Here is a 72089-nt window from a genome sequence, read left to right on the forward strand (position 1 = left end):
ACTTTCTTTAAATTAATTATTTTGACCAATTCTAACATCCAGTGAAGAGAAATTTGAGGTGCATAAAAGTTAAATAATAAGTGCCTTCGGGCATAGCGTGCATCGTCAACGTCTACAGCCCTCATCTTAGAAGTGTCGATGACGACAAGGAAGAATCTATGCACAATTGGAGTGTGAATGCGAACGCTGTCCAAAACATGACAACAAGTTCGTCATCGGAGATTTCAATATTCAGATCGGGTAGGAGAAGGAATGTAAACCGGTGATCGGAGCGCATTCCAGCAAACACCCACTGACCAACGAAATGTGCCTAAGACCTATCAACTTTCAGTATAAACTCATTAGAAGTATGGTGGTCACCAAATCTGACAAAATTACAGATCAACCACGTGGTCATCGACTGTCAGCAGTTCTTAAACATCAATGACGTAAAATCCTATCCGAACTGCGTGGCTGCAGCAGTCAGACGTCACCGTAAACGACACGCATTCACAGGAAGCTGCGCTGCCGAAAGAGAACGAGCTAGACGTAGTCCCTGTCGAGGACTGTTGGAAAATCATCAAAACAACCATTAGCAGTGTAGCGGGAAGCATCATCGGGCGCGTGACGCGGAATCAGCAGAACGACTGGTCACTATCTCGACGTGTGTGAGATTCGCGTAGAGTTGTCGAACGCGGCGAATGCTCGTACTGAGAGGGAGCTGCGTTTCAATATTCAGCGACGGCAGATGGCAGCGAAATACGCCAATAAGTTTGATCAATGAAGCGCAGAACAGCTGAAAAAAGGTAAAAAGATATAAGTGCGTTGTGGGGGAACGCGTGGAAAATAGCTTAACAGCTAGTTGGAAGCCGAATGCTGGTTTTCATGAGGAATGCATTACGACGGATCAGATGTTTACTCTGCGTCAGTTACTAGACAAGTGCCGGGAGTACAACTTGCAGACTGATCATCTTTCTGGGAACTTTAAGATGACGTAAGATTCAGTCAAACGAAACGAGCTGTGGAAAATTATTCAAGAACATGGTTTCCTGACGAAACTAGGTGCGCTAATTCGTGCGACGCTGGATGGGTCAAAATCATGCATCAGAATAGCGTGTCGCTGGATGGACTGAAGCAAGGAAATACTATCCAGCTAATCAGCATTGCCTTGGAAGGTGCAATGCGAAGAGCAAACGTGAAAAGGGACGAAGCTATCATCACGAAACGAAATCTCACATGCTTCTTGGTATTGCGGATGACTTTGAATCGGGCTTTCTACGGATTACGTAGCCAAGGAGCGAGCGCGGACCAGATCGGCTAAGACAGCTGCCCGTCAACGATACGCCGAACTGGAGAGGGCTGTTAAACGTGCTTGTAGGCGGGACAAGAGAGCCTGGACTAACGCCCTAGCCGAACAAGGAGAAACCGCCGCCGCCAATGGTGATATCCGTTTGTTGTACGATATTTCTCGCCGCCTTAGTGGTGCCAGGATGAATACAAAGATGCCGCTAAAGGACAGAGCTGGTCAGCTATTGACTGACCGTACAGAACAGCTTAAGCGATGGACTGAACATTTTGAACAACTCTTCCGAGTTTCAAATGTCAGAGACCAACAAAACCAGCAGCGTACGACGCCTACAGTTCGTCGAATAAATCGCGTGAACTCGGAGGCGCCATCGCTGGATGAAATTGTAGCTGCCATCAAGAGTATGAAACCCAATAGAGCGCCAGGGATAGATCGTATTTCAGCCGAAATGCTCAAAGCTGACCCATCTTTGTCAGCACAGATGATGCATCAGCTTTTCAGCAATATTTGGGAAACCGCAACTTTTCCGGTGGACTGGATGCAGGGCATATTGGTCAAAGTCCCTAAGAAAGGAGACCTAACGGAATGCGGTAACTGGCGTGGCATCACGTTGCTCTGTATTACTCTCAAAGTACTCTGTAAGGTAATCCTCAACCGGATTCAGGAGAAGATCGACGCTGCTCTCCGGCGGCAGCAAGCTGGATTCCGTGCTGGCCGATCATGTGTAGACCATATCACAACGCTCCGCATTATATTGGAGCAGATCAACGAATTCCAGGACTCTCTTCTGCTGGTGTTCGTTGACTTCGAAAAGGCGTTCGACCGACTCAATCACGAAAACATCTGAGGCGCACTTAGGCGTAGAGGAGTTCCAGATAAGCTAGTCCATCTCATCGAGGCTCAGTACGAGGCGTTCTCGTGCAAGGTTTTGCACGACGGCGTCTTGTCCGACCCCATAAGGGTTACTGCTGGCGTGAGACAGGGCTGCATTTTATCACCGCTTCTGTTTCTCATCGTTATGGATGAGATATTAGTTGGAGCAATTGACAGTAGACCAAATCGAGGATTGCCTTGGAATCCTCTAACGATGGAGCAGCTAAATGACCTCGACCTAGCCGACGACATTGTCTTGCTCGCACAACGCCGAAACGATATGCAGAGCAAGTTAGACGACCTCTCCGAGAGCTCCCAGGCAGCAGGTCTCACAGTCAATGTAGCGAAAACTAAGTCTATGGTAGTGAACACTGACAATTCCACCAACTTTACAGTAGCGGGACAACAAGTTGAGCAGGTAGCCGTCTTTCAATATCTTGGTAGCCAAACAACGCCCGATGGTGGTACCAAGACTGATATAGCCACACGGATCAGGAAGGCCAGGGGTGCCTTTGCAGGTCTGCGAAACATTTGGCGCTCAAACCAGATCACTCTACGTACGAAAACCCGAATCTTTAATTCAAACGTTAAATCCGTACTGCTGTATGCCTGCGAAACGTGGTGCGTCTCAGCGGAGACAACGCAAAAACTGCAGGTATTCATTAACCGGTGCCTGCGATATATTATTCGTGCCTGGTGGCCTGATAATTGGATATCCAATGAGGAACTCCATCGTCGGTGTCATCAACGGCCGATAGCCACAGAAATTCGTGAGCGTAGGTGGAAGTGGATCGGACACACCTTGAGGAAAGGAGCGAACGAGGTTTGCAGAGCAGCACTCGACTGGAATCCACAAGGACAGCGTAGAAGAGGCAGACCCAGAGGCTCATGGCGACGGAGCTTAGCCAACGACATCCGGGCTGTAGACGAGAACCTGTCCTGGCGACAGGTAAAAGCCATGGCGGGTAACCGTCAGCAGTGGAGATCTCTGATTTCATCCCTTTGTTCTGCCGGACCGGCGGACATGGACACATAAGTAAGTAAGTAAGAAGGTAGTACTATATGGCAGGCTGCGGTGAGCTGGGCACGTAGCCAGAATGCTCGATTGAGAAGTTGCCAATACTATTTTCAGCAGTGAACCAGGAAGAGGCCGTCGACTTCGGGGCAGACACCGCACCCCATGCATGTGCGCTGTCAAGGACGCTCAGCTGATGGTCGAGGGTACCGAGACTATAGATTACAGAGGCGCCGAGACACTCAAAATCCGCTAAATTTTGAAACAAAACGGAGAGTACCATCATAAACAAAGGAGGCTCTCCGCGTTCGTTCAAAATTTAGCGGTTTTTGAGTGTCTCGGCGCCTCTGTCATCTATAGTCTCTGTAGTCGAGGGGATTGAAGAACAGCAGCCCAGGATCGACAGTACTGGAGAACCATTATTCGTTCAGTGCAGGATCGATAACGGACTGCCGGCACTAAAGAAAAAAGATAGACAGAATGAAAAGCCTACAGGATCAACTCGCAACGCGCTTATACTGGTGACGCCATGATGTAAAGGTCATTTCATAAGCAACATGTCAAAGGTCCAATGTGCAAATGAGAGATTCTTTTCATTTCCCTTCTCTTACGCTTATCAGTGATATCGGTACATTTCAACGCAATTTTTCTTAACGATTATTTAGTTCATGATGCCAACAGTTGTTTCACGCAAAGCAGATGCTTTCAAACGCACTTGCATCGCCGTGATAGGTATAAGAGAGGAGACACGAAGAGGGGGTCTCATTAACACACTGGACCTTTTGATATGTTGCACGAAATTTACAACATTTCTGATAACCAATGCCCACTCGGATTTTAAACACATTAAACATAATTAAACAATCTGCAAAATGGAAACATTTTTGTTTATTTCATGTAAAATTACTGTCAAATTGCTTCCGTAAAACTCGGCAAGAGACAATGCTCGAGGAGGACCTGCGAGTGCTCGGAGTTTTCGAACGACGAGTGCTAAGAACGATTTTCGGCGGCGTACAGGAGAACGGAGTATGGAGGCGGAGGATGAACCATGAACTCGCACAGCTCTATGGCGAACCCAGTATCCAGAAGGTAGCTAAAGCTGGACGGATACGATGGGCAGGGCATGTTGCAAGAATGCCGGACAACTACCCTGCAAAGATGGTGTTCGCCTCAAATCCGGTAGGAACAAGACGACCAGGAGCGCAGCGAGCAAGATGGTTAGACCAGGTGGAGCGAGATCTGGCGGAGAGTACTCGGTGTCCGAGGAATTGGAGAGCGGTAGCCCTCAACCGAGTTACATGGAGAAATTTTGTTCGACAGGCTTTGTCTTAGGACGGCAAGCCACCTAACTAAGTAAGTAAGTAAGTAAAACTCGGCAAATGTGGCTCTGGCCTATAGGTCCGCACCCCGGAACGAAAATATTGGCTGCGTTCCTGTGGCAGTCTGGCTTTGAAAACTGACTACAATGAACTTCATGATGTGACCTTTATGAAGTTCACTGTATAGTTAACTCACAAACTAAACATTAATGATTAATGGAGAATCATGAATAATTGGTCTCTTCAACAACTCAATTTGTTTTCGACCAACTAACTTTTGTTTTGATCAATTGACAAAAACTTCAATGCAATAAACGGCGCCGGCGGCGTGTTTCATGGCACAAAGGAACAAAAGAACCGTCTCAAGCCTGTCATGCATCATTATGGCGCTATACAGATGATGACAGCAACAAGTAACTTCCATTGGGCTGACCCTGTTGTTGCCCCCAGGATGGGTGACCGCCCATTATGCGTGTAACAAAAAAACGCTAAACGCAGTCGATAAAACACAATGCGATTCGCCGCTTTTCCAGAGTTCAAAAGAAGCCCGTTCATGCTTTGACAGAGACTTCTATGACAGCCGGAGGACGTAAAAGGTCTTGCGAGAGACATTATATAAACTACCGAGCCACAGCCCAATATCATCATTCGGTGTGTAAAGTTGTCGTGCTCAGTCGGGGATGCTTTTGTTACTGACTGCCATTGGGATCACGATTAGAAAAGACATTAGGCCATCGATGAGAGCTAGGTGGTTCCAATAGATGCTGCCTGATACGGCAGCTCCAGGTGGGTGGTTACTAGGCCAGAGACGAATATTGGCCAGCATTAAATGATGTATGAGCGAGAGATCACAGAAAAAAAAATCCATTCGCAAACTGTAAGAGGCGCTATATGTTATTGCTTTGGCTTTTATGATAACCAATACTTTTAGCTAAAGATTTTATTTTTTTTATATTATAGTTGAAAGCATCTATAATGTCAAACCCTGCGTACAGCTCTGAATCTCCAACGGTGAGCCAATTATGCGCCAATGGCGAGTTTCGCTTTACCAGTATTTGGCGTGAAGTGGTCAAATTAGCAGTTATCGATTATGTGCCAGCTAATAGCCCGGCAGCATCAATAGCGATTGGAGCTTTATGCTCAGTGTTTTGTACGGTGAGTCGTTAGCATTTGTAGGCCAAAACATCCGCGAAAGTAAAAGCTTCTCAGCTCCGTGGCCATCCATCTACAGCGGTTATGCAACTGTATAACACGCCTACACCATCGATAGGTGTTGAAATCGATTAACATGAAATCTTTCCTCGACTTATATCTTGACAAGATTGGGCAGAATCAAACTCGGCAGATAATTGTATCGTATCTACAGCTTTCGAGTAACTTGTATTTAATTTTACGAAATAGTTGAATTCTTTAATACGTCTTCTATACATGGTTATTAATTGACCAACGATAAATGCTATTGTACCATTGAACAAAAAAGCCCACGTCAGTAACACATTGCACCTCTGGCGTGCCCGGCCTCAACAGAAGGTCGGGCACCAACCTTTCAAAGGCATATTTTGCCCTGAAAAAGTCAGATAACCGTATGGTCACGAATTTATTTATATGTAATAATTTAATATGAATTAACTTATCGAATAAATACATAGCGATTAGATTATAAACTTCGAATTTCAGGGATTATATAATTTACAATGAACTTTAAGGGGAAAGGTGGGGCACATGACCTAATGTGCTCCAGCCTGGGTACACCATTACATTGCACTGATATATTAAATAAAGATATTCATTTGCAGCTAATTTTCATTACTGCCATACGAGCTGATTAAACTAGCTTACCACTTAATTTCTTCGGTCCATTTTTCTTCAAAGTGCAAAATCGATTGACCAGAAGCTCGACCTGCGTCTACGTACCGTTTTCAGTGGCTTTGCTGCAACTCTGCCCTTTGGTGCCCTTTATAATGCCGCTGGAATTATTTCATCTTGCTCATTTCGAACAATTGTTAGCAATTTTTCATATGTCTCGCCGACCATCAGTATGCACCCCCGAGCTACTGCTAATCTCCTTGAACAAGTAGCATACAACAGCATCTCATTCACGTGACTAATGCGCAGATACGACGAAAATCACCTTAGCGATTCAGATTCTAGACCACTTTTCTAGGATATGCATAGTTATCGGCGAGACGCATAGTAAAAAAAACGAAATATTGTTGCAATGATAAAATAATTGTACGCCTCGAGAAGACCGATGACTTTGACCCTTTCCGTTGCACTGACTGGTTTGAATGTGTGATTGTAACAGTTTCGCGGTTTTGCGGCGGTTGCCAACTGCGAAAAATTGGCACCAATCACAGTAGCTATACTTTATGTGCACAGGCTTTGGGTTATAATTTACGGCTCAGCTGTCGGCAACAGCATAAACGTCCGCAGACAGTAAATTAGAGATTTACTACTACTTCACGAGATATTATTGCTTATTAATTATTTGTTTTACTTTTATCTCGCATGGAAGCGCAATAAAATCACATTGCAATGCATTAGAAGCTAACTTTTTTAAAACACAAAGCTGAATAAAATACATGAATGAAAAGATGGTATTATTTTTCATTATCAATTTATTACATTTTTGCGTTATCAAACCACGGGTGTAAAAATTGTCAAAATTTTGCGGACTAAACATTCATGGATGGCGACAATTTAGAGCCAGCCAGCATATCGAAAATAAAGGTAATGATAGTTAAATTATAACTAAAGGGCTGTCTTTAACCGCGTTCTAATTAATTTCAGTTGTTTTAAAATTAATCAACCTTTAAGTAAGTACCAGGACCAAAAGTATCAAAACCAATGAGTGGGTAATGGACAATGTATGTAGTTTGACAACCAACCCTCTCCCTACTAGCACGATTGTTACAAAGTAGTTTAGGTAACCGAAATATGACTAATTTCAGTCGTAATCTAGTTGCCTCAACTAAATGGACCTGAAATGTGCTACTTGGACTCTGTATTAAACACTATTAGAAAACAATTCGTAATTAACGTCATATTATAAAGAAATGGCAGCTCCGATTCCATATGTGTCAGATTGAACATTGTGTTGTGCGTTCAAAACGAGCAAAAAAAAAAACAAAGCAAAGCCTAGAAGCTACATTCCGTTATTGAAACTTGACCATGAAGGTCCACATCGTATCTTCTACCGATCCAGCACGAGATTTTATACGACAAACTTTGCATCCAGCTATTGGAGTACAGGACAATTGCAGGACCAGTTGCCACGATCCTATGGACTCTAACGAGTTCAAAACGAGTTATCGACGCCAATAAATGCTCAGAACAGGCCCTATATATTTTAACATATGAGCAGAACATCTGTAGCGTACAGAAGACTAAAGCGAGTAGACAAATTGGATTGATGTTCAATACACCCAAAACAAAGTACGTGCTGGCCGGCCAGACCGAGGCCGATTGACGCTGCTCTGGTAGCAGTGTAACGATCGATGGCGATGAGTTCGAGGTAGTTGACGAATTTGTCAACCTTGGTTCACTGAGCTTTGAAGGTACACTATTAGCGGAAGCCGTGGTCTGTAGAAGCAATTGGGGTCGATCAAACTATGCCCTCGTAAAAATTGTATCCCGTTAAAGACGCTCATTAAATCTGTTCTCTACGATCATAAAGCGTGGACAATGCTCGAGGAGGATCTGAGAGTGCTCAAAGTTTTCGAGAAACAAGTGCTAAGAATGTTCTTAGGCGAGATACAGTATTCAAAAGGTCACTAATCCAGGACAGATACGGCGAGCAGGGCATGTTAAAAGAATGCCGAAAAATTACCCTGCGAAGATTATGTTTGCTTCAAACCTGGCAGAATCAAGACGACCAGGAATGCAGCATGATGGTTATACCAGGTGGAAAACCTTGTGGCGAGCACTTTACTTTTACTTTTTCGGCGATAATCCGTCAGAAATTGGTCGAAAAACACAAAATTGATCCGAGTCATATATACTAATCGATAAGGTTCGTGTGTGTGTGTGTGTCTGTGTGTGTGTGTGTGTGTGTGTGTGTGTGTGTGTGTGTGTGTGTGTGTGTGTGTGTGTGTGTGTGTGTGTGTGTGTGTGTGTGTGTGTGTGTGTGTGTGTGTGTGTGTGTGTGTGTGTGTGTGTGTGTGTGTGTGTGTGTGTGTGTGTGTGTGTGTGTGTGTGTGTGTGTGTGTGTGTGTGTGTGTGTGTGTGTGTGTGTGTGTGTGTGTGTGTGTGTGTGTGTGTGTGTGTGTGTGTGTGTGTGTGTGTGTGTGTGTGTGTGTGTGTGTGTGTGTGTGTGTGTGTTAGTATGTGTGTTAGTATGTGTGTGTGTAAGTGTGTGTGTAAGTGTGTGTGTAAGTGTGTGTGTGTGCAAATGTGTGTGTAAGTGTGCAAATGTGTGTGTAAGTGTGCAAATGTGTGTGTAAGTGTGCAAATGTGTGTGTAAGTGTGCAAATGTGTGTGTAAGTGTGCAAATGTGTGTGTAAGTGTGCAAATGTGTGTGTAAGTGTGCAAATGTGTGTGTAAGTGTGCAAATGTGTGTGTAAGTGTGCAAATGTGTGTGTAAGTGTGCAAGTGTGTGTGTGTGTAAGTGTGCAAGTGTGTGTGTGTGTAAGTGTGCAAGTGTGTGTGTGTGTAAGTGTGCAAGTGTGTGTGTGTGTGTAAGTGTGCAAATGTATGTGTGTGTGTAAGTGTGCAAATGTATGTGTGTGTGTAAGTGTGCAAATGTGTGTGTGTAAGTGTGCAAATGTGTGTCTGTAAGTGTGTAAGTGACGCTTGACTTTTGTGGTCTGTTTCTCGGAGATGGCTGAACCGATTCGTTCGCTATTACGCTTATTTTGCGATCCGACATTTTGTTTAAAAGTTTAAAATTACGTGAGATGCTTTTCTCCGGAACCGCTAAACCAATTGCAACAATTTTAGTATCAAATGAAAGCTCTTGCTACCGCAAATGTTTTGGGATAGTTTTATGGAAAACAATCACTCAATTCAAAAGTTATGCTTAAAAATGTGCTTTTTCAAGGTGTCAATTAATCGAACGTTTCTCGGAGATGGCCAAACCGATTTATGCGCTATTAGTCTTATTTGATAGATAATATAACCTCATAGATCACTATTGGTATGTTTTTTGATTGGATGTTTGTTTGAAAGTTATGAACAGTCATGTACAGCATAATAAAATGTACTATTATTTATTACGATTCTAACCAGACAATTAATCAAATTTCAATTATTTTAGTATCAAACGAGAGTCCTTAACGCTGTGAACATATCTGCTAAATTTGATTAGAATTGGCCATTTGGCAGTGCACCTATTTTGCTTATTTAACTGTAACACCTCAACCAAGCAAAATTCGAAAATGTTATGTATGGGGCATTTACGGAGTCCATTGTTATCCATAAGATTGCTGAACTAAGTATTACTCTATATTATGTATTTATGGCGCACCCCCTGTTCACACTGGGACCCCGCTATTAACTCAAAATAACAAATTACAAGTAAAAGAAAGACATTGCCTTTAAATATTATACAAATTTATCAGTATATTACATACACATGCATATGTATTGATGATAACTATCACAGTGCTACCAAAAGATGAATTATGTTCCGAAGGCGTGTCGAATTCTATGTCAAATGACAAATGAGATGGTATAACAAAGGTTCCTTTCACCAATAGGTGGATTAAATCGTTTTTTATATATTTTTATGCAGGTTTGAGAAAATCTCTCAAACACAATATCTCCACGGTGTTGGGTACACTGAGAATATAATTTCGTATTTTGTTTGAAACAACATTCGTAAAACTATATTCGTAGCTGGTACCGTGAACGTCCCATATTCTGCGCGGTTTAGAAATTTTTATGATTCTTCCGCTATTCTAAGTACTCTAGATTTAAATTAACAACGTTGATAGCAGCAACGTGTAGTGTTACGGTCTATAATACCTGGTAAAAAATATGGGAATTTAAAGTCGACCAACAATTGAGTATATTTTTAGTTTTGTAAACTTATCCACAGTGCCTAATTCTGCGCACTTTCCTGCCCATGTTCCTAATTCTGCGCATGTTTGCTCCTAATTCTGCGCACCCAAAAAGTAACAATAAATACTCCTGCCATGCTGTTTATACGCTGAAAGCATACCAAAAATCCGGCATTAGTCATTACCATAATTGAAGCCATGATCCAGCCATCCGGTGCTGTCCACGTGGCACAGAAATATTGTTATCATTTTGATTGCCTTATTTTAAATATTTTGTACTCGATAACATAAAGGGCGAGTTGATTCAGGGTTTCTGCATACTGAACATTACACTTTAGACTAATACTAAAAATTGTGTTTTCATATAGAAACCACTTCCCCACTGCCTGACAGTGAGGGTGGACATTTAAAACAATCAGAACTGCCTGACATGAGGGTGGACATTTAAAACAATCAGAAGACATGGTTTCATGAATTGGCGCTCGTAGGTTTGGACCCCAAGGCACAGCACAGGATTCCAATCAATGCAAGTTAAAGATTACACTTGAATTTTCATGCCTCTATACCTCATCCATTTGTGAAGTTGCGTATTCTTTCGCGATTTTTTCGTAGGATATATTACTGCGCAGAATTTAGAACATGAATAAAAAATCTGTGCCTAAATCTGCGCATTACTGCATCGCATTTTTCTAAGGAAAGCAATGCATGCAACCACTCTTATAGTGTAAAACATGACTAAAACTAATTATTCTTTCTAATTACGCTGGGTACTTTGAGCATTGCAAAGAATTTCGACCATAAATTTGTAAATTTTCTAGAAGGACAATCTTAGCGTTGGTGCTAACGACGATGTTTTCTGCCATATAAAATACTTTCAGTTTCACGTTAAATTATTTCGCTGTCAAATATTATGGCCCGTTTATGAATTATGGCGTAATATTCAACAGATATTTATAAAAAAAATAACGCATTGATCATAAATATGCACAATGTTAAAAAATTCTAATATAAAGAAAAATGCGCAGAATTAGGAGCTGCGCAGAATTAGGAGCGGTCACGGTACAAATAATTTCATACCATTTAAAAACTTTCGTAGGCTTATTGTTTACCGCAAATGTTGTTATTACGAATGGTTCGTATTTTTTACGAGAGCACATTCGTAGCTGTCTTGCGTCAAGACCCATTTGATGCACGGTTGTTGTCTGGCATCATTATCGACGAAAACGGGATGCGAAGATTGTATGAAGAGAAAATAGACTTTTGCCATTATGTCCTACTAGGTACGCAGTAGCTGTGGTTTGCGGCGCTGTCGGCTGTTCGTCAAAAAGCATGACAAACGAGCTCAGTTCGATTCCTGATAAAATCAGCTTTTTTCGGAGATAATAGATTTAGCTATTTTTCGATAGGTGTCGGTAATGTAGCATACTGACACCTATCGGAAAATAGTGAAATCTAGTATTATTTTTATCGACAGCCTTTTCGCGCATTCGTAAAATCTACGAACCATTTTGTAAAATGCAATAATATAGCTTTGCTACTATGTACAAAACATTCAGGATTGATTTTACGAATCTACTTCGTGGTAGAAAATAACGAAAGAATTCGTAAAGCAAAGGCTCGTTTTCGTACTATAAACCAAGTATTATTATCAGTGTAAGAGTCGCAAGGTGTCAACTAGCGCCTACCTACTAAGCACTTCACCTTTGTTCTCGTTGATGTATATTCAAACAACACCCTTTGTCACGTCATACCGCCACTACCCCTCACCTAGGGCCTGGGCTGCCTCAGCCCTTTATCTGACCCTAGCTAAGCTATATCAGGCCCTGTCGTTGTAAATGTTCTAGCCGTTGCAACTCCGTCATCATCGTTGTCGGTGTTGGTGCCTTCTCCAACGATCGCAAGCATCTCACGCCGAGTGGTCCCAAAACGCGGACAATGAAACATCACGCGCTCCGCCGTTTCCTCGGCTACCGTACATACGGTGAAAAAGGGCGACACAACCCGCCAACGCGCATGTAGATTCTTCTTAAAGCATCCATGCCATGAGTGAGGTAGAATTTAACCACATCGTATCTTCTACCGATCCAGCACGAGATATTCTGAATCAGCCTATGAGTCCACCTGCTGTGCTCAGCGTGGTCCCATTCCGGCTGCCACCGCCTAATAAAGTCCAGCCTAACTCTGTCCCGACCGCCCCTGACGTTCCTCTGCCTATGGCACTCGATGTCCTCGCCTAGAAGTATGCATATGGGGATCATGGCTGCAATGACCTCGATCGCATCCAACGACGATACGCGCACGCTACGCGTAGAGCCATCAACCTGAACATTTTGTTCCGGTATGCCTGATTGCGCTTATTACTACCCAGAACCAGGGACCATGCCGGTGTACCATACCTCAGCACCGAAATGGTAACGCTAACCATCAGGCATCTCTTATTGCTGCCAGGTCCATAGCCGTTCGGCATAATCTTGGACAGCGCAGTAACCGCTGTTGTCACTTTACCACAAGCATAATCCACGTGGCTAGTGAATTTCAGCCTATTGTCTGCCAAAACACCTTGCTACTTCACGCAAAGTTTGGAGACAATCACTTGTCCTCCAACTATAATTTTGGTCTCTACCTTGCGGTTACTGATCATCACCGCTTCCTTCTTATGGATTTGTTTGGAAATTCGCAGCGTCTCTTTAAACATATCCGGAAATGCTTGGATCGCCGCTTTCAGTCCCTCGCTATTCCGTCGAGCTCGGGCGCTTTCTTCGTTTTCCGACCCGTGGCAACCGCAATAAGTTTCCCATTCGTAACCGGAGTAAGTGTGTCATTCGCTTGGCCGTACGGGGTCGGAGGCCACATCACTGGAGCGTGTTGCGGGAATAACCGTTCCACGATGATTTTCAGCTTGTGTGGGCAGGTTTATTGCGGAGTAGATGCACGCGTCTTTTTTTCATCAGCATCTGTTAAGCAGTACCCCATGGGTTTGAATCACCATCACGGTATAGCTCCTAAAAATATGATATCTTGCTATTTATAGCCTCTCTGTTGAGCGCCAACCTGACCGTTCGGACCTTCTGCATACGCCTTTTCGCTCTGTAGTATCTAGAGCGGAGGAGACTGATGGTCTCGTTCCACCAATATACCGTGCGGTGATCGTTCGTTGGCTGCCTGCTGCCTGTCTATATCGAAGGCACGCAAGTCGGCTTCAACCTGGTCGAGCCATCTAGCACGTTGGGCCCCTCTGTTTCTGGTGCCAGTGGGGTTCTTGAAGAAAACGGATTTCACTTCGTCCACTTCGTTCACAGTCGTCCGGCATCCTTGCGACGTGGCCGGTCCACCGTAGTCTCTCAATTTTCGCCAGGTGTACGATGGTAATCTCTCCAAGCAGTGCCTGAAGCTCGTCAATTCATACGCCTCCGCTACTCTCCGCTTTTCATTTGTACTCCGCCAAAAATAGCCCGCAACACTTTTCGTTCAAAAACGGCAAGTGCATGTATGTCTTCCGTAAGCAAGGTTACTGTCTCAAGTCCGTAGAGGACAACCTATCTGATTAGGGTTTCGTACATCGTCAGCTTTGTGCGGCGGCGTATACTTCTTGATCAAAGCGTCTTACGGAAGGAAAATTAGGCTCGTTTTCTAGCTTGTATGCGTCATTTGATCTTCTTACTCGTATCATTGGCGGCAGTGCCCAGAGATCCCAAATATACGAGCTCATCTCCGAGCTCCGTAAGCTTATCTAACATCTGGTTAAACTGCTCCGCAGCTGCACCTATGTGGAGCGTAGCAGCTGCAGATGTAGACGCCATCGACTACAGCACTCAAGAAGTCTTGGTCGACCGACAACACTACTTGGATGGGGCGTCTGCTTATGACAGCAATCGCTGCCATCCGAACCTGGTCTGTCACTCAGTTACCGTTGTCACGAGAGACATGGTAAGGGTCTGCGATAATGGCAATGTCACACTTCGTCTAGTCTGCCGATTTCCAGAGCAACTTCTGCACCGTGTCGCAGTGATTGAGGTTTATCTGCAAAACCTCCACCTTACCGTTTTATAATCTGTCTAAAAACCGGACACAATGGTCCGTCTGTTGCGGGGTTGGTGCCTGCTTCTATTGTGCAGAGCATGCTTCTGGGTGGTTTGGTGCACCCATTCGCGAAGTACCCTTCCTCACCACATCAGCTACACAACTTAGACCGATCGAGGGCTTTGCACTTCCCCACCCGATGGTCAAAACCCATGCATTTGAAACAGTGGCTGCTTGGGCGTGAATGCACACACGGTCCAACCTACCTTAATTTTGCCAGACGCCAACATTTTGTTGGTTGTGATTGTGATTGATTGTGATTGTGATTTGCATATCGCGATACGCCTTTCTCAACCTAATGTCTGAGCGCGCTAACGCGGCTTTGAACAGGTCCTTCAGAGCATTTTGCTGGTCAACTGCCATCATTACCACGTCGAGGTTTTTATACTCGACGAGAGTACAACAGGGCCTCTCTCACTTCACCCAGGGGCTTTTCCACCAGTCCTTTGTATTTCGTGCTCTGGATCGTTGAGTTCTTTTCGAGCATGAAAAGCAATTCCCCCGTTTGGGTAAGGCGGATTTTTACTACATTTATCCCATGCTCATGCAACGTGGGGTCAAACTGCGCCCTACAGAGTAGATTAGCATATGACAGTTGGTCTGTCAGCTTTACTACCAATGCATCGCCCTTGTGGGCCCGCTTCAGCTATGGCTTTGCAGCCGCAGCCTCCCTCGGTGTCTGAATAGGTGGCTTCCGCCTAACCTCACGCGATTCATCATCAGTCCCAGTTGCACCAGTCAGGTCCTCTTCCGTCTGCTTGATGGTAGAGGAGCCCGCTGCCTCTTTACTACCACCGTTGGCACGTTGTTGGGCGTCGCCACTTTGTTCTTGCAAGTGGTGTGCGCGCCTGACTTGGCATGGCTATAGCCTTAACGACCATGGTCTGAGCTTCGGCGATCTCACATCGCTTCTTACCGTGCTGCTAGACTTCGGTAAAGTCGATTGCTCAAGAAGTTTTCGAAGGGCTTTCCTTCTTGGGCAGGGCCCCCAATTTCGGCGGGCTTTACTTTATGGGTTGTGCCTATGATTCAGGAAGGCTTCCCTTCTTCGCTGGCGGCGAACGCGTCAACTTACTACTTTTGACAAAGACTTTATCCTTGCCTTCAGAAGCATCTTAGTTCGAACCCTCGTTATGAATAAGATATTTATTCATACTGTTGCGTCCCAACTGTAGGTCGCTATCTCCGTTCGTAGTATGTAGTCGCCTTTATGATCCTATGGTTACCTATGTCACGTCAACTTCGTTCATCCAACGGGTAAAGGGTCTTCTTCGAAGTCGTTGGTCTCTGTTGGGTTCTCTGCTAAATATTTTTTTTTCGCTGGTCTCTCATCCGGTATCCTGGCTACGTGCCCAGCCCGTTTCAGCCTGCCGTGTTTTAGTCGCTTTACAATATTCGCATCTTTGTATACTTGGTATATTTCGTGCGCCTACGGCACACTTCTTCGTCTAATATGCCACCAAAAATTGATCGCAGACCGTAACAAACAAATCCGATGCCCCTATGCTATTCTGACGCTTGATTTTGAACAATCAAGGGTTGCACGTGTCAGCCTAATAAGTTTTGTTGGAAAACCTTGTAATCATAATCCCCAAGCTTGTAAGCATAATCCGTTACAGCTCATTTCGTTTAACTAAATCGTACGCTGCCTTGGAGTCTATAAAGAAATAGTAAGTCTACAACTTGAATTCTCAGAATTTGTTGAGGATTTATCACAAATCGCAATATTTGGTGCGCTGGTCCCTTAACCCGGGAAACCGCACTGGTATTCGCCAACAAAGGTTTCCCACAAGGGCATCAGTCTATGAAACAGGATGTTGGAAGGAATTTTGTATGCAGAATTGTGGAGAGTAATGCCTCGCAAGCAATGGAGAAATATAAAGAGCTTGGAAAAACAATCTAAGCATTGCCATGATACTTTAATTGAGTGGACCGCGATCCTGAGGAGGGAAAAGTGCCAGAACGAGTTAGAACAACTATTCCGGGCTAATGACACGCGCAAGTTATATGAAAAGGTGAACCAATCTCGTAAAGGACACATACAGAAGCCTCATATGTGTAGAAACCGACAAGAAATCGGTCAGCTGGCTAAGAAACTTCACTGGATAATTTCAAGGAACACCGGAGGAATGGATAGAAAGTGTGGTTTTTCCCATATACATAAAGGGCAGTAGGCTCGATTGTTGTATGTATTTCGAGGGCCCTTTCGAGTGCTTTCGAAACACGTAGAGTATTGCGGTAAGCGAATGGACTGTCCTGTATGCTATTCAACATCGCCACTGAAAGGGTGATCCAGCGAGCGGACTTCGAAACAAAAGGAACGACTCTAAAAATACAAAAGAAACGATTTTCTGCAAAAGTAGCCAACTTCCAGTCTCTGCAGATGACCTTGACATCATTTCTAGAAATTTTGAAATGGCGGAGGTAATCGACGCTAGACTAAAACGGAGGCTGGGCCTAGGAGGATTGGGGTACAATTTAATGCGTCAAAATACAAATATATAGTGAAAAGTAGGTCCAGAGAAAACAACATTCGCCTCCCACAGCCAGATTTTCGTTAAAATGATTACATCGAGGTCCAACTCCGTCACAACGGTAAAAAGTTCATCAACGTTAATTCTGATTCCACGCACGTTCTGGTAATAAATCAGCTACGGCTAGAAAGAGTTCCATTGAGGATTGTGAAAGGTGATGTCGCACTTGCCTGAACTGCTCAAATTTCGATTTTCACGCCGTACTGATACTGATCAATTGTTTACCCCTTACGCGATTACGCGACCCCTAAATTCATATCACTTGAATCTAATGGCAGCAAATGCTTCGTTTAAGGTGATTGAGCTGTGCCATAGCTTTATATCGATCGAAAAAAAAATGCAATAAATGTATTTCGTCATTCTGAACTGCGCCAAACTGAGTCGAATGAAATATGATTCGAGCCTCCAGATGCGGGAAAAGAAGAAAAGTATAAGTCCTAGATTGAAGCCTCTAATTTGATTAGGTTGCAAATACCTACTGTACAATACGATATTCGATATCATTTCACAAAAAAGAAAAATGTGGATGGTCTTTTCAAGTAAATGAAAGAAGAACAGCCGTTTTAGGTAGCGGAGTGCACTTGTTACAACTGGTTCTACTGCACGTTGCACACTGAGTGCCCTGATCGAAGAGATAAATAATTCGTTTGCATTTACTTTCCAAGAATATTCCCGGATATCCTGCATTCAAGCCCAGCGCTTGAATACTATTGCCATAACATGAACGCGATCGACAGTGTTGAGTAACATCGATTGAGTTATTTGATTAATTACGTTGATGGTTAAAATTGAATGGAAACGGCTCGCGATTGCAACTTTTTTTTTCTGCGAATTGACGCTCACGCAACCTGCATTACATTGTTTACTGGTACTTTCCTGTCGATTGTAAGGGTGAAAAGTGAAATGCTGTTGAATCGTGCTTCATCCCATAATAAATTGATGAAACAAGTTTGAATTGGAAGTGCGCTTATGCAATGTATATCATTCCTGAAATTAGACAATCTTTGTGACAATAAAAGTAAATAACCAAAAATACAAAAACAAGTATGAAATCCTTCAATTTCAAAACACATAACTAATGGTAATGCAAAGTTTTGAAATAATAAAATAAGAATCTCTGCATTTTATCGAATGCTGTAAAAATATAATAAGATGCCTCATTCGATGGTTGTGCATCAAACTAGTTTTATTGCGCTCTGCGCTCGCATACACTGCTCCGCACGGCTAAGCCTTCTAAGCAGCATTGTTCAACCATTGCACTCCTTAATTAATCACCGATCTGTCGATTGATTGCTAGATCCCTTCACTACTCACCGTCTCCGGTTGGCAACCGCGCGAGCCCATCCGTCGAACGTCCAATCAAGATCGGAACACCATAAAAAGTAACAACCATTTAGCACTCGGTCCAGGGCTTGTGTGGACAAAGCCGCAGAACAGGTAGTGAGGTTGATTTCAAATAAAGTAATTTGACACACCTCTGCCGACCTTAGTGCGCGTACTAACCTGGGGCAAACATAATGTAATGTCCTTTGTGCTTCGTTTCGTCAAGCACACTTGCTGCAAAGTTGATTAGGGAAAGCGAACTGGTCAACGACTCGTAAATTCCGTTCTGAAACGTTAACTAGTGTATCTCGGCATGTTGCGTAAAACATCTTGAGCAATTGTTGGCTATTAGTTTGCATTATCTTTTGAATTTTCCTGTTTGAAATTTTATAATCTTCTAGTAAAATAATCGTAAAAAGTGGACATAATCACATGTAAATGACTGTTACACGTTTTTGCCGTCTTTTAGTATCGGTGTTCTTTTCTGCAATTCGACGATATCGTACAAATAAACTTTTCAGATGGTTTTTTCATATCACATTTATTGAGGGGGCTTTAGAAACTAGAACAGTTGATAGCCGATAGTAGTTTGACCGCAATAGCGTGAAATTCAGTCTCGGATAGTTACAGTGTTTTATGGCTCCCGGTCCAACCAGCCATCAACCATCTGCCAGTCTTACAGATGACGTTGTAGGTTGCTATAACTGAAGGCATCACCGTGTTCGTAGCCGCCTCCCTCGTTGCCACCGATGCTTTCCTCCTGGCCACCGTACAGCTGTGGGTGTCCTCCATGACCGATCCGTTTCACGTGAGCTTCGAAACCTGTATGCTTATCGGATTTATACTCGACCACACGTTGCGTACCGTCGGGCTCATGCAGCGAGTATTCGCCCTTCACTACATCCCCATCACGAATCTCCCAGTGATTTTTATGATCACCCGTTTTGTGATCTTTCACACCGTACTCGAACTTGTACTTAGGATAGGCATAATAATCTTTGTGGTCTTCACCGGAACCGCCACCACCGAATCCACCAAATCCACCTTCGCCCAATCCTCCGGACTCGCCACCTCCGAAGAACTGCGCCGACACGGTTGCCAGAGCCACACCGAAAATCAGAAGTATCTGCAAATAAGTTCACTTTAGAGTTTTGCACAGTTTCGAAATTTAACAATATGATTATGCACTGTAACATCACAACACAACAGTTCTGATTTATCTCAACAGAACTAAAACGGATCCAACTTTCGTTGCCAGCTGGTCGCTATCGCTTAAAGCCACATTTTAAATTTGCAGTTAGAATAATTCAGATTCTAAATTTCAAATTCCATTCTTTCGCGAAGCACTCACTTTGAACATGTTGAAGAAACAGCTACCGTCTACACCAGAAACATTGAAATCACAAACTGATAGGGCCAAACCAGGTGGTCCCAGTTTTTATATCGGCCCTCGGGCCCAAATGAATTCCATAGCGAAGAAAACCTACCACCAACTGCCACTATTTACCAAACCATAAAAACATGCTTAGAAGTTCAAAAAAATATAAGCATAATAATCAAATCCTCCCACACTGCGCCCGCCCAGTGCGTGTGCAACAATAAACATTATGGAGCAAAATTTGCTGAAGCCGGTTGCGAATTCTTTCGCATAGAAACCGAACCACCTGTGCTGCCTGTGGCCGACTTCTTCAGTAGGATGGCAGCGCCGGCGCCGGGCATGCGTGCAAGCGCCAGTACTCGAACTCGGAATGTTGGTCAACTTCGCTGTGAAAGGCCTGAGAAGCCGTCATTGGTACATGTGTTTATTGTTTTTTTTTTGTTTTTTGTTCCTAAGCCATTGTCAGTAGTTCAGGGGAATCATTTATTTAGCGCTGTATATTGCATTGGCCAATTTTAATGAATGCTAGTGGTACTTCTAAGCTTCGCAAACGATATAAATTAGATCATAAGCTACTAATCATCGAATGACAGTTATGATTGGACGATAATTGTATTTCTGTAAGAAAATGATTTGATGTACAATTTCTCTATATGTACTTCAAAGCGTAGTGAGCACCATAACGCTTCAAGAGGGCTCCGTAGCCGTAAGGTTGCCGAGTCTGCTTTGAAAAGCGAGCGGTCGTAAGTTCGAACCTTACCTTCTTCATTACCCCTCCTTCATGCTGAATTCTAGATTTCCCCAAGAAAGTCTATTGCCAATGCAAAAGTCACTTTTACATTCCATCCGTTTTGTGATATCGGGAAGCACTTCCAGAACTGGTTGGGCAATGTTTGGGATACACGCCAGTTTTGCTTCAAAAGAACAGCGCTGTCATCCAACAAAGTGAAGGGTTTCAAACCATCAGACGACTCCACTAACAAGTTATTTGATGTCAATGTTGGTGACTTTCGAGCTTCGTTGGCCCTCCGGCGAAACAGGGGGTTGGTGTAGCAGGCTGTGCAAGCCGTCACCACGAAAAATACTAAAGCACGGAACGAAGAACAAATAAATTCTTACTGGAACAATCGGAATTGACCCACTCGACGAAAACGTTAGCTCAACGTTACGTACGTTCAGAGATGGATAGACCATCTACCAGAGCTGCGGCATCACACACGAGCTGGGTACAGCTTTCATAGTGATGGGCGAGATGCGGAAACGGGTGATCGGGTGGTGGCCAATCAATCCTCGAATGTGCAGATTGAGAATCAAGGGCTGATTCTTCAATATAAGCATCATCAACGTCCACAGCCCTCACCTCAGAAGTACCGATGACGACAAGGATGAATTCTACGAGCAGTTGGCTGCAGTTGGCAGACCGCTGCCCAAAACATGATATCAAGATCGTCATCGGGCCTAAGATTTATCGACTTTGCCGCCTCCAAGAATATGGCCGTACGTAGTACCTTTTTCCAGCACAGAATCCATCACAAGTACACCTGGAGGTCACGAAATCAGAATCACAGATCGACCACGTTTTGATCGACAATCGGCGCTTCTCAGACATTATCGACGTCAGATCCTATCGAAGCGCTAACGTTGACTCGAACCACTACCTAGTGATGGTTAAGATGCGCCCAAGACTCTCCGTTGTGAACAACATTCGGTACCGACGCCAGCCTCGGGTAGATCTCGCGCGGCTGAAGCAGCCAGACATCGCCGCGAACTACGCGTATTCACTCGAAGCTGCGCTGCCGGAAGAGGACAAGCTGGACGAAGCCCCTCTCGAGGACTTTTGGAACACTATCAAAACAGCCATCAGCAGTGTACCGGAGTGTTCCATCGAGCATGTGGCCCGGAATCAGCGGAACGATTGGTTTGACGATGAATGTAGGAGGGTAATGGATGAGGAGAACGCTGCGCGGGCGACCAAGATGCGCAGTGCCACACGTCAGAACGCGGAAAGACACAAACAGAAGAAGATGCAGCTTTTTCGGGAGAAAAAGCGCTACCTGGAAGAGCAGGAATATGCAGAGTTGGAGCGGCTGCATCGTTCTCAGGAAACGCGAAAGTTCTACCAGAAACTGAACGGATCCCGCAAAGGCTTTGTGCCGCGAGCCGAAATGTGTCGGGATAAGACTGGCAGTATTCTGACGGACGATCGTGAGGTGACCGATAGATGGAAGCAGCACTTCGACGAACACCTGAAAGGCGCCCAGGCGGAGAACCATGGCGGCAGGGAAAGCGATTTCGACGGTGCAACAAACGGGGAAAAGGTGCCAGCCCCAACGATAGGCGAAGTTAAGGAGGCCATCATGCAGCTAAAGAACAACAAGTCAGCTGGAAAAGATGGTATCGGAGCGGAGCTTATTAAAATGGGACCAGAAAAGCTGGCCGTTTGTCTGCACCGACTAATTGCTAGAATTTGGGAGACGGAACAGCTACCGGAGGAGTGGAAAGATGGGGTTATCTGCCCGATCTATAAAAAGGGCGACAAGTTGGACTGTGAGAACTATCGAGCGATCACCGTTCTCAATGCCGCTTATAAAGTGCTGTCCCAAATCATTTTCCGCCATCTATCACAAACTGCGTATAGATTTGTGGGAACTTATCAAGCCGGCTTCGTTGAAGGTCGGTCTACAACGGATCAAATATTTATACTGCGGCAAATCCTCCAAAAGGGCCGTGAACAGGGCTTCGACCGATCCTTTTTTTCTACCGCAGTCACACCAACGCGCATTCAAGTTCACACCGTCCGTTTAGAGGTGGAATACGAACGCTATGCATAACACAACTGGCAGTTTGCTCAGTCAAACGCCGAATGCACGCAACAGAATGAACGCGTTCTAAAACTTTTTGACATTTTCGTTTCGATCAAGTTGCCTTTACCGTTTGGAGCAGCGAATGACTGCAAAACAGTCAAATGACTGGCAATCACCACGCTAACGAAAAGCGACCGCACTATCGTATGATTCAATACTACAAAAAAACAACCACTACATGTGCATGGAGAAGTCGGTCGGACTCCGTCCAATACAAACGAATATTTCGCTTGCGTCGGACCGACGTCCGGGTGACAAACTATTACTGTGAGCAGCCGATTTGGAGACAAAAAGAGAAACGAAAAAATACGTCACCGTATGCTTCCAGTCAGTTTGCAGTTTATATTCTCAAAGCGCAAAGCAAAACGGGAGATTGACTGTTTGCTTTTGCTGAGTTGCCGCATGAATTGTAAGACGGCAGCAGCACAAGCGGCAGATTGAAAACAGTCAAATGATCGTTCAAAAAGCGGAGTTTGAATGCGGAAAGTTCGCATTCACGGCAGTCACATTCAACTTGCGATCCCTTTTCAAGCCCTGGCCGTGAATATAAAGTTCCAACGCATCATTTATTCGTTGACTTCAAAGCCGCATATGATACCATCGACCGGAAAGAGCTATGGAAAATCATGTACGAGAACAGCTTCCCCAGGAAGCTCATCAAACTGATTAAATCTACGATGGATGGTACACAGTGCTGTGTTCGGATTTCGGGTGGATTGTCAAGTTCATTCGAATCACACAGAGGGCTTCGTCAAGGTGGTGGTCTTTCATGCCTGCTGTTCCACTTAGCGCTACAAGATGTTATAGCGGATATCAACACGCGGGGCACGATTCAACAAATCTAGTCAATTCGTTATTCGTCAATTGACATGGATATTAACGAAAGAACATCTGTGGCGGTGGCTGAATAGTACACCAGATTAAAGCGCGAAGCAGAAAAGATTGGGTTAAAGGTCGGCTAAAACAAAGTACTTGCTGGCCAGCGGAACCAAGGCCGAACGACACCGCTTGGGCAGTAGTATATTGATCAACGGCGACGAGTTTGAGGTAGTCGATGAATTGTTTACCTTGGCTCACTGGTAACGGCGTACAATGATACCAGCCATGAGATTCGGAGGCGTATTATCAGTGGAAGCCGTGCTTACTATGGGCTCCACAAGCAATTGCGGTCGAGCAAACTAAGTCCCCGTACAAAGTGCACCCTGTACAATACGCTTATTAGACCGCTTGTTCTCTACGGGCATGAAACATGGACAATGCTCGAGGAGGACCTGCGGGTGCTCGGAGTTTTCGAACGACGAGTGCTAAGAACGAACTTCGGCGGCGTACAGGAGAACGGAGTATGGAGGCGGAGGATGAACCATGAACTCGCACAGCTCTATGGCGAACCCAGTATCCAGAAGGTGTCTAAAGCTGGACGGATACGATGGGCAGGGCATGTTGCAAGAATGCCGGACAACTACCCTGCAAAGATGGTGTTCGCCTCAAATCCGGTAGGAACAAGATGACCAGGAGCGCAGCGAGCAAGATGGTTAGACCAGGTGGAGCGAGATCTGGCGCAGAGTACTCGGTGTCGGAGGAATTGGAGAGCGGTAGCCCTCAACCGAGTTACATGGAGAAACTTTGTTCAACAGGCTTTGTCTTAGAACGGCAAGCCACCTAAGTAAGTAAGTTGGTGACGAATCGTCATCGAAGGGTACATGGGTGAGCAGTCGAGAATTAAGCGTAGTTTCCACTTCCATGCTGCTTAGTAGCTCTTCGGATGATTTTCTCAAGGGACAAATAGTGGTATTCTGACATTTATACGATATACTATATCATATTTAGTAACTACCCAGCTTTCCACGAGCAGTAATGGCGGCCAGTGGGTAAGACCTCATTTGGACTTTCCATGCTGGTACGGTTACTGTGGAAACTTTTATGATTATTTTCTGTTCTAGTGCAAAAGTGCAAATATTGATATTCACGATAGAACCAACGAGAGAATCTCGTTAGGGCTACACACCGACATTTGTAGGGACGTGGGAGGGAATCTAATCACAAACGAGCACGAGGTGATCGACGGGTTGTAGCAGGTTTTCGATGAACATCTCAATGGCGAAATTTCACAAGGAGGAGAAACGGAAGTTAACCTAGGAGTGCCTATAGAAGATAGTAATATCCCAGTGTCTGATTTGCAAGAAGTCAAACGAGAAATCGGGTTGCTGAAAACCAACAAAGCGTTCGTTAAGGACCGCTTACCGGCAGAGTTTTACAAACAGAAATGTTACTCTACAGTGGGTAATTTCCAAGATTTGGGTTGAGGAGAATCAGGCGCAGGAGAAAAAGGAATTGATGGAAGGAGTAGTTTGTCCCTTCTACGAAAAGGTGGTCGGCCTGTCACAGCATAACGCAGGTAAACACCGTCTAGAAGGTTCTCTCCCAGATCCTATTACACCGGCTGTCAGTAGCACAAGGTTTCGTAAGGAATTATCAGGCTGGCTCCATGGGGGCTCGCGCCACTACGGACAAGTTTTCATCATCTGACAGGTCTTGTAGAAACGTGCTACGTGCATACGCATCACATCTTTATTGATTTCAAAGCAGCATCCATTATAGTCGATCGAGACCAGCTATAATGCACGAACTCGGGCTTTCGGATTAACTGACGCGACTGATCAGAGTTACATTGGATCGAGTGAGCGCATAGAACAGCGCATCTCGGGGACATTCTCGAGTCCCTATGAGACGGCGAGGGTTGATACAATAGGATGGTTTATCCTGCATGCTGTTTATCATCGCTCTTGACGGGGTGATCCGACAAACGACCATCGAAACGAAAGGTACGATTTTCACTCCTAGGCTTTGCAGATAACTTTGATATCATAGCCAGGAGGCAATCTACGCCAGACTGAAAGCGGAGTCTAGGAGAATTGGGCTAAAAATAAATGCGTCGAAGACCAAATTCATAAAAGGAATAGATTTGAAGGAATCAAACGCACGCCTCTCATGGACGGTAACCGTTGACCGCGACGAACTAAAAGTGATAGGTGAGCTCGTGTATTTGAGACTACCGGTGATTGCGGACAACAACACAAAAAGTTTATTAATCGCTGCCTGCGTTTTATCAGTCGTGCCTGGTGGAGTGACAACTGGTTATCCAACGAGGAGTTTCACGTTATCAATGGCCGATCAGGAGTCGATGTTATCGTTATCGGCTGATAACCAGAGGTTGGAAAACTCGCAAAATGAATAGATACGCCGAGCATCGGCAAACGGTTTTGCCTTTCTACTATATAAGTATATAGTATAAAGGTATAGAAATCACTTGGAAAACCGGAAATGGAAAGAAGGTCCTGCGGGCCGAATGTTATATACCATTCGACTCAGTTTCGAAAACTGAGCATTTTCTGTGTGTGTGTATGTATGTGTGTGTGTGTGTGTGTGTGTGTGTGTGTGTGTGTATGTAACGCTTTTCAATCTCACTCACTTTTCTCGGAGATGGCTGGATCGATTTTAATGTTCTTAGTGTCAAATGAAAGGTCTAGGTGTCCCATTGGTCGCTATTGAATTTCATACTGATCGGACTTTTAGTTCAAAAGTTATGTATAAAAATACGAAAAATATGGGACTTCATTATCTCATAGGTCTCTTAACCGAATTGAACAAAATTGATTGCATATGAAAGAGGAGCCTTGCAAACCCTTAACTTCCAAATTTCATGACGATTGGACTTGTAGTTTGAAAGTTACATAAAGAAATGTGAAAAAATAGTATTTAAAACATGTTTATGTAACATATAAGCATTAATTTAATGAAAAACATCACACATTTTATGATTATTTGAAAATTACTGCTGAGATCTATCAAATGAAACCGAGTTATTTAAAATCGGATGCTTCATTCAAAAGTTATTCAAACTTTAACACTTAAGCACCGTATATTAAACCGTTAAAACGTGTGAAATCAAAACATATCAATCAAATGTTGATTGTATTCAATGTATGAGATATGTGTGATGTATGTGTGTATGTATGTATGTATGTATGTATGTATGTATGTATGTATGTATGTATGTATGTATGTATGTAGGTATGTATGTATGTATGTATGTATGTATGTATGTATGTATGTATGTATGTATGTATGTATGTATGTATGTGTTTATGTATGTATGTATGTATGTATGTATGTATGTATGTATGTATGTGTATGTATGTGTGTATGTATGTGATGACAATTTGCAATTTTAAAATTTGCAATGAAATTCAAGAAAAGTGAGAATCATGTCAATTGTCTGAAGTTTTTGAAGCCTCTTAGTGGAATACGAACTCTAAAATTAAAGAAAAGAAAAAACTTTTACCGACTAAATTCCACTATTTAATATTTATTCGCGACAGATACGTATACGCTTTGAAATAAGACACTGATGAAGCCTGCACGTCGTAGGTGAACTACGTATCTGTTGTAAATAAATATTATATTCAATCGAAAAGTTTTTTCTTCTCTTTGATTTCAGATTTCAATTGTCATTTTCTTCACTTGCTGTTACTCACAATTGTACAAGAAAAGCAAAAAGCGAAGAAAAGCAGTTTATTTAAGCATGTAGGTATAGTGGTGTATAGAATCAAAAATACTAGTGAGTTGATTTTTCCAAATAAATTTGTACAAATTCCAAACAAATTCTGCGCATCAATAGATGCTCTTTTCAACCAATAGATACTAGAGCTTAGAAATGTTATATGAAAAATAGGAAGTAAACGTTGCACGGTAGTAACTTTGTAAGATTTATTTTCGTTAGTGACATTTTAAAGGACAGATGTCTTATGTCATGTATCATGTTTTAATAAATAAATCAAAAATGACAAGCACTGGAAATCATATCGATCATATTTCCCATTCTCAAGCATGTTAATGGAGCAGCTTTTGCACTATTTTTCGACCTCATTTTGTTTTCCTAACCATCTAACATTGTAAAAACGATGCGGTCATGCTAATGACTATCTTTTCATGAAGGTGCATTCAAAAGAAGCTTAAGTTTTGATTTTCATGCAAAAATAATTATGTGAAAGAGCGCCAGCTAAGAAAAAGTTCAATTTCTCTTTTTTATATCTAATGCTCTATTTAGTTATTTTTTCTAATTCAGATATATTGCAAAATTGAGGCCAAGCAAACTTATAGTAAAATTTTGAGATTAATCATTTTGTTGTCGATATCCTTTTTCTTCAAAAGCGAAGTATAATAATAATTTTTCTGAACACTTGTTTTTCAAAGATGCTAACTTTTGAACGCATGGTGTTAATATCAAAATATCAAAAAATTTGCTATGAACACATGTTTCATATTGTCAATTCAAAAAAATTCAAGTTTCGTATATGGCTCTGAAGCCCGAAAGTTAAGGCCGTCCGTAGACCCGTTAGAAGGTTAATTTCTAATTTTCTATATATATTCATTCAAGTCTGTAAAAATTATCTTTTGTGTTTACATTATTTCTCGACAAATCACGTAAATATTATATAACTAAATAAGGTGTTCATCAAGTAACATAAATGACGCTTACAAGTATTTACGCACCCAAGGAAAGAAATATAATTATTCTACGCAATACGTTGTGAATTTTACTGGCAAATAAGGATTTTGAGGAATACGGAACGCATATTTCAAAATATAGTCAAGTTAATTATAGATGTTCCTGAGAAATTAAATAGTGGCAGTAGAAAGGCTTGGTCACGCCGCTAGGTGGATTAATTCGGGTTTTTATCATGATAAAACAGCTACGCGAGTGGTTCAATTCGCCTATAACAATGAGCAACATACACTCACGCTTCGTAGCATCGCTGAATATACGAATATCGTGAGCAACGCAAAAGTGCGATTTGACGCTTTTTGCTGCTTGTAAAGCCACTAACACTACTTTAAACTATTCTCTGTACGTGGTAATATTATTTTGAATGATTTCCGACGTCCCCGGGCATTCTGTATCCAAAAAATCGAACACACTCAATGTTCAATATTCAATTTTTGAACGAATTCTGATGTTCACATTGAGGTTCTGTTCGTGATAAAATTCAAAGCTGATGCGTGCATTATCGGCGAGGCAGGCGAATAGTATATGTTCATGAGGGATGTTCATCGATTCAAATGATCACTTTTTCGCGAATTCTCCAACCACTGCTGATAACAATAGAAATTTGAGAACGTATGCGGAAGGCGATCGGAAACACCTTGAGGAAAGGAGCAAATGTGATCTGTAGAAAAGCACTTGTCGGGGATCCGTAAGGACTACGAAGAAGAAGCCGATCCAGAGGCTCATGGCCTCGCAGCTTAGCCAACGTCATCCGGGTTGTCGACGAAAATCTATCCTGGCGACAGGTTAAAGTCATCAAAGGTAACTGTCGGCAGTAGAGATGTTTGATTTTATCTTTTTATTCTACCGGACCGGTGGTTATGGACTAATAAGTAAGTATTCGCATACGGGTAGTTTTAGAAATGTACATGAATGTAAATGTACATGGAGTAGATGAGAATCACCAACTGGGCTGTGGATTGATCATACTAGAGGATTGTTAGAAAACGTTGCCCATACAGTTGGAGAAGCAACAGGAGAGTAGAAACATTTCAAGCGATGTGGATGGTTGGGTCCGATCATGAGTGCCAACATTCACCGTGGTGGCCGATATCGAACTCGGCATTCAGTGTAGTTTATGGCCGGCGATGAGGGGCGGATTGGCTCGCACTGTTTGGGTAGTCATCGATAACGTGTACTGTTCGTCAGACTGAAAAGTGACAAGCTGCAGATAGCTGCCTGCGGAATAGTTTGTAAAATATATCTAGGTAAAACGGGATATCACAATGGCCATTAAATTTTTCTTCACGCTTCAAATCAGCCGCTCCCAGCTACCGCCCATATGGGGAGCCAGAGACGTGTTAAAACTCCAACTCCTCTCCACGGTTATAAAGTGGCTGCTAATCTGGTTGTAATCAATTGCGTCGTGAAGCTTCTTGAGTTCTTGGCTAGCGCAAATGAAATTGGTTTCCCGGTCGCTTCGCATCTTTCTTGGAGTACCCCGTTAACTGATAGAGTTTCGTAATGCAATTTTGCACAGGCTGGCACAGAGGCACGATTTCCTGCCATAATGCGTCTTTGTATTTCTCTGCTGGTGTCGTTGTCTGTGGTAATCAGTGAGCCCAGATACACGAACTCTTCTACCACCTCGATTTCATCACCGTCTAAATGAATCCGAGGAGGGAGGTCGGCATTCACTTCTCTAGAACCTCTTCCTTTCATGTATTATGTTTTCGATACATAATGACAAGTCCAATCCGTTGGGCTTCAGCTTTCAGTCCGATGTACGTTTCCGCCATCCTCTCAAAGGTACGTGTAATGATGTCAACGTCGTCAGCGAAACCAAGAAGCTGGACGGACTTCGTGAATATCGTGCCACTCGTGTCTATCCCCGCTCTTCTTATCATACCCTCCAAAGCGATGTTGAACAGCAAACATGAAAGCCCATCACCTTGCCGTAACCCTCCTCGAGATTCAAAGGGACTCGAGACTGCCCCTGATACTCGAACAACACACATTACTCGATCCATCGTCGCCTTGACTAATCGCGTTAGTTTATCCGGAAATCCGTAGTAGTGTATAATCTGCCATAGCTGATCTCGATTGATCGTGTCATACGCCGATTTGAAGTCGATGAATAAATGATGCGTGGGCACGTTGTATTGGCGACATTTCTGAAACACTTGCCGAAGCGCGAAAATCTGATCCGTGGTGGCACGGGCACCCATGAATCCCGCTTGATATTGCCCCCCCTTTGTAAATGGTGATAATCAACGACATGGCGGCGTTCAACAGTGTGATGGCGCGGTAATTACAACAATCCAACTTGTCGCCCTTTTTGTAGATCGGACACACGATGACTTCCGTCCACTCCTCCGGTAGTAACTCGTTCTCCCAAATCACAGGCCACAGGATGGTCTACCGGTCTTTTCGCTTCTTTAGTCACATAATTGCAGGTCGATATTCTGCTGCGCATCCTATTACTTAGCGGTAAAAGAACGTTCACTTAGTTACTAATGCGTTGTAACACCGTAACAACAAAGGATACAGCATAACTTTATTCAGCAAAATTGTAGATAATAACTAGTTCTACAAATGTCCCGTATATCATTTCGTCAAATTTTCAAATTTCAAATCAAATTTCTCGGCTGAGATGGTATTGTCAATTGAATCAAAATTGATTCAAAGTTTTCGAACCATCCCTGTTCACGAGTTCGCCATCACGTTTTAAATTATCCGTCTAACGTTTTCGAGTCACTTACCGATCGATGACAAACCTACCACGACTCCGCTGATAGCCGCGCATAACATCGATCTCGATGAAGTTGATGTCAATCGATTAACCGAGGAGGTTATGGCAAAACTGACGAACAATCGGACAATGTTCAACGAAATTATATCACAATGTTGAATTATATTTTTCAAAGCTCTGAAGTGAATGTTGGTTGTTCATTCTTCTAAATTTGCAGGACAGATTTCACAAAATGTCCTCTTCTCTCGCTCATCATTTTTTATAATCCTTTCCTCTCAATGGTATCAATCAGTAGATATTTTACTGTAAAGTAAATAGATTGCTATCCTGAGCAGGTACTCAACTCAAGCCACAACACTGGTATCTAAACATAATAAATAACGCAAAATGTCAGCAACAACGGTATCGACATAAAGACATCGAAGCTTTAATGCTAATCAATCACGCATATAGATAGAGTACAGGTATTGGCTAGTGCTGCGCTGTTGATTTAAACATTAGCCCAAATGAACACATACTAGTACTTACTGTTAGCGTGCAGTGCTGCAAACATTGCATTGAAAAATCTGTAACCATGTTCCACATTTGAAACCAGCTTATCATAGGCTTAATCAACTGGTTATTACAATTCCTTACATTGTTTGTTTTGTGGTACCACATTTTTCATGTTGTGACGAAGTTGTTGCATGATGCCATGTCACGAAATGTGCCGCGTAATGCCGTTACAAATTTTATCTCTGACAGTCAAATAATATAAAAAATAGATGAAAATTTTGTGTTTAATTCGTTATGTTTATTTTATTAACCATTTTTATATTGTCTTTTACATTCTAGGGTCTGATAGGTATCTTGACGCTGGCAGTGTCAAGAATCGAAGCGATAAGGGTGTACTGGAATACAAATACGGGCCCAATTCAGCCGCCCACCAGTACCCCCGTACCGGTGCCTAAACCGCCGTTCCGAGAACCAGCGCCGGTGTGGGAGAATCAATCGGGTGATGTACCAAATCCAAATCCCTATATGTAAGAATCACGATTTAAATTATCAAAGTAATATAAATAAATTAACATTTTTTCTATAATTTGTTTCCATTGTCAGATACATCCTTCCGCCACCCTCTCGGCCAAAATACAATGACATTACTCAGGAGCAACGCAAACAAAACCGAGACGTCATTACGGCCCCTACGGTTGAAATAATACCCGTCTCCAGCTCCACTCTGGCACCAACTGGTAAGATCATCGACAAGCCAGATTCCGCACGGCAGGTGCCGGTGTCGAATGGTAGCCAGCCGCAGAACCGAAGCTATTCGGCCACATCAACCACGACTGCTCAACCAGTCAGCAGCACCGCAACAGCACCGCTTCCGCAGCGTGTTCCTAGTTTAGCTGTTCAGTATGTGCCCAACCAGGGCTTCAAGTACTACGCCGTTGTGCCGGGTCACAACGAGGAACCGAGCGGCAAGAGTGCCTACCTTAAGTCGAACGATGCTCAGCTTGGCAAGTACGATCGGTTCGACAAACCGAACGGAAGGTACAATGCCAAGCTGAAGAAATACAAGGCGTTCGAGAAGGTGAAATATGCACCCTACTATGTGGTAAGTACTGTCTCCTAATCAAACCGACAATTCTCCGACCGAATATGCAAATTTTAGGTGCTCTGATAAGCAGGTTCGTCGCCTAAGTCTTACCCAAGTTTTCCTTTCTCCTTTCGACCGATCCTATGCACAATACTGGCGAACCCAATGTTTACCATACCAATTATCGCAATTGCTATTAATATCGATTCTCGCTTACATACCGGTACCGGGCAGGAGTCTGGCAATGTGCAAAGCTAAAAATCGAGCAGAAGGTCTATCACTTATTATGCAAAATACATGCAACGTCGGGGTTATATCATCGGGGTCGTATTCATTTCGTTCATACTTTCTCCTTGCTCCTGAGCACACCGACCGGACTAGAAATCAAAACTAACCTCTAGACAAAACCTTCGGCACTTTGGGCGGCATGAATTTTATAACGTTGGTTTCTTTAGGATACACTGTTACATGTAATGAATATGTTGTCCGTTTTTTTTCTGCGAACTTTTTTATTTTACATTGTTTTATTGTAAAACATACACACTTAAAAAAAAGCACCGAGCAACATTTTGCCGAAATTTCAACAGTCGAGCGTTCGGTAAAAATGTCGATGGTGTATATCGACGTTTACGGATCTTTAGTAACGTTTGGTAACATTAAAAATTTTGCCGAATGGTCGGCAGCTGAGATTTCGACAAAATTTTACCGGATTCGGTGCTTATTTTTAAGTGTGTACTTCTTGCTTTTATCGCTCACAATGTTTTCAACAAAAAAAAGTTCAAACAATTACACAATTAAAATTTTTATTTGAGTGGTTTTTGACGTAGGACTACGTCTTACAGCAAGGTGTGGGATAGCGTGTCATTCCGAAAAATCGAAAAATGCGAGCGTCACGAAAAACGATAGGTTTTGAGCGCTAATAGCTTAGCGGTTTCCTGGCTGATTTTAAATATTTTTGCAGTCATTCGGAAAATCTTCTACGCATCAACTTTGAACCTATTGATTTCAAAGTACGCACTATTGGAAAATTGAAAATAATGGAGCGTTGTCCAACTGGCAACCTGCGCTTCGTGATTGGTCGCAACGAATTTTTAGAAAACAAGTGACAAAATCTCCCCGTTCCAACAGGTCGAAGATTCTTTGCGACGATTGAACCTAGACCAATTTGATATCTGTGCTTGGGCAGTACGCCAGAAAGAGGGACAAAGTTTCCCCGTCCCAACAAAATTCCTTACGAATGCGATTAAACCTAGTATTCGGACCAAGGCAAACACCTCTATCAACACTACCAGGAATATCTCTTGGAGGTCACCGTGTCGAGCTAAGCAGTGAAGTCAACAACCTTGGACTTTGTTTTCAAGATAATCTTGAGCGGGATAGAGCAGTCTTTATAAAATGTCTTCTCTATAAAATCTACTCTTGTCTTCGTACTTTAAGGACAACATCCTCGTGCTCACCAGAACATAGGTACTGAGATGCAAGTCTTCAAGTCCTTGATTTTACCACATTTCATTTTATGTGATATTGTACTCTTAAACATGAGTGCTGCTATGGCTTCGAAATTGGAAGTGACCCTGAACGACTACAACAGACACGTGTACAACATTAATCGCCGAACGTCGGTACGTCATTTGTAGAAACAGTTTTTGGGGTGTCTTTTCCGATGTTTCTATGCTTTGAGAGCATGCTTGTTTTTGCACAAAATCATAAATAGTGTTCGACATCGGAACGAAAATCGAAGTCCGGGTTCCGGTCCGGTCCGGTCCAGTCCGGATAAAAATCGGAACGAACTTTTTTGGTCCGATTTCGTTCCGGTCCGATTTGGCTCTGTTCCGGTTCCGGTCCGATTCCGGTCCGGAAGTCCGAAATTGTCCGGATGCCAAATTTACCGGTTTTAAAAAAAGTAGGAAATCGTCAAAGTTTTGAATATGTGGAACTTGTAATCTGTAGCTTATAAAGTGTAAGCTTCTTCTCCTACCCGTACGGATCTCTGGCTCCTTGAAACCGATTATTTAAAAAAATTGTAAAATGCGGCACGATTGACTGGTGCTTCGCAATTTACCCATAATGAAAAATACCAAAAAAAGGATCATTGTCCTAAAAGTTAGAATGTGGTTTTTCCGACATTTCCTTAAAATACTCCACCGTCATAAAAAAAATTGTGAAAAACTTGTTACGAGTGATATTTTTCGTGGGTTGCTGAGAAAATTTCATTGCGTTTCATAAAAATATTAAAATTAAAATTTTGTTCTTCGATGCTTGGTTTAAAAGTTATAAACTTTTAAAATAAGGGATAAATAAATAGCATAGCATAGTTTGACCGCCCGTGAGTTGCCCGTGATTGATCTAGATCAGCTGAGATTGCACAAAGGACCACCAGAATGATGCTTGAGAGTAGCAGATCATTCTCAGCGTGCATTTTTTTGGTGATCTAATTCTTTGTGATGATCAATAGTAAAGCTGGCCACGCCCATGCAGGTCAATTTGGGATGGAAAGCAATGTTAGTCCGACACTTGCTGCTACTAGAGACCGAGGAATCCTCTGCAGCATCCACAAGTATCACAGGAAGGAGTTGATGTTAGTAGAAAGGAATTGATCTGGATCCACCGAGGCAGGTGGTGCGATCACTGTCATTCGAGCTCGCGTACGATTTGAGGCCGTCTTTGGTTACGTGTCCATTGCGAAACAGGTAGAGGAGATCCGACATATCGATATAAGAAAAAACTATGAGAAATCAGTTTACCGCACCGAAAATTATGTTCTATCAATATATTCGATTCGTTCGAAATTGCCCGCGGGCAGTTAATAAATACCGATAGACATTTGTTGCTATATGACTGCACGAGATACCTTTTCGCATCCTTCGATCATAAAACTGACTTGAAAACTCCGACTACTTTATTAGGGAGCTGTTTCAGCTATTTAGTTTTTGATATTCGATAATCATATGAAAGAAATTAACCGCGATGTTCCTAGGTAACCGATTTCACGACTCAAATGCAAGTTTATAATGCTTCAAAAAAAGTTTCGGTTTGTAAACGCGCCATTGCTAAATGTGTTCAAATGAATTCAAAATGACCATCAAAAGCAACTGCTGCCCGAGAAAAATACTTTGCACTTGCACTTTTTTTTATGAATGCAATGCATTTTTTTGCAATGCACTTTTTTTATAAATCTAATATCATGGTAATCCTACTCATAAACAACCATAATTTATTAATTTATATCGAAAACTACTATGCACATGCGAGATTAACGGCTCGAAAACCGTATGATAACTTGAACTTATTATACCTGAAAACAAAAATCAGACACAATGAAACAAGCCAATTGTATAGTCCGTAAGTTGATAAGCATTTCCTCCTACCAACGCTAATATGCAGAGATATAGCGCCCTACATGCTCAATTGAGTAACGAAAACAATAAATGGGGAAAAATGGGACAAAAAAGAAAATAAAAAAATTAAAACAGAAGACAAAAGGGATGAAAATGAATAGAAAAACAGAACATGACCGAAAAGGAGCAAAAGCAGGACATAATAAGAAGAGGACTTTTATCATTTTAATATTGACTTCTACTGGTTAAGTTATATTGGACGCCAATTCTTTTTTTACACGGGGGGTGCGTGCCGTGTAAAAAAACCGTGCAAAAATAAACCGTGTTATTTCGAGTAACCATGTAAAAAAAAACCGTGTAAAAAAATCCGTGTAAAAATGAACATGAATGAACGAAATTTTCGAAAAACCGTGCTATTTGAAATATCTTCTCGGAATATTCGGCATGGACCAAGGCGACGAAATAAGAACATGGAATGGAGACTTGGTACCTGGAACTGCAGATCGCTAAATTTCGTTGGTGGCGACAGGGTGCTGCTCGATCAGCTAGAACCCCGAAAGTTTGGCATCGTGGCACAGCAGGAGATCTGTCGCAAGGGCGAGAAGGTGTGGAGGATCCGTGGCGGCAGAGCCCGATTTTTCCAGAGTGGTGGAGCTACCAACGAGCTGGGAACGGGCTTCGTAGTGTTGGGCAAAATGCAGGATCGCGTAGTGGATTGGAAAGCGATCAACGAGAGGATCTGCGTGTTGAGGATAAAAGGCCGTTTCTTCAACTACACCATCATAAACGTGCATTGCCCACACGAAGGTACACCCGACGACGAGAAGGAAGGGTTCTATGCGCAGCTGGAGGCAACGTACGACAGCTGCTCACCACGGGACATCAAGATCGTCATCGGTGATATGAACGCCCAAATCGGCAGGGAAGCAATTTATAGATCGGTGATAGGGCCCCATAGCCTGCACACCGACACGAACGATAACGGTCAGCGATGCATCAGTTTTGCGGCTTCCCGAGGCTTGGTGATCAAAAGCACCTTCTTTCCTCACAAAGATATCCACAAGGCCACCTGGAGATCATCTGACCAACGAACCTCGAACCAAATCGACCATATTCTCATCGAGGGCCGGTTTTTCTCAAACATCACCAACGTACGCTCCCTACGGAGTGCGGATATTGACTCGGACCACTACCTAGTAGCAGTACATGTGCGCTCAAAACTATCGATGGTTTATACCTCGCGACAAAGTCGCCTTCCTCGGCTAAACATTCGGCAACTAGACAACCCGCGAACTGCCGAAAACTACGCGCGCGTACTGGATGAAGCCCTGCCTTCTTCTGTGGAGCTAGATGCTTCGACCCTCGAAAACGGATGGAGTAGGATACGCTCGACCGTCAACGAGGCCGCAACCGGGGTGCTAGGTGTGGAAACCTCGAGTACACGAAATGATTGGTTTGACGGGGAATGCCAACAAGCGATAGAGAGCAAAAATAGAGCTTGGGAAAACTATCTGAGCATATCCACGAGAGAGAATTTGGCTAAGTATCGACGAGCGAGGAATGAGTTAACCACGATCCTGAGAAGGAAAAAGCGCCAGAAGGAGGACAGAGATCGTGAGGAGCTTGAACAACTATTCTGGGCTAATGATACCCGCAAGTTTTACGAGAAGGTGAACCAAACTCGCAAGGCCCACACACCAAATCCTGACATGTGTAGGGACGAGGAAGGGGATCTAATCACAAACGAGCGCGAGGTGGTCGCCAGGTGGAAGCAGTTCTTCGATGAGCACCTCAACGGCGACATAGCAGCAGGAGACGCAATGGAAGTTAACCTCGGAGTATCTACAAACGACAACAGCATACCGGCTCCCGATCTCGAAGAGATCCAACGAGAAATCGGTCTGCAGAAGAATAATAGAGCCGCCGGGAAGGATCGACTCCCGGCAGAACTCTTCAAAAATGGCCAAGAACTGCTAGTAACGGTACTTCACTGGCTAATTTCAAGGATTTGGGAAGAAGAGAAACTACCGGAGGAGTGGATGGAAGGCATAGTCTGTCCCATCTACAAAAAGGGCGACCGGCTAGACTGCTGTAACTACCGCGGCATTACGCTGGTCAACGCCGCCTACAAAGTGCTCTCCCAAATTTTGTTGCGTCGTCTATCCCCAATAGCAAGAGAATTCGTAGGGCAGTATCAGGCGGGCTTTATGGGGGCCCGTGCTACTACGGATCAAATTTTTACTCTCCGACAAATCCTTCAGAAATGTCGACAGTACAACGTGCCCACGCATCATATTTTCGTGGATTTCAGAGCAGCATACGATACCGTTGAACGCGAACAGCTATGACAGATAATGCACGAGTACGGTTTTCCGGACAAACTGACGCGGCTGATCAAAGCTACTCTGGAACGAGTGATGTGCTACGTGCGCGTTTCAGGGACACTCTCAAGCCCTTTCGAATCCCGCAGAGGGTTACGGCAAGGGGATGGACTGTCCTGTATGTTATTCAATATCGCTATTGAAGGTGTGATCCGGCGAGCGGGCATTGAAACGAGGGGAACGATCTTCAGTAAGGGTTGCCAACTCCTAGCCTTTGCAGACGACCTCGACATCATTACTAGAAACCGTGGGACGGCGGAGGTAATCTACGCCAGGCTAAATACGGAGGCTAGGACGATAGGGTTGCAAATTAATGCGTTGAAAACCAAATATATGGTAGGAAGAGGCTCCCGAGATAGTAACGTTTGCCTCCCACAGACAGTGACTATTGACGGTGATAAACTGGAAGTGGTTGATGAGTTCGTATATTTGGGATCTCTGGTCACCGCCGACAATAATACGAGTAAGGAGATCCAACGACGCATTCAAGCTGGAAATCGAGCCTACTTTTCCCTTCACAAGACGTTTCGATCAAGGAGCATACGCCGCCGCACAAAGCTAACGATGTACAAAACGCTAATCAGACCGGTAGTCCTCTACGGACTTGAGACACTTTACTTTACTTTACTTACGGAAGACATACGTGCACTTGCCGTTTTCGAACGAAAGGTGTTGCGGACTATTTTTGACGGAGTACAGACGGAAAGCGGAGAGTGGCGGAGACGTATGAACCACGAGCTACAGGCACTGCTTGGAGTGATTCCCATCGTACACCTGGCGAAAGTTGGGAGACTACGGTGGGCCTGCTACGTCGCAAGGATGCCGGACGACTGTGTAGTGAAATACGTTCTCTTCAAGAACCCCACCGGCACCACAAATAGAGGGGCTCAACGTGCTAGATGGCTCGACCAGGTTGAAGCCGACTTGCGTGTGTCGAGATGCGCAACGAATTGGCGACGAGTAGCCCAGGACCGAGTACAATGGAGAGGAATTCTTGATACGGCAAGAGCCACCCCGGCTCTCGGCTGAATAAGTAAGTAAGTAAGTACTTTTAACGAGGGAGTAAATGTGGTATGGGTGGAGAACAAACATTGGAAGAACTGGGAGTTTATTTTTCACAGTTTGCATATCATTTCCCAGTTCTTCCAATGTTCTTCACAAAAAACACATTTCCCGGGTACTTTTTCATTTCGACGTATCTGCAAATGAGAGATTCACCTCGTGTCTCCTGTCTTCTGCTGTTTACGGCGATACTAATGCATTTTGACACATCAGCTTTGCATGAATCGGTTGCCGGAGTCACTAGCTAGCCAAATGTTTTGAAAATTTTCTTTTCAATGCATTAGTATCGCCGTAAACAGCAGAAGAGAGGAGACACGAAAAGAATCTCTCATTTGCAGATACGTCGAAATGAAAAAGTACCCGAGATGCACTCCCTCATAAGAAGTAGAAAAAAGAAAACCGATAGGAAACAAGAAAAAAGGGAATAGGTAAAACGAGACATAAAAAGAGAAATATGGGACAAAAAGCGGGAAAATGAGACAGAAAAAGAAGAAATTGAAAAACAGACCAAGGAAAAAGGGAAAAAAGAAGAACAAAAGACGGAAAGCGGGTGATAAAGAGGAAAACTGGAGTGGAAACAGAAAGCATGGTTAAAAACCGAATAAAATGACGGAAAAGACGGAAGACCGAGGCTTCAAAAAGGAAAACGGCCCTGACGAAGACGAAAAAGCTGGAGACAAGAAAAAGGGAAATAGGAAAGAATGACTGAAAATGGGAAAGAACATAACAAAAAACATGCAGAAAGCATGGGAAAAATCGGGACTAAAGACAAGAAAAAATGGTACCAAAAAACGAAAAACGAAGAAACAGGAAATAAGGGACAGATAAAAAGGAAAACGAGAAAAAAGAGGAAAAAAAGTGAGAGTAAAAATCAAGAAAACGGTACAAAAAAGGAGCAAAAACGGAACAAAGGGGGACAATGTGGCCAGAAAAGAGAAAAAACGGAACAGAAAACTGGTAAAACGTGCGAGAGAATAAGCCGATAAATGGCAATTTTAATTTCAAGTAAAAATTCGAGTCTAATTTCTTGTTCATGGTCGGTTTGAAGTAAAATTTCAAGTCCAAATTAGTTCAAATTCAACTCTAGTTTACTGTTCATTGTGAAGTTCAGATACAAGTTCAACTGCATGTCTGATTTTAAATCCAATTTCATGTCTAATTTTAGGTCCAATTTTCAGTCTAATTTAATCTCTGATTTTAAGTCCAATATCAAATGATCCAATTTAAATACAATCTAATTAAATAAAAAATTAAGTCCAATTCCCAATAAAACCTTCAAAACCTGTTTTAATTTGTTGGCCTCTATAACCCCTGTGCATAAAAATGGACATCGTCATAATGTGGAAAACTACTGAAGCATTTCAGTTCTGAGCTGCTAGTCAAATATGTTTGAAAAGATAATCCATCACTCGCTTTGTACCGCTACACGAAATATCATCAATGAGTGCCAACATGGTTTTGTACTTTTAAAATAAGGGATAAAAAAAGAGAATGAATCCAGTGAGACTTTAGTAGGTACCAACCTTTCAAATGGGACAATAAGCGTGGAAATCCGTTCCATTCTACAGCGAAATACGGAGGAACTTTCTTTGTGAGGTGTGTGGCGTATTGGAACATGTTACCTCCAGAATTGAAGCTGTTGAGCTCGGATGTAATGCTTGTTATTTTTCAACTAATAATTATTTTAGTGTAGTTCAGTTAATCATTGTGTTGTTAGATATTATTGTATTTCGTAATCTTATCGTGAAAAGACTTTGTCTTATGTCATGTATTTGTGTAGAATAAATAAATAAATGTCCAGCAAATAGATGGGTCTGTAAGCTTCTGGATCTTCCAGGGACTCGCCTGGTTTCGGTAGGAGTACCGTTCTACAACTTTCATGGGTCTGGAAAGTAGCCTTCCTCAAGACATTTTTGTAAGAACGGTCTTAAACATGTCTGAAAATGCTAGTAGTGCCGCTTTCAGCGCTACATTGGGGATTCCATCTGGGCCAGGCGCTTCCTTAGCTTTCAAACTTCTCATGGCGCAAGCACAACGAATGTGGAGGGACAATCAGCGAGCAAGCAATGCCAACAGTAATACTGGAAGCGGAAGCAAAGAGGTATGCATGACAGATCAGTGTACTGTGTTTGATGAAAAGCCCTGTGGTAGCGAAGCAACCGGCGTGTCAAAAAACCCTACCTATATTAACATAGTAAAGAAGCAGTGGTAATTGCTCATTGCAGACAGAGCAAAGCAACAAACCAGTGTAGATGATAGAATGCTCTTCGCTATTTGGAAGAGGTAGCTTCCGAAAGAACAAGAGTATAGTTCGATTCCTTCTCTATGCTTTGCAGTTAAACGCTGAAAGTCGAGACTCTCTTTCAGGGTCTGGAAGATGACTGGAACAGAAGGCAGCACCGCCTGCACTGTATATTGCTCACAGCACGCCTTAGAATATTCTTATTCTGAACCATCCAATTTAAGTTACACGTCATTAGTAGAATTAAAAAAACAATCATTACATTTGCAGTTTATTTCGGTTCACCGGTCACAGTCGGGACAATGCATAAACATAACCAAGTCCCCAAGTTCACTAATAGTGCTGTTCGATGTTGGCATAGCTCTCTCCATGTGGATGGTGGGCGTGACCCTTGCGCTGCACATGTGGCTGGAATCCGGTCTTGTGATCGGAACTGTAATCCACAACGCGGTGAGTGCCATCAGCTTCGTCCAGCGTGTACTGTCCCTTAACGTGGTCATGATCACGTTGTTCCCACTGGCTCTTGTGATCCTTGGTATGGTGATCCTTGACGCCATATTCGTACTTATACTTAGGATACGTATGGTAGTGATCGTCTTGTTCTCCTCCGGACTGAGCCAAGGCAATCGCAGCCAGACAGGCAACCAGAATGATGATCTAACAGGGGGAAGAAAAAAGTAAGATGTAGAATTTACCAATATCGGAAATGGTGATGAGTTGCGAAGCAAGTTACCTTGAACATCTTGGATCTCCTGTACAATGTAGCTTGTTTGGTTTCGTATGGAATGTTGGTGGCGTACTGATGATAAATTCGATTGGACACAGAATTTTTATACCTACTGCAAGCTTAGCTACACATTTGGTTTCCGTTTTTTTCAACGTACGCTTTCCATAGCGTGCGCTGGAAACTGTCAGACAATATAGATAGACACCCATGCCTGGCATGCAATTAGCTGCAGCCAGTATCAACGAGGTATGTGCATTAACAGGTAAAGGTAAATGTCTTTACTAGAAAGAGACCATCAAATTTTGAGAGGTTGCCTCTGAATTGGTGGGCACGCAAACCGTGGTACACACAGTTAGCATACAACAATATATCTAAACGACTTTGGTTGTACGCTCAAGGTTAAATATAGCCGCTATTGTTATAACTTATTACAACTAACACACTGCGGGTGCTAATTATTCTGATGTATATTTTAATTTTTCTTCAATCGATAGCAGTCTATTCGAGCTGAAATTTTTGTGATTAACTCTGTAGTAGTGATGATGCAAGCAAAATGAATATTTCGATATCACCCACAGGCTACCAAACTCTATCTTAAAAATCAGATTACATTAGCAACGTTTAATGACATAGAACACGTCATTTAAGTATTAAATAGTGTTATGACGAAGAGATAGTTACGAACTTTTTCGTTGTTTAAAAAGGGTTGACAGCAGCTAGTCCACAATCGTCAGCTTCAATTTTGCAAGAAATGGAAATTTAAATGTAGCTATTGGCACTGGTGACAATGCATCGAAAAAAAAAATAAAATTTGAAAATAGGTATTATAAGCCAATCGATAATTAGCATAGATAAAATTTCAATTCACCATCTATCTATGAGCAATGGTTTAGTTCCAAACAGTTAGATTTCTAATAACGGTTCACCGATCAAAGTTTTGCAACAGCATGTATATGCAGGCAGCTATGAATGCATTTCGCATGATCAACAAAAAAAGAGATAAAAAAGCATATTCTACAAACTAGCCTCGCCACATCGCATGGGAAACTTTATAGCACACGAGTGTCCCAATTGAGCATGTGTACATAAATCCAATTAAAGCCGTTCACTGGGCGGACAATTAAATATTCAAAACCAGCGAAATAATCAAAGAAAGTAAGTTTGGCGGAAAACGGAAAAGAAAAATAACCTTCTACCAAGCTGAATGCAAAGCGAACGCCTCAGCGAACACCGAACGCCCCAAGTAAATCAGTATAAAAGTTATGCTGCTAATTGGATTAAACATCAGTTTCTGCTCAGTGTTCCATCAGTAAAGTAAATCATTAACAGGAGATCCAAGATGTTTAAGGTGAGTGGTTCAATGTCGAAATCTTGACCTAAGAAAATCATCTTTCCCATCGATACGATAGATCATCGTTCTGGTTGCCTGTCTGGCCGTCGTTGCTTCTGCTCAATCTTTCGGAGGAGATCAAGGCCATGAAGATCACTACCATACTTATCCGAAGTATAAGTATGAATACGGTGTCAAGGATCATCACACCAAGGATCACAAGAGCCAGTGGGAACAACGCGACGGTGACCACGTCAAGGGTCAGTACACGTTGGATGAAGCCGATGGCACTCACCGCATTGTGGACTACACTTCCGATCACAAGATCGGCTTCCAGCCACATGTGCAACGTAAGGGACACGCCCACCACCCACATGGAGAGAGTTACGCCAACATCGAACAGCACTATTGAGGAAATGCTCGGACAAGCTATGCTGCACCAAAGATGCTATTGATGTTCCTAATGCTTTAGCGAAAATTGTTCTGCTGAAAACAATTTTCGTTTAACTGTCTGGTTTTATGTCTGTCAATAAAACGGTTATCCAGTTTTTTCACAATTTTCGTTTTTTTATTAATATTTTTTTGGGCAAATCATTATATCGCTTGAGATTTTTGACATAGGACTTCGTCTTACTAATCTGCTCGTGTCTTAATCTACTCGTGTGAATTGAAATGTTCTTCGTATTTCACAAAGGGCACGATCAACGGCGAGGAGAACAGGACAGAAAGGAGTGCAAAAACCAATTTCAGCCTATCTACCGGAAGCACACAACTCCTCCATTTTTTGGCCGAATCTAGCATCTACTCACTATACACTGCGACTTTGCCACTACTCAGATCTGAAAAAGTTGATTTTGCTAAAAAATATCAAAACCCATTCAACTACTCAAGACAGCGGCCCATTAAAAGCGGATTCTATTATAACATAGTATCATTTATTATCTACAACCTAAACTTATGAATTTGCTCGGAAATAAACAGTTTCCAACTAAATAAAAGTATGGAGGTCTGATCAAACGAGGGGTACGTGAAGGCGGATACAATTCGACACTGCTTTACTAATTGAAAAACTATTCTCGGATAAGACAGACGCTGTGTTTCAGAACATCAAATTGGTCTAGATTCAATGTTTAAAGCAGGGCCCGGCATCGTCGAAACAAATAAATGAAACTGACTTTCTGTTACCTTCGCTTCATACATGAAGTGACTTGCTGTTTCAATTGACGACGGAAGAAAGTCAGGCACGATTTGTCAGCATTGACTAGGTTAACTTTAATATGCGTTACATTGTAGGAAATGTTATTCAAACTCAATTCATTTGCATTCAAAGTTGCTGGTCTTCTTCTGAATAGTTGATAGAAAATTACAAATGAAAAGTTGAAACCGATAGTCATGATGAAGTGAAACCAGTTTCGCTGACGCTGACTGAAGCCAGTTTGAAACTGAAGCGGTGCTGCTTCATTGTTGAGTGACGCTATGCAATAGAAGTTGACGTTGTCGGGCCCTGGTTTAAAGATTAAATCGGCTGAATAAAAGGGGTGCTTTTACACTTTAATAGAATCGTTTACTTTCAGGACATCAAATTGGACTAGGTTAAATGTTCAAGCGATAAAATCGGTTTTGCACTCTAGCGTACCGTCAAACGGGGTAACTTGCAACAATTCTCAACTATGATTGCAAGTAAAAACTTATCTGTAATACATTTGAGGACATTTAATTATTATAAAGTGATTAGGTCTAGGATTGAACAATTCTGCATATTGAGAAAAAATATGCGATCAATATTGGCTGTTGTAGAATTTTTAAACTAATTTGTTACTAGTAACCCCTCAAACAGGGTAACTTGCAACAAGCAATATTTTTTGGACATTGAACGAATTTAATGATTTGTATGAGTTTCTTTTGACTTGAATATGCAAATTCTAATTCGACTTGCGATTTTTAATGCTTTTGCTATGAATATACGCATAAATGTCCTATGTAACGTTGGTAAAAATAATTTATGAGGTCCGTAACAGAAATTACGAATCAAACTTTTTATATTATTCATGCAGTGGATATTCCTTGTCTGGATCCGATAGAGTTGCCTTCTCTAAAGACCATTCACATATTACGTAACGCACTTGGGGAGCGGGAGTTGTGTAACAATGCATTACACGTCGTATATCCACTATGCAAAATCGCGTCACGACTTGGAGCAGGGGGGTTAAAAATCATCGATTTCTTGGTTACGTAATAAATGAATGTTCATTACGTTACGAGTGATCGTAATTAGACACTGTCATATTGCTGGTGAGGATATTTTCTTTTTGGCCTCTTCTATGGCCTTTTTCGGTATATCCAGAGAAAAACTGGCATATTTCCGACTTACCGAACGCATCTTACACTCTTCAGGTATGCTATAGTATTGCTTGATGCAAAATTAATTGATAACTTGCCTCGTGAAGTTAACGGAACACAGCTTTTCATGTCTATCAGCTGTTGCAAGTTACCCCGTTTAAGTACTTGGTTCACGAATAATGTGGATAAACAGAACTAGTTTCCTTATTATTCATTTCACTATAAAAAATGTATGTTGGGCTTCTTTTATTTGAAGTGCTTGCGAGCGACACAAATGTTTTACAGACGAAAAATTGACGATAAATTTGACACCATCTTGCGGAATTTTTCAAAAATCACTAGAACAGCAGAAAATCAACATAGCACTGTCTATGGCTTCTTTGAACTGTTAACAACAAGATTCAGTGACTGATATAGATTAAAAATTGAAGTAACTGATCAAAAAGTACAATAAATTGGATTGATATAGCGTTGTTGCATGTTACCCCGCTGTTGCAAGTTACCCCGTTTGACGGTACTTTCCAAGCATAGATTTCAAATTGGTATAGGTTTAAACTTCGTAAAGAATCTTCAACTTGTTGAGTCAAGGGAGCGGGGTTGTTACTAAAATTATGTGTACACTTTATACAATAAACAGTCAAATTGTTACATTTTCAGTCGTCTGGCCACGCAATCTAAAGTGGTTCAAATACAGCGACATCGAGGGGCTATAGAATTCTAGTGCAGTTTGCATAGAAACATACCAAAATAATTCTTAACTTTCGGCATTCTTCAGCAGTCTCCCAGAAGATATGGGAATTGTATCCATCCACAATCTATCACGGGCAGTGTTCCTTGCTTCACGAGTTGAGGATGAAGAATCTGTTTATACTCTTCAGGAAACTATCTTTATTCATCCAGCCGGAATCCGTCTTGCCAGGTCCCCACTCCGCTGAAGCGCTGTGTTTCACTTAGATGGGAATCTACTTATAAGGCAGTATAACCAACGGAGAAGGCATTTCACCATCAGCTGAGCAAGTGAATGTAACTGTTATTTTATTTTTATCAGGCTCTTAAACATTATTTTGCTAACTGGTGGACTCAGATAAAAACAAGCTTCATAGCCATTCAATACTCTCCGTAGATCTTGAAGTACATCGACAACTCTTTCTTTCTCAAGGGTCATACATATTTCTTTAGAGAATCGTCTGATATTCAATTCTGTAACATGCGTTATGTTATGCTTGAAACAATTCAAAAATCAATTCAATGGAATCATGAGTATCAGGTATCAGCATCTTTGGCTCGAGCAGCACGTTCCTCACAATCATGTGGAAGATTTGTGCCTTGCCCATCTTGCCCGTGTCATCATTTACCTGATGAGGACGGGAAGGAAAACAGGAGGAATAGGAAGGGGTGGATGAGGAATTTGGACAAACACAAACATATATATACCGAGAGATTTATGTACCCCCGAGGGGATACTGCAATCCTTGGTAGTTAACTTACCAAAAGTACACCCCCTGGGGGGTATACTCAAGATAAATAAGAGCTTATAGCTCAATAGCGCTTTCGGTAAGAAACATCAAAATGTCTCGTAATTTTAGTTTCCTAAAATCCGATTCATTTAAGACGTAGGATCCAAAGATCCTATGACGCAATTGTGTTACTGCAGGACACTTGCAAATTACGTGATATGGTGTACCGTAGTCGGATTCACATAAATTACAATGAAAGTAGCCATATGATAATTTAGTCTGCAGTGACCAGTCAGTGATCTGACAAGAATACTGCAATTTACCTTTGAGTGTTGCAAAAGAAATTTCGCAACCTTCTCACAAGGCTTAACAATGAAACTTTCGTTTGACGACAAGTTTCAAGATTTTCCCAATAACGTACATGTTCAGATGAAAACCAAGATCGAATCTTTTGTTTTATCCAACATGCCGCAATTGGTAAAGCACCGAAAACCGACTTTTCTGCTCCAGATCTTGCTAGTTCATCAGCCCATTCATTTCCGGTTATACCACAATGGCCAAGAACCCAAACCAGATGAACGGCATTTAGAATGCTTAGTTCTTCTAATTGGGTGTGGCAGGCGATGACTTTTAGATTTAGAATTAGCCGCACAAAGGGCTTTTATAGCGGCTTGACTGTCAGAACAGAAGTAGATAATATTGCCTATCAGTTCTTTCTGAAGTGCAAACTGAGCTCCGCACATAATTGCAAAGATTTCAGCTTGAAAAACGGTGCAGTAACTACCCAACGAATAGGATTCCTCCAATTCCAGCTCACGGCAGTAAACACCAGCACCCGCGCGACCTTCGTACAAGGAACCATCGGTATAACAGACCACATAGTCGGAAATTTTCCTTTCCATGTAGCCTGACATCCAATCCTCTCTAGGAGGAAAGTCAGTTGAGAAAGTCCTATACGGGAAAGTACGCATTAGCGTTACATCGCTAGGAGCAAGGGCAAACTTGTCCTCAGCAACAATTTGCGACCACAATCGAGTATGACCAGTGGAACCGTCCACACACTGCCAAAGGCCAATCGCGTGTAGTCGATAAGCACATATTAGTGCCTCTTGCTTCAGGTGGAAGTGTAGAGGTTTTTTTTTTTTGAAAATAGCTTCTAGGGCGGCAGTAGGAGCAGCGATGCCAGATCAGCGGTTTTCCCGCTAGACTTAGCGGGATTTCAAGCCGGATAGTGGGACTTAATAACCAAACGGCGGCTAGCGGGAATCTAGCGGTTTTCTTAAATAACTCAGCGGGATTTTAGCGGGATCGCGATTTAGCGATATTTGGTAGGCAAGAGTGCTGACAGAGAGGTTGACAGCAAAAAACTTCGTTTATTGACAGTCTAATGTCTGCTCATGCATTGGCAGATGGTTCAGTATATCCTGCTGATTAGAAAACTCCGTGGTTTTTGCCTAGAATGGGATCAGTTCTGACAAATACTCATTAGAACTTACTGAACAAGAAGACCACCAAACCAATCCGTTTTGCGTATTCCTAATTTTTCCACAAACTAATTCGTTGCCAATGGCAAAATCCAACTGATTCATGAATTGCAAACAAAACAACACAAACAACTTATGTATCTATATACATCATAATTTGCTATATATCGCAGCATTTGTATGATAGCAAAACCAAAAAAATCGGCTGATGAGCCGATAAACCCTAAGTCTAAAAGACAAATCGGTACATTTTTGCTAAAACAAAATATCAGCGAGAACAAAGAGCCGATGCGCTTTTCAGATATTTTTGAATTTGGGCTGCTTATAAAGATTGAAACATATCTTCTTTTGTCACCAAAAACCATAACCATTTGCCAGCTTTGCTGAAATTTTGCATTATTTTTATCATAGCTAGACACAGAAAGAGAATTTGTGCTAAAGCTTTTTTCGAAATTTTCGCATGTGTTCTTAGACTCCTTAGTTATAAGATTAAGGAAAGATAAGATTAAAGATAAGATTATTCTTGCGAAATGTCGTAGTAAATTGTCATTATATGAGGGATAACAAGATACTTCTTTTTCTGTTTCCTGAAGCTTCGTCAACATGAATGCAGCAAATTTGCATAATGTTCATTTAATTGCAACCTCTCAATTTCAGCAGATCATCTTGATTTCAAATGCAAGCCTTACTGAAATGAATATTCTGCACCAGACATTTGGTTCAGCGGGATTTCTAGCGGGAAATAGACTCTAGACAGCGGGATTTCAGCGGGAAATCAACCTCTGGGCAGCGGGAAAATGGGCAATCGACCTGGTAACACTGAGTAGGAGTTGTAGTAAATGCACCAGACATTGCCATTAAACACATCCTTTGAAGATGGTTTAGCTTTGTCTGGACAGTCACAACTTCTCCTCTCTGCCACCATACAAGACAACCATACGCCAGTATTGGTCTGACAACGACCGTGTACAACCAGTGTATGTATTTGGGTTTAAGCCCCCAAGAGTTGCCAATTGCTCGTCTACATTGCCCAAAGGCCATGCACGCTTTTTTAATTCGGAAATCAATATTTGTGGACCAGTCAAGCTTGGAGTTGAGAATCAACCCCACGTACTTCACTTCGTTCACAACATCAACATCCGAATCGTAAAAGCGCAGAGCGCGAGCTCCATTGGTATTTCTACGTCTTGAAAATAAGACGATAGATGTTTTGCTCGGATTTACCGAAAGTGCAGTTTCTCGGCACCACGTTTCCACGACGCGTAGTGCCTGCTGCATTAAGTCAAATAATGTGCTTATGCATTTTCCAACTACTAGGATGAGATAGTCATCCGCAAAACCATATGACGGATAACCTAGACCATTGAGTTTCCTCAGTAGGCCATCCGCCACAAGGTTCCATAAAAGAGGCGAGAGAACCTCACCTTGTGGACATCCACAAACACTTTGCTTCCAAATGCTTGCTTGCCGTAAGGACGAAAAAAGCAATCGGTTACTAAGCATTTGTTCTAGCCACTTTATGATTACTGAAGACACATTATGATAACGAGCAGCCTCCAAAATGGAAGCGAAAGATACGTTATCAAAGCGCCTTCAATATCCAAAAAAGTTTCTAAGCAAGATTCCTTTTGTGAAAAAGCAACCTCAATTTTATCCACCACATCATGCAATAAAGTGGTTGTAGACTTGCCACTTTGATAAGCATGTTGTGCTGAATGAAAAGGAACTTCTACTAAGAAAGCAAGAAAGACGTTAGACTGATTGGTCTAAAATTTTTTGCTTGCTCGTATGTCGCGCGTCCACCTTTAGGAATAAACTTAATGGTTGTGGCAATGGTAGCCAATGGTAACTGCAATAGAAAAATATATAACTTTAATTTAATCATTGTAAAAGAATAGGGCATGGTTTTCATTTTTGAATTTATTCTGACTGTTTTTTGACTAAATGTGTGTGTATTTCTTGTTTGTGTTTCCTCTTACAATATTTACATTTTAAGTGCTTAGCTTCTCAACTTTGTTGTATTTTTTGTTTTTTCCGTTGACTTAGTTTGTTGAATTAACTTAATATTTGTCAATGTTGAAGCATCTTGGTTTGTCCGAATTATAAAAAAATATATCTTACTTACTTATCTGGCTTAAAACTAAAGCCTTAACCTAATGAACTCAAAACTACAATTATTTCATGTACTGAGTGGGATTGCATGAGTTTTTAGTCGCATTGATCACGATTCTCCAGCTCGTATAATACTCTGTCGGAGCACCCAGACCTCTCTGAAGCTTGCATGTGAAGGCACGTATGACACGATCCTCGTACATGATTGCTGTGTCGTCCGACCCCTCTGGGAGATGTATATGAGTATTTCTCACTGAAATGGGGCCACTACTGACACAAGGTCTTCAAATATTGAAACTTTTGCACTTGATTGTTTGAAAATGGTTAAAAAATAAGAATTTTTAATACCTCGAAACAGTAGATCCCTCGTTCGCCAAGGGGCCCGAAAGTTTAGAAAAATAAATTGAATTTTAAGCAAACCTTGAGCTCTACATGATGTAATATTTCCTAAATTTGCAATGAAACAACTAACAAATGGCATGGTTCTAAAAAGTAGAAGAACAGAGCATTCAAACAAACGGAGTAACAAATTTTTTGGTGGCCATCTTGGATTTGGTCGCCATATTCGATTTCATCAAAATATCGCCGTTTTCAACATGATCCCCCCTACCAATTTCAATTTTATAACCACCATTGTAAAGCTGAGAAAAAAGGCGACAAGAAACATTCATTAAATTAGGTGTGCATTGACATTATATAATGAAACACCTAATTATCTGTAGCAAGGTTCACAATTTTCATAAGTCAGAATTGTGTGCATGCACCCGCATGAGCATGATATTCTACCTTACTGTTTTAGTGAAATGGTCATAACTTCTTCAATTTTCAAGCGATTGTTGTCATTTCTTTGTATTTTATCCCCCACAAAAAATAAATTTTTAAATGCTTTAATCTTGTTGAACATCTTTCATAATTTTGAATTTATTCCAAAAACAAGTTCTTTTTGCTTTGTTGTGAACAAATTCACAAATATCTGCATACTGCAGTACTAATATTCTTACAAAAAAACGAAGTTCAACTAATCAATAGAAAATTTTCTCATCTTTAATGTAAAAAAAAAGTTTTAAAATTAATGCACTGCAGCCGGAGATACTTGTATTTCTGTACATACTTTCTTGTAATCTAGTGTAATTAATTGTTTCATTTAGTTAATGCCAATGAACACCTTATTTGATGAATGTTTCTTGTTGCACTGTTCTTCTACTTTACAGAACCATGCCATTTGTTTATTATTTCATTGTAAATTTAGAAAATTTAACTTTTTTGAAACTTTCAAGCCCCTTGGCGAACGAGGGATCTACTGTTTCGTGGTATTCAAAGTGCAATTCTTATTTTTTAAGGGGACATGGACGACTAAAAGTTTTGAAAAAAAAATTATTATTTTTTATTTCATATTTTGATTCTGCAGTCTTTTCCGCTTATTTTAATACTAAATTTGTAATGATCCGACCACGGGAAGTGGCCGAAAAACGATCATGCACATAAGCATTCCAGTGCGGCGTGGAACAACTTCGGCGGAATAAAACGCCGCTCCTGGAAAACCATGGTTTTCAAACTTTACGTACCTTTTTCTGAGAAACTACACAATGTATGGGAACAAACTTTTTTTTATTTTGTTGGTAGGAGCTTGGTAAAGACTTTCATAACTTTTGAGGTTTGTAAACGAAACGCAGCCAGAGAAAAAAGAAAAAGAAGACTAAATTTTATTTTTTCAGCCATCTTTTCTTCTTCTTTTTCATTTTTCTCAGGTTATGTTTCGTTTACAAACCTCAAAAATTGTATAAGTGTTTGCCAAGCTACTACCAATAAAACAAATAAAAGTTTGTTTCAATGCGTTGTGTGGTTTCTGAGAAAAAGGTACATAAAGTTTGAAAATCGTGGTTTTCCAGGAGCAGCGTTTTATTCCGCCGAAGTTGTTCCACGCCGCACTGGAATGCTTATGTGCATGATCGTTTTTCGGCCACTTCCCGTGGTCAATTTTGTATTGAAATAAGCGGAAAAGACTGCAGGATCAAAATCTGAAATTAAAAAATAATGATTTTTTCAAAATTTTTAGTCGTTTATGTCCCCTTAACCATTTTCAACCAATCAAGTGCAAAAATGCTTGAGCTTGATGTCAAACGTGATATTGTTTGACAAAGCCCATCAGCTCGTCAGCGGTGATTTTTTCTACCTCAGGTACCAAGCTGTCCGATCGATCAACCTCGGCGACTCCCCCAACAGAGTTCTCGTGAGGGCTGACAATATTCTGTCCAAGATTGTGAGGCATTAAAAACTATTGACCCAGTGCGTCCGCTTTTTCACTAGGCCTGATCAGTAAAATTCTATCGCCTGAGCCACCTGACGGCTTCTTTTTGAGGACCTTAGTCAAAGACCAGAATGGTTTTCAATTAGTTGGAACTTATTACAGCTTCTGTTGGAATTCCTTGTCTCTTAACTTTCGAATTCGCTCCTGGATAACCCAAGAGAGATTGTTTGCCATTGATTTTTTCTGCCGGTCACCAGTACGTTAGTATTGGCATTTAGTGGTGGAATCTATTTGAAGAGAGGTGCTAATCTGAAGTTGTTGAACTGGGATTGGACTGGCACGGGCAACGGCAATTGCTAGCAGGAGGGTTTCCAGCTCCCGTACAGTAGAAACTCGATACAGTTGGCACGATGATACTTTCGTCGGGGCCGACTGTCCACCGTATCGGTAGAGGCAGTAAGCTTAAGCATACCAGGGTAGTGGTCGAAGGATAGTTTTTCGGAGACCTCTGGTACTGTGGAGATGGCCACGTTCGTTATAACGATGTACAAAATGGAGTAGACCCCCGATCTGGAGATTCTAGTCGGACTGTCCGGTGCCAGGATACTGTAGTGACCGGCCTCAAGATCTTCCACCAACATGGTTCCATTCTGACTTGTCGTTCGGTTGCCCCACACCTTATGGCGAACATTGAAGTCATCGGCGACGATGTACTTCTCCCGCCACCGAGATAGTTTGCTCAAATCGTACCAAATAGTACCGTCCGGGGCCCTAATTTGTTTGGGATAGTAGCCCGCAATTATGTTGAGTGAGCCCAACGACGTGTTGACCTCGACTTCTATGGCCTCGAAGACTTTCAGGTTGAAGCTCGGCATTAGGAGGAATGTTTCATTTAGTTAATGCCAATGCACACCTGGTTTGATGGATGTTTTTTGTTGCATTTTTTCTCAGCTTTCCAATATTGTTAATATTTTTTTGACTTAGGACTTCGTCTTTGTTTACTATACTGGGACTGGGTAGCACTTGGTGAAAAGGAAAAAAGAAGTGTAACGTTTGAATGAAAGATTTCAAATGCTTATAACTACTAAACTACTGAATTAAACTGAACAATTTATATGTCGCTGGATAAATAAAATGACCTGCCATTTTATGGGGGGGGGGGTTCAGAGAGCCACTTTAAGGAGGGCATAAAGGTGAGGGGGGGCTCCTATACAAAATGAAATACAAATTTCTTCGTAACTCGAGAACTAATCAAGTAAATGGGACCAAATTTGGCATGTGAGGGTTTTAGAAGGCAGGATGTTTTTCTATGATGTACTGAGACCCTTTTCCCTTCTAAGAGGAGGGGCTCCCATACAATAGAAATTTTCTCTAAACTCTAGAACTAATCAAGCAAATGAAACAAAATTTGGCATGTGGGGGTTTCAGAATGCAAGAATTTTTTCGATGGTAAATTGAAACCCCTCCCCTCTTTAGGAGGGGGGCTCCCATACAAATAATATACAAATTTCTTCATAACTCGAAAACTAATCCAGCGAAAGGAACCAAATTTGGCATGTGGAGGTTTTAGAAGGCAGGAATTTTTTCTATGGTTTACTGAGACCCATCCGTATTTAAACGGGGGGGGGCTCCTATAAAAATGAAACACAAATTTCCTCATAACTCAAGAATTAATTAAGCTAATGGAACCAAAATTTGGCATGTGGGGGTTTTTAGAGGCAGGAATTTTACTATGGTGAATTAGAACCTTTGCCTTCTTTAAGAAGGGGGGATCCCATACAAATGAAGTACAAATTTTCTCATAGCTCGAGAACTAATCAAGCAAATGGAACCAAGTTTGGCATTTGTTGGTTTTTGGAAGCAGTTTGGAAGCAGCAATAGTCTAGGAAAATTAATAAAAATACGTCAAAGATCACATAAATGAAAGGAAAAGGCTCCAAGGAACCAAACGCGTGCCTCTCACGGAAGGTAACCCCTGTCGGTGACGAACTAGAAGTGGTAGATGAATTCGTATGCTGTGGATTGCTAGTGACCGCGGACAACATTAGTAAGGAAATCCAACGACGCATTCAAGCTGGAAATCGAGCCTACTTTGCCCTTCGTTATACGCTACCATCAAAAAGCATACGCTACCGTACGAAGCTGATAATTAACACATCTTTTATTAGATCAGTAATTGGACTCGTAAGTTCGCTCGAGGAGGATATACGCGCACTTGCCTTGTCCGAACGAAAGGGTACTGCGGATATTTGGCGGAGTACAAACTGAAAGCGAAGAATGGTGGAGACGTATGAATCATGAACTACAGGCATTGTTTGGAGAGAATCCCATCGTACATTTGGCGAAAGTCAGTAGGCTACGATGGGCCAGACACGTCGTAAGAATGCCGGACGATAGTGCGATGGAAATAGTTGTCTTCAACAACCTCACTGGCACCAGGAACAGGGGGCTCAACGTGCAAGATGGCACGATCACGTCGAAAGTGATTTGTGACTTTTGAGACGACTGGAAAATTGGCACTTTTTACAACGCGGGCCCATATTGCAATTTTTAGTAACGTGACCAAACCGAAGGCATTTGTTACATTGGATCACATCCCGATGCAGCGGGCGGTAAGACTCCCACTTCACAATGATTCCGAACATTCCCCGGATGTTACGCGGTCCCTTGATGAAGTATACCAACTGATCCCGAGAGCTGTCCTTGGCTTCAGCTCGACCATTCATCTGGTAGATGACCTGTGGCTTCAGTCCAATCCTCTCCAGTTCAGTTTGTACGATTGCCACCTCGATTGGCGGTAGACCACGTATGACCCCCTTTAGTTGTTTCGTCGAAGGAATGTCGTGTGTGTAGTACGGCGTTTGGGTTTCCACAAGAAACTTTTTCACCTGCTAGAACTGTTGCAGGCTGGAGCACCTGATTTTTATTTTTTATACCCACACTGCACAACCGAAAGTGCGATCGCAGGCTGCAGGTAGGACCAAAAATTGATTCCTCTCTAGGAGCCGGTCTATTCCTGCGTCTGCGGTAACAGCGGAGGGCATACGGGTCTTCTTCGTGGGAGGCGCTGAAAGTGGAAGATTGGATCGATCACAAATCACGACCCATTTCTAATTCCGTTAAACACACTTCCCAGCTAGCACCAACTTGTATATCAATATACGAAAACTATCGTAAATATCTCCTAACAAACTCGAAATCGTAACTAAAGCTGGATAAAGTGGGATCAAGTTAATTTTCTGTCGTATATAAAGATAATGACTGACATACATACGATTTTCAGCACAAAATCGTAGAGCAGTACGGAGCAACTCGCGCTTAATCGGATATTATCGCATATAAAAACTCATATAGTCGTAACGCTCAAAATTATTCGTAATCACGTATATCGCCTCCAAAATAGTACGGATATGCGAATTTTGCACATAAAATACGATTTATTTAGCATGTATATCTGTACGTAATGCGGATTTTTACCTTTTTTATACATATGAAAATGCTAGCTGGGTTCTAATTGACTTAACTGTTCTCTTTTATGAACTGACTCTAGTAGGTAATACTTTTAAGTAGAGATAATTATAACTAAACCAAGTTTTGTTTTATTAAGGACGATGACCATCAATGTTCAGTATTCGAGCCGTTGGATTATAATCTAAACTCGCGTAGGGATAGAACGTCTAAAGTGGACACTTTTTTCCAAAAACTTTTAATTTTGTTTATGCAAGCCACCAACGAGCGCTTCAGTCCATTTGAGAAATATACCCTTCTAGTTGCCTGAAAGAAAGTTTTAGTCATTTTGATTGCAATCTAAATTAGTTACAAATACAACCCCGAAGGCGGCGAAGCTATTCCCATCGAGTCACTGTTCCTGCTCTTTTGCTGTTGACTACTTTTCTCTAGCCCTACAGTAAAATGAAAACTTTGACGTTACAGCAAAGATTCTTTTCACCATTTGGCGAATTAAATAAGGTTTTATACTTTTATAACCTTGTTCACTATAACCAGGGTAAAAATACTAAAGACTCTGATTTCTACTTTAATGACTTAAACGACAGTTTATTTAGAGACCAACTAATTATTTGCCCTGTTTCGGATCAGTTTCACGCACGTGATTAAATCTCACGCATTTTATCCGATGTAACTTAATTATTGCAATCGATATCGAAGAAGCACATACCAGAAACGGACATCGTAAGAAAAACATGCTTTTGGCCCTGAGTTTATGGTGTTTTGGTTCAGTTTCGTATTGTTTTTCAGTATGATGCAATAATGTCAAGAACTACGTAATATTTGACGTTCTGGATGCACTTGAAAATGTGCAACTAGCTATAAATAGCATTCGGTAAAAGTTGTTATATGTTATTGCAATTTTGAACAGTCAATATCGAAGGCTCACAAGTGTTTTGTGCATTTTTAAATTTTTCAATTTGATATTAAGTTATCGGTAGGATGTTCCATGAATAACTCCAATGCATTTTACTTCTCGATCAGTATCATAATATGTTATTAGTAAAATGTGCTTTTTCTATAAAAGCAGTGTAGAGGCTAATATTATTTATTTGCATTAAATATTCAAATGTACTGTTTTAAACCAACGTTTGCAACAATAACGCATATACTTTCGCATTTAACTTTTGCGTGTATAGCTTCAATTAGCAAATTATCACATGGTTCTTCGGTGCCGCTACTGTTACGAGTGCATAACGTTGACAAGCGCGGAGACGCTGAACTTGCAGTTAATTTGCGGCTTATGATAATTATCTCATGTCGAAGTCGTGGGAATAACTCATGACATAATCGGACATTAACATTTAAGCTCAGTCAGACGAAAATGGAGAAAATAAAAATAAAATTGCAACAACTACGGCGATTACCTAGCTCGACGTAACGAACCCAAAACTGATACAAGCCGTTCTACTGGCCGGGTCGTAACCTGTAATTTATGGCCATATTTTGACACTTTTAATTTATTTCCTTCTTGTTTTATCTACTTGCAGTTGTTTGATGCACAAAAGCAGCAGTACATATTGACGAGCGTTCAGCAGAAGGCGGTAAACAATCATCTGTAGATGAGCAAAAATCCGTGGCACAGTAGAGGAGCATTTAGCAAAGAACCGGAAAGATTGTTGGAAACCCACGCGTTACATGAAAAAAAAGAACTAACCGACTGAAGAATCGTTAAAAATGCATTTCAAAACCAATAATCTGTTAACTGTGCTTAGCCATTCACTTTTGCTGTGATTATAAAAGTTTCCATTGGGTCCCGGAAAACATTAAAGTAAACCTTCTTCTATTCAGTTTAGTTGTTTTCGAAATATTCAGAAGCTCAACAATTTGTCAACGTGGTCAAACTGTGAAGTGATTAATCAAATTGAAATGAAACATTCCAAATTGTCAGAAAAGCAACTGAAAAAATATGTAAATAAAACTAGCTGTAAGACAAATCCTAATCTTTCTATATGTTTTCATATCCGAACTTCAATTCAATGTTGATTTTCGAATCAAACGGTTAAGTAACCTGGTTAGCTAAGCTGTTAATGAACAAAAATTATTATTTTAGTTTCTCTTGGCAATAAAAAGAGCATCTTTAACCATCTCGTGACACCCGATAGGCAGTTTCTCCTTTTCATAAAAACGTAAGAGATCATCAATCACGACTTGCTGCAAGGGTCAGGCACATCAGGGAAAGAACAAAAACCTCAAACATACTACGGTGGTGGCGCAAAAAACCATACCGCTCTGCCAAACGAAAACGACCGACGCCGCTGCTGATCTAATACAACCATTAATTAGTATCCATTCTAAAATCGTCCCGTGAAGGTGGCATCCTTGACAGGTAGGTAACAGAGGAATCTCATGATGACCAGCGGCGGCAGCGGCCGATCATCGCTTAAAATCATGATTTGCAACCGATTTGGAAGTCTTCGCTTAAACGAAATTAGCGTTTGTGTTTTTTTAGTCAAAGTGATTGGGCTTAAATCTTGTACTGTCTTCAAATACAACTGACGTCAGTGAAATATTTTATCCACTGCTCTTCATTTTAGTGGATAGTGGGAAACTTCAAAGTGATACAAGCAGTTCGATTAATGATGGTGGAGGACAGAAACTGACTTTCAAATTTTAAGTCAAAATGCGATGAACCTTTAAGATGATGACAACCTTTCTAATCCATAGCAGTCTAACATCTAATCCGAATGGTGATATTTGTCTAGTAAATTTCCAATGATAAGAAAAATCTAAACCAAATTTTTATTTACAAAACATACCTACCTACATGACTGCGTCAAAAGCTTGCATTTGTGGAAGAGCCATTAATTGTGCTCGACCCTTGATCGTAACGTAGACTAAATCCACTGCCCGTTCGATATTGCATTGAACGTCGATTCATGCCGGTAAACGTTTTCCCTATGTTTTCGTTTTCCGAAATTCAAAATGATTATCTTCACTGTCGACGGACCTGTGTACCTACACCTTGCGGCATTATGAAAGGTTGAAAAACGATACGGCCAATCCGATCATCATGCAATGGCGAAAAGGAAAACAACGATGCGATACTTGCCTCACAGCCGACACTTCACTATATCCAATTAAATAGCTTTTAGTTTTCCTCTTTCGGAATCGGTCGGAGTTTGGTAGGGCGGAAACGCTTGCCTTAGTCGTTAAAGCTCAAGGGCAGCACCTGGCACTGTCTGACCTGCTTGACTGTGACATAATCTTGCGTGAATAAATTTAACATGTTTTGAGTCAACCCCATTTCATTTTAGGATCAAATTTCTAAATTGCCTAATTGGCTAGTAGATTACAACACTACTTCTTGTTGATTTTTCACTGACAGTCCACCGCTTGAGTTTCTCCAGCATGTTGAAGGTTTTGGAGCTTCTTTGTTCCATCGTTCCTAGAGATGAGTTCCAATAATAGCCACTATCACTCGCCTTTTCATCGGAACACAATTACCGTACAAGTCCGTTGGAAGGCGGTGTACCTTGAAGATTTAAATGTCATCTTCTCGTACGAACCGACCACGAATTACATGCTATCATTATACTATCTTGCCCGGTTGAAATGAAGCCTAGTCTTGCCCGAGGACATGCCCCATTTCGGCCATTCAACATGCAGCAGCTTCTGGACGTAACATTTGCTGAAAAGAGAAATAAACCAAAAGACATACCCTCAATATATCTGATTGCTTTATGCGATCCACTTAACTACGCACAGGAGCCAGGCACGGATGCGGCTTAAAGATCGTCGTTCCGTGCGATCTGCGCGAGCGTCTAGAATTCCGACAGTCTTCAAGGCTTTCCTTTTTCTTTGCAATTTCATCAAATGAGCCAGCCCGGTAAATGCCACTCAGCCGGCTTCGTTTGGCACATGGCACAAACAGCTCATAAAAACTAGGCTCAATTATGATAAGTTGACATTTTGAGGCTTTACTTTAGCGTCAGATAGTGATCGGTTAGCGCATTGGGGGCCGAACCTGGCTGGTGGTATGCGAAATTCTTGCGATTGGTTTTCATAGAAGGGCAACCGCAGTAATTAGCTTTAGGTGAAGAAACATGTGTACATTACCCCATTACAAGAAAAACTAATGATAGACGCTTGGATAACTCTTTTTTCTTTAATTTAACGAGCGCTGAAATAATTTCGCAAAACATTTAGATTCGTGTTTAATGTTTAACCAGGTAAGAACAAAACCCCGCGAAAGAAAGAAACATTTTACAGTTTATTTAATTTTTTGCTGGATTCGCGACTACGAAGGTAAAGTGCTACCACCAGTAAAAGTTTACGCTATTGAATAAGGCAAAAATAGGAATTTGTTAAAGAGTAGCAAAAAATAGAAAGATTTTTCACAGTTTTTAATTCACATTGACGTATGGGCAGTTTTATTGGTGTAAAAGAGAGCGTGAACCTTCGCAGATGCGAATGGTACTTTATGGAAAAAAAATTCAAAACAGAAACAAAAGACACCAATCTCTTTTTACTACTACAATGTTGGGGAATAGAAAATTTCTATCCAACACTAGTCCAGTCTGTGTTTGTATTATGATAGTTCTATTCACCATGCAGATGCTAACTAGTCTATAAAAGTTCATAAAGAATGAAAGCTGCCTACACCATTGATTGCGATTTTATATATTTTCATTTAGGCAAAAAAGTGACATACTTCCCAACAAATCAAGTAAACAAGTGTCTTCGATCTAGGGCAGCGGTCCCCAACCTGCTTTTATCCACGAACCCCCTGATTATATTTCGCAAAAAATGTACTCCCTACAAAAAATGTAATTTATATGACTTTAAAGGGTGTCCATGGTAAAATTGCAACACACAAAATGAATTAGCAAAACTCGAGTTTTTATCCGATTGTCATCAAACTTTCAGGGCATCAAATGATTCCGAGTGCCGATACTTTGGCCTTAATCCCATCCCTGAGATCTTGCACAACCTCAAAATCGACATGGTTTGCATATTTTCCCATACTTTCTTCATTTCTTCAACTGTTTTAACTACTTTAGGATGTTTCTGACGATTCTGCTCCATAATAGCCTAGTATTCCTAGGATTGACCGCAGCACCGGTGTATTTGAGGAGCACGGCCTTTGCCCAATGGCATGAAGTCAAATCCTACCAAAAGATCGTAGGACAGTTGTGAGAAATCGCTCTTGGAGATACTTTTTCAAACACACCCGACTATGTTTATGGTACCTGGGGTCGCGAAAGGTGTACTCCGCTTTCCACATGAACAAATTAGGGTAAAGAACCGGTTTTAAGCAGTCTAAGCGGGTCACTGATTGTTTTACCTTATTACAAGCGATGGGTTGACTAAGTGGGGGATATCAGCATACCAATCTTCTTGCTATCTTTAGTTCTTCAAGCTGTTACCATTGGAAGACACTATTGTTGTGCTAAACTTTTGATTTTCCGCTTTAAAAGTTGGAGCGGTGGAACTAATTTTGATCAGACCGAACATATTTTCACCCTCAAGGTGCTTTTTTAAGCAATCCTGAAATCTGAATTTTTTACGTCCCCGTAAAAAATCCCTCGAACTTTTCCCCCTATTCAGTAAGTGTGCGTTCCTATCCGCGACCTACTAATCGGCATCTGATGCGTAATCGGCATAGCGTATCGGCATAGATGCGTGAAATGCCATCTGTCTAAATTGTTTATCGGGGCATACACTCACCGCACCGTTCGGCAAACGATATTCGTCGTCTCTTTTATTCTCTAGTGTTCTTATGGGAAACTGCGAGTTTGACGTCTCACTCGCTGTTCATAAGGATGGTGGGAGAACAAAAGAGGTAAACATAGCAGTACGCACGGTCCGACTCAGAACAGTGTTGTCAAAGCAAATAACATTGAAACACATCGTTGCTTCATTAAATCACTGAGCAAATCTTCGAAACTTATTGAAAAAGCTGTCATTTCTGTTGTTTTTAATAAAGAAAAATTAATTGTGAACATACATTTTTTTTTGAAAGTATTGAACTACGTTTTCACCATTGGAGGTTTCAGTTAATTTCAAACCTATAATTCTTATTTCCAGAACCGAAACAGTGTCTTGGCAACACGATAGTTCATCAGTTTTGCTGCAGCTGCTGCTACTGGTGAACAGGTTCCGTCAATTCAGAATTTGTTCTCAGTTTTGTCATAAAATAATAAAACTTTCGGCTAGTGACAAAGCCTTAGATAATAGAAAAAAAGATAGTGAATAATATGGTATGTGACAATTGAGTGCTTTTAGAGTGGTTGTAATCAGTGCTAAAAAATGTGATGGATTCGTTAGTAGCGAGGTGGCGATTGCCTTCAGCAGCTGAAAAATGTACGTTTTTGGACAACAATTTTTAATTCATCATATTTCTTGTCGGAAACCCAGTAAATTGTGTTTGTGTGAATCAAATGTATGGTTAAGTGATTTGTGAAGATGATCCTATCAAAAGATTTTGAAAATATGAATAAAAAAGTGCATTTTCGGCTCATTTATTTTCAACTGATTAAAATAGGTGACACTGCTTAACTCGTTCCTTGCCCTACTTGCCAAATCAAAAATTTCTTGACACAACTCAACATTTTCTGTTTTCGGAGCTTCTCTGGAACATCAAACTTATCCTTTGTAGTAGGTAGAATTTGGGATTCCCAACTTTTTACCGATGGCACAATGTGACAGTTGACAGATTCTGATTTCCGATGTACTTGTGCAGAATGTTTTCGTAAACGAGCTGTTCTTTCGACGGCATTTTTCATATCTTTGCGCACCTGATAAAAAGACTCACACAGTATAAACAATGTCCTTTGAATTTTCTCCATGCAAATTTTCAATTAATTTTACCCAACGGTACAACAGTTAGAGCAATTTGAGTGTGCTGCAATTTTACTGTGGATACCCTTTATGCGCCATTTTGTTGAATAACGTTGACCAAAAAAATTAGTAAGAATTCCTTCTTTGACAACCTCAAACAGATATCTTGGTCAGCATGGAACCGGAGTGACTTGTACAGTTTCAAACAGTCGTCTCCACTCAACGCGATCTTGGGCCACTCGTCGCCAATTTCATAAGTGCTTCAGATGTCGCAAGTCGCTTTCGATCTGGTCGAGCCATCTCGTACGTTGGGCCAGTCTAGTGAGAATTTTGTACATTGACTGCTTCATTCGGCTGCGTTTGCTTCTTGACTGCTATCAATCAAGTTTTGCGAAGGGCAAAAGAGGTCCAACTTCCAACTTGAATGCGACGCTGTATCTGCTTACTAGTGGTGTTGGTTTATGGCTGCCATCAGTGATTCAAAAAACACAAATTCAACTATCACTTTTAGTTCATCACCGACAACGGTTACCGTTCATAGCGCTCGTTTGTCTTAGCCCAATTTCCCTAGACTTCGCTTTCACTCTGCCGTAGATTGCCTCCGCCGTCGCAAAGTTCTTGGCTATGATATCAAAGTCATCTGCAAAGCCTATGTGTTGACTATCTTCGGTGAAAATCGTGCCTTTCGTTCCGATGCCTTATTCAAAAAGAGGCACAGTGGGACCTTTCCGGAAAAAGGCGGTCAAAAGTCTTTTCTCGCTTTTCCTGACGTTTTCGAGCTTAGGTGTCTCAGGAGAAGTTTCATTAAAAAGTACTCTGCATCTAATGGCATTTTCATATAATTAGATATTAAGGGGATAACAAATCTGAAAAAAATAATTTTTATTGGAACTAGATAGCATGATTATGTGTTCAGCAAAGTTGTAGAACTTTGAATTTCATTAAACTTTGCCGAAGACACTAAGTATCTGCATCATATGGTTTGCGAGATATAATTGACTTTCTGTCGTGACCTCCTTAAAACCAATTTTTTAAACTTTATGTACACACAACCTCATCTAACAGGTTCGACATGCTCTACAAACTTTTTGATACTATCAAACTACGTAACTTTCTAGAAGGTGTAAATATCAGATGTTGCTTTATTTGTTTTAAAAATTGATTTGAAGCATAAATTTTACCGTTTTACAAGTATTTTTTCCGTAAATAGGCACGTTCTGGTAGCCAAAGTTAGCATCGCTTGAACCACTATAGAATATAGTATAAGTGTGCCAAAAATCTCGGCCGGGTCTGATCGAGTAAAAACAATCAATGCGGTTGTTACTAGCAGCATACAAACTTTTACAAAAGTCCCACAACGAAAATAATTCTGCAACAGATAGCGAAACAGACGTGGACGAGGTCCGCTGAAATTATTATGAACATATACGATTAATAAAACTCTGATAACTTACTAAAACCAGCATATATATATATATATATTATATATATATATATATATATATATATATATATATATATATATATATATATAACTGAAAATTTGTTACGATTTTGGTTTGACTACATACGCCATTTTCCAAAAAGTTATATATATATGTAATTCGTAATTGAAATAACCAAAATACCCGACCAGATTTTTGGCACACTTATACAATATTCTATAGCGATTCAAGCGATGCTAACTTTAGCTGCCAGTAGGTGCCTATTTACGGAAAATATTACTTGTAAAAACGGTAAAATTTATGCTTCAAATCAATTTTCAAAGCAAATAAAGCACCATATGATATTTACGGCTTCCAGAAAGTTACGTAGTTTGATAGTATCAAAAAGTTTGTAGAACATGTCGAACCTGTTAGATGAGGTTGTGTGTACAAAAAGTTTAAAAAACTGATTTTAAGGGGGTCACGACAGAAAGCCAATCATATCTCGCAAACCATATGATGCAGATACTTAGTATCTTCGGCAAAGCTTAATGAAATTCAAAGTTCTACAACTTTGCCGAACACATAACCATGCTATCTAGTTCCAATAAAAAAATTAATTTTTTCAATTTTGTTATCCCCTTAATCTCTAATTATATTAAAATGTCATTAGAAGCAGGATACTTTTTCGTGAAACTTCTCCTAAGACACCTAAGCTTGAAAACGTCAGGAACAGCGGGAAAAGACTTTTGACCGCCTTTTTCCAGAATGGTCCCACTGTGCGAGGGTTCGACCGAGGGCGCTACTGGAGGCAAAGATGATGTCTTTGCCTAAAGTAGCAAGTTGGCGCGTTTGCCAGCAGCGAAAAACGGTAGCCCTTCAGAATCGGGGAAAAAACCCAAAAAGGGAAGCTCGCCGGAATCGGGGGCACTGTGAAAGAAGTGGACTCCACCGAAATCTAGCAGCCCGGTTAGGCTGCACGGGGTTGCCGCTGCTGACTCCGCCAATAAGGTGAGCGACTGCAGTAGTAAAAAGCAATCGAGGTTGCTGTCGACCAAGGAAGTAGTATTACCTCCTGCTATTGGCAAGTTGGAGAATGCAATAAGGTTGGTTTACAAGTTATACTCGTTCATCAACTCACGGTCGAATGTCCACCTCGGCATTAAAAAGCTAGCGGTGAGCCTCCACTCTATTGTCATAGCTGCCAAGGTAGGGAAGCAAGAGCTTCTGAAACGATGCGACATCCCCGAAGCTCAGACCATGGCCGCTAAGTTTATGGCCATGCCAAGTCAGGCGCGCACGCTGCTTGCCAAGCGCAAAGCGGGGACGCCCGACGACAGGCCGCTGCTGCTGATAGTAAAGAGGCAGCGGACCGACCGCATCTCTAGCAGCAAGCAGACGGAAGAGGCCGCGGGTAGTGCAACCGGGACTGAAAACGTGGCTTTGGTGGAAACCACCTAGCCAGAAACCGAGGGAGGTCACGGCTGTAAAACCAAAGTCGAAACAGACCCACAAGGACATTGGTAGTGCATTGGTAGTGAAACTGACTGGTGAACTGTCGTATGCAGATCTATTCCATAAGGTGAAGCCCAGACGGGTGAAACGCTCTTCGAGCTCGAAAAGCAATCAAAGGTCCAGAGCTCGAAGTACAAGGGACTGGTGGAAAAGTTCCTGGACAGTGCGGGACAGGTCAAGACCATGTCGCAACGTACTCTTGTCGAGTGTATAAACCTCGACGAGGTTACGACAGCAGCTACCCTGAGAAATACACTAGGGACCAGCTCAAAGTTGAGGTGGCGCCCTCAGACATCAGGTTGCGAAAAGCATACGGTGATATACAAGTCGCAACCATTAATGTTGGAGTCTGGTAAAATTAAAAGGTTGGTCCGTGTGTGCACTCACAACCATGCAGCGTATGGAGCGCTGTTTCATGTGCATAGATTTCGACCATGCTCAAATCCGTTAATATTCGACTACAGCTTGGATGGAAAAATAATCAAACGAGTGAGCAGGATTAAGGACTTAGGAGTCAATCTAGATGCAGGGTTGACTTTCAACGATCACGTGAATACGCTGGTTTCCGAATGTCTTGCACTATTTGCTGTAGTAAGACGATTCGCAACAGAACTGGATGACCCGTATACGATCAAATCTATATATGTGAGCCTGGTACGATCAAAATTAGAATTCGCAAGTGTGGTGTGGAGGCCAATGTATGCAACCTACATGAGCAAATTGGAAGCGGTACAGAAAAAATTCGTTAAATTTGCCGTGAGAAATTTGGGATGGAGAGGAAATCTTCCGGAATATAAAGATTTGTGCTGTCTGCTGGATATGGATACTCTGGAAAATAGATACCAGATTGTGGACGTTAGCTTTTTTCTCAATTTGCAGAGAGGACGATACGACAGCGATTATTTGAAATCCAGGATAACTGCTAACCAGAGTACAGTAGTTCTGAGGAAACCAAGGCCATTCACTCTAGAACACCGTCGAGCTAACTACGCGCGCAATGAACCAGCCTATCGCTTTATGCAGCTAATGAACAATTTTAGAAATGTACTAAATTTAAATATGTCGACTGATACTATTAAGGAAAAACTTAGGCTATTTCAGAGAGGTAAATTACATGTACACTAAAACCTCTGCATTTTATATTATTTTGTATTTGTTATTATATTTTATATTTGTATCCTTATATTAGATGACGGGCAAAGCCCATATATCTTGACAATAAATAAATAAACTCAACCACTGCGCAGCAGTTGCTCTAGCAAACGGCATCCGAGACGATTTGCGGTATTACCATTATCGCAGACCCCTACCGTGTACCTCAGGGCAACGGTAACTGGGTGACCAACAACGGCCGTATGAAAGCGATTGCTGTCATGGGCAGCTATCCCATCTAAAAAGTATCGACTTTCGACCCAGAAGGGTACGCGGTTGCTGTGGTCGATGGCGTCTATATCTACAGCAGCTACACTCTGCCTAGGTCACCAGAGCAGTTTGACCGGATGCAGATATGCTTACCCACGAGCACACAGTTGTCATTGAGGCGACATGAATGCCTGGGCAGTCGAGTGGAAAAGTAGGCACACTACCCCTGGGGGGCAAAATTTATTGGAAGCTTTGTCCAAGTTGGGTGTGGGTCTGGCAAACGTGGGTTCCGTCAGTACCTTTTGCAGGCTGAGCAGCCAACGAACATTAGTCGCTCACCATACCAGTGGAACGATACAATCGGTCTTCTCCGTTCTAGATGCTACAAAGCGAGAAGGCGTATGCAGAGGGCCCGAACCGATACGGATGTCGAAGCGCGTGGGGTTGAGCTTAGAGCGACTAGGTTGGTGCTCAACAAAGACGTTAGGCGTAGCAAAAATTCCGTTTTCAGGAGCTATGTCGTGATGCAGATTCAAACCCCTGGTGTGGTGCTTACCAAGTGGTCATGAAAAAGATGACGGGTGCATCTACTCCGCCGGAAACCTGCCCATACAGACTGAATGTAATCATGGAACGGTTTTTCCCGCAACACTATCCAGTGAGCTGGCCTCCGACCCCATCCAGTCGAGAAAATGACACCCTCATTCTGGTCAAGAACGAGGAGCTCATTGCGGTTGCTAGGGGTCTAAACCCCAAACAAGCTAACGCCCGTTGTACCCGTTGTAGTGGTACCGGGTTCGCAAGGAGGCTTCACCAGCCATGTGGATTATGCTTGTGGTAAGGCGTCAACAACGGTTACTGCGCTGTCTGAGATTATGCCGAACGGCTATGGACCTAACAACAGTAAGAAACGCCTGAAACAGTAGTAAGAAACGATATTGTTCACCGGCATGAGCCTTGAATTTAGGTAGTAAGCGCAATCAGGCACGTCTAAACGAGGTGTTTAGACTGATGGCACACGCTCGATATTGCTGGATACAATCGAAGTCATTGCAAGCATGATTCCCATATGCATACTTTAAGAGAAGGATATCAAGTTTCATAGGGAGAAGACCGTCAGGGGTGTTCTGGACAGAGTTAGGCTGGATTCCATTAAGAGATAGCAGGTGGAATGGGATCACGCTGAACACGACAGATAGATCCATAGGCTGATCCAGAACATCTCGACCTGGATCGGTAGAAGACACGGTAAGGTAAACTTTTTCCTTACACAATTTTTGTCAAGTCATGGATGTTATAAGAAGTAACTACACATGCGTGGATAGGTAGGGTCGCTCTTTGCACCGTTTGTACGGTAGCCGGAGAAATTCCGGAGCACGTGATGTTTCACTGTCCCCGTTTCGAGGCCACTCGGCATGAGATGCTTGCGTTCATTGGAGTAGACACCAACTACGACAACATCGTGCAAAGGATGTGCGCGGAGTAGCGCCAGGCGCGCCGTCGTTAGAGCGGTGACGGATGTGAAGACGGATAGAATGACTGCAACGACAGGGCATGACATAGCTTAGCTAGGGTCAGATAAACGGCTGAGTGGGCAGCCCAGGCCCTAGATGAAGGGAGCGGCGGTATAGCATGACAGGCGGTGTTGTTTGAACCTACATCAACAACATCAATGGTGGAGTATTTAGGCACGTCCTCGCTCCTGAAGTAAAATAAACGTAAGTTCTGGGAGGGGTTCCAGAAAAAGGGAGAGTTTTTAGTAGGTAGGCGCAAGTTGGCACCTTACGAATCCTATACAACACCGTGGAAATGTTGTATTTGGAAGATTTTCACAAGCCTGCATAAAAATATAAAAAAGATTGTTTCCAGAGAAATGGTATGTGAATGTTTCTTCATAAATTGGAAGATTGCTGTTTATCAAACCTGATGTTGAAATCAACACTAATTAATAATCAGTCGGTAATCGATAATTTTTTGAAGAACCATTTATTTCCCATCGTCAAAAAACACAACAAGAGTGACCATTCTGCTTCCAACAAGATTCTGCACCATCTCACCAGGCGAAAGCTACACAGGCTTGGTGTGAGGACCATTTTCCAGATTTTATATCTTCAAAAGAGTAACTTGCCTCTTCGCTTGACTTAAATCTTCTCGACTCCTATTCATGAGGTTGCATGCTATGGATTGACTGTGGATACTTGTATGCATATTTGCTATGAAATGCCTCAGGATATCGTGCGTGTCAGCTGCAACGCTTTTCAACAATGATTGCGACTGATAAGTAGCGCAAAGGGAGAAAGATTTGAATTTGACTAATTTAAGACTAATGTTATGAATATACTTTATACGAAATACACTCAAAATTAAAATTTATGCGCCTTTTTGTGACCATTTACTTTAATAACAGTTATTCCATTCACCCTGTAGTGTTAAGAGGAAGGTTCGTGAATTTGGATATGATAATGAAATTGAATGAAACAAACAAAGGTAGGTATTAAATATCTAATATGTTTAATTTTATTCATTGAAAGTTTGAATCCGTACACCTTTTATTTCATTACAGCCCTCGCCTATCACAGAAATATTTGATCATCTGTTCGTTCATCCGACACCGTTCTGTTTTGGGACCAATTTGGTCTATATATCTTTTCTTTTAAATCTTTTTTTACTAGGTATTCGGCCAACAATTTTTTTCATCATTTGGAGACTATTTGATACTTATCAATGGATCACCATTTCAAGCACTGTTCAAATCGTTCGTATGTACCTACAATCAATTCCTCAGGGTTTATTGGTGACTTTCGCTTGTTCCTCTAAATGAATGATCAATTTGAGCTACAAGTCCTTGCAGGCAGTTTACTGAATCTACATAACCGAACGGCAAGTTTTACAAGTTTTTTTCGCAGGTACACCTGACAACATAACGATGCCTTCCAGAAGGCAGTATTATATTTCTAAATTCTTGAGAATACAGTCATGTTGCTTTAGCAGTCGTACGTCACAGAGCAAAGACGCGTAAATAGGTGTAAAGTCAAAATAATTAATTAAATTAATTAAACAAAGAATTAATCAAAGAATTAATGCACGCCAATCTGGTCATTCTTTTTTGTTTCTCATACCAACTCATATACCTAACTGGTTTGAATTTTCTTCTTAGTTTCGGTAACATTTTTACGCAGAAAAATGAGCAACATTGGTTTCTAGTGATTATATCATCTTATGTCATATTTATTCCTAGTTCACATACTAACCCTTTGCATACGGAGGCTACGCCTACGCTTGGGTCGACTTATTTCCCCAATACTTGTTCACAAAGGCTTAAGGCACAACAGAATTAGGTACAATAAACATTATTTGTGAACGATCCCAGAATCGCCAAGATGTTTGCCACATAAAAATCAGTTGTATCGCGTAATTTTCGTATAACTTCGACCTACGTATTGTTGCTTGTCACTCTGACCATTCAATTGGGTCTGTTCCCCATCTCTTAGAAGCTGACTGCTACTGTGAGGACGTTTTATGGTTTTAACGATCGCCTCAAATCCGTTACGATCATCTGCTCGATATTCCACAATCCGCTGTGAACCATCGGGCTCATCCAGCGTGTACGATCCTATCGGAAAAGAATACACAGGTATTATCAATCTCGATGCTTAGACAGATATTTAACAAAACACAGGTCACACACACGCACCTTTCACGATGTCTCCATCGCGCATTTCCCACTGACTTTTGTGGTCGCCGGTTAGCGGATCTTTGACACCGTATTCGTACTTGTACTTTGGGTAGGTATGAAAGTCCTTTTGGTCCACCTCTAGTTCACTTTCAATTTCACCCAGATTGTGCGGTTGTTCCCTGGCTCGAACAACTCCTTGTTGTTTGACGGGAACTAACTGAACATCACTTCGGTAGATTGGTTTTACTGGCAAAGATTCAACGATTACCATGACCAGCGCGGCTAGAAGCAAAATTGACCGGTACATTGTAATGATGATACCACTGGAAGCCACGCCGCTACTGGTGGTGCAAATTGATAAGAGTACTTTATATATGCATCTAATTATCATATGCGTTTTTTATATGATTCACACTTGAAGATGGTAGCACCATCGCCCTACTCGCTGGATCCAATGAAGTCACGCACTGATGAACTGCTGATTAACATCCGCTAAAACAGAAGCATGAACTAGAACCCTTTTACGATTATGAAAGCGCTTTACACTTGGCCTAC

The 72089-nt window shown here is 41.8% G+C and overlaps 5 protein-coding genes across 5 annotated transcripts; 2 read left to right on the forward strand and 3 right to left on the reverse strand.

Moving 5' to 3' along the window:
* Positions 1-19104: 19104 nt before the first annotated feature.
* Positions 19105-19788, reverse strand: LOC128738492 (adult-specific cuticular protein ACP-20-like). Its single transcript, XM_053833680.1, has 2 exons — positions 19780-19788; positions 19105-19554 (listed from the first exon to the last, which is right to left on the reverse strand). Exons 1-2 carry the CDS (start codon positions 19786-19788, stop codon positions 19105-19107), a joined length of 459 nt encoding a protein of 152 aa, XP_053689655.1.
* A 9350-nt stretch (positions 19789-29138) lies between these two features.
* On the forward strand, positions 29139-58653 carry LOC128736128 (mucin-2). Its single transcript, XM_053830607.1, has 4 exons — positions 29139-29150; positions 31802-31989; positions 32066-32564; positions 58265-58653. The coding sequence occupies exons 1-4, from the start codon at positions 29139-29141 to the stop codon at positions 58334-58336; spliced, it is 771 nt and encodes a 256-aa protein (XP_053686582.1). The 3' UTR covers positions 58337-58653.
* On the reverse strand, positions 41903-42326 carry LOC128738134 (cuticle protein 19-like). The gene is made up of 2 exons (XM_053833010.1): positions 42303-42326; positions 41903-42226 (listed from the first exon to the last, which is right to left on the reverse strand). The coding sequence occupies exons 1-2, from the start codon at positions 42309-42311 to the stop codon at positions 41903-41905; spliced, it is 333 nt and encodes a 110-aa protein (XP_053688985.1). The 5' UTR covers positions 42312-42326.
* On the forward strand, positions 43624-44038 carry LOC128738133 (cuticle protein 19-like). Its single transcript, XM_053833009.1, has 2 exons — positions 43624-43644; positions 43706-44038. The coding sequence occupies exons 1-2, from the start codon at positions 43636-43638 to the stop codon at positions 44036-44038; spliced, it is 342 nt and encodes a 113-aa protein (XP_053688984.1). The 5' UTR covers positions 43624-43635.
* Positions 58654-71256: 12603 nt separating the features above from the next.
* Positions 71257-71841, reverse strand: LOC128736129 (pupal cuticle protein Edg-84A-like). The gene is made up of 2 exons (XM_053830608.1): positions 71553-71841; positions 71257-71471 (listed from the first exon to the last, which is right to left on the reverse strand). The coding sequence occupies exons 1-2, from the start codon at positions 71839-71841 to the stop codon at positions 71257-71259; spliced, it is 504 nt and encodes a 167-aa protein (XP_053686583.1).
* Positions 71842-72089: the final 248 nt, after the last annotated feature.

This window comes from Sabethes cyaneus, chromosome 2 (assembly GCF_943734655.1).
Source record: "Sabethes cyaneus chromosome 2, idSabCyanKW18_F2, whole genome shotgun sequence".
Taxonomy (NCBI): domain Eukaryota; kingdom Metazoa; phylum Arthropoda; class Insecta; order Diptera; family Culicidae; genus Sabethes; species Sabethes cyaneus.

What these genes read in the sequence shown, in the direction of transcription:
- LOC128736128 (XM_053830607.1), top strand. An exon ending in CCAAATCCAAATCCCTATAT is followed by an intron (nt 31,990 to 32,065) that starts GTAAGAATCACG and finishes TTCCATTGTCAG; the next exon opens with ATACATCCTTCCGCCACCCT. An exon ending in AATATGCACCCTACTATGTG is followed by an intron (nt 32,565 to 58,264) that starts GTAAGTACTGTC and finishes ATCTACTTGCAG; the next exon opens with TTGTTTGATGCACAAAAGCA.
- LOC128736129 (XM_053830608.1), bottom strand. Translation starts at nt 71,841, where the DNA reads ATGTACCGGTCAATTTTGCTTCTAGCCGCGCTGGTCATGGTAATCGTT. An exon ending in CGATGGAGACATCGTGAAAG is followed by an intron (nt 71,472 to 71,552) that starts GTGCGTGTGTGT and finishes CTTTTCCGATAG; the next exon opens with GATCGTACACGCTGGATGAG.